This window comes from Trichomycterus rosablanca, chromosome 2 (genome assembly GCF_030014385.1).
Source record: "Trichomycterus rosablanca isolate fTriRos1 chromosome 2, fTriRos1.hap1, whole genome shotgun sequence".
Lineage (NCBI taxonomy): Eukaryota > Metazoa > Chordata > Actinopteri > Siluriformes > Trichomycteridae > Trichomycterus > Trichomycterus rosablanca.
The window spans coordinates 55,073,117-55,145,205 of record NC_085989.1 but is presented as its reverse complement, the minus strand read 5'-3'; the positions used below and the strand labels follow the sequence as shown (position 1 = coordinate 55,145,205).

At 39.8% G+C, this 72,089-nt stretch overlaps 1 protein-coding gene and 1 pseudogene across 1 annotated transcript; both read right to left on the bottom strand.

Annotated features, from left to right (window-relative positions):
• Positions 1–17,759: 17,759 nt before the first annotated feature.
• Positions 17,760–38,865, bottom strand: LOC134302384 (interferon-induced very large GTPase 1-like). Its single transcript, XM_062987475.1, has 5 exons — positions 38,826–38,865; positions 26,321–27,001; positions 23,435–23,472; positions 19,290–22,622; positions 17,760–19,175 (listed from the first exon to the last, which is right to left on the bottom strand). The coding sequence occupies exons 1-5, from the start codon at positions 38,863–38,865 to the stop codon at positions 17,760–17,762; spliced, it is 5,508 nt and encodes a 1,835-aa protein (XP_062843545.1).
• A 13,392-nt stretch (positions 38,866–52,257) lies between these two features.
• Positions 52,258–56,964, bottom strand: LOC134302379 (interferon-induced very large GTPase 1-like; annotated as a pseudogene).
• Between the last annotated feature and the right edge of the window lie 15,125 nt (positions 56,965–72,089).

Sequence of the window (72,089 nt, the reverse complement as noted above, 5' to 3'; positions counted from 1 at the left end):
TATGTGCAGACCAGCTCTCTGTGGTCTTCACCAAAATCTTCAACCTATCCCAATCCATCATACCAAGTTGTCTGAAGTCTGCCACCATCGTACCACTGCCCAAAAAAACAAACATCAGCGACCATAATGACTATCGCCCGGTTGCACTCACTCCAGTCATAATGAAGTGCTGGTTCTACATCACATCAGAGCCAGTCTCCCACCTGCCTTTGATCCACACCAGTTTGCCTACAAAGCTAATAGATCCACCATCAAGATGCCATCACCACTGCTCTTCACACAGCACTCACTCACCTGGAACACCAGGGGAGCCATGTGAGGATGCTCTTTATAGACTTTAGTTCTGCTTTCAACACAGTCATACCAAGCAGACTGGTGACCAAACTCGCAGATCTTGGACTTTCTCAACCCACCTGCCTCTGGATTAAGGACTTTCTGACAAACCGCACCCAGTCTGTTAGATTAGGCCACCATCATTCTTCCAGCATCACACTTAGCACTGGTGCTCCTCAGGGATGCGTGCTAAGCCCACTTCTCTATGCTCTGTACACTTATGACTGTGCCCCCACCCACTCCAGCAACACAATCATCAAGTTCGCGGATGACACAACGGTAGTCGGATTTATCTCGGGAGGAGACGAAACCGCATACAGGGGTGAAGTTCAAGGACTGTCTGAGTGGTGTTTACAGAACAATCTCACCCTGAACTCATCAAAAACAAAAGAACTAATAATTGACTTTAGGAAAAACCATGCAGACCCTGCACCTCTGATCATTAATGGAGACTGCGTGGAAATTGTCCCTTCCTTCAGATTTCTGGGCACTTACATCTCTGAAGACATCTCCTGGACCACCAACACCATGGCAGTAGTGAAGAAGGTGCAGCAGAGACTCTACTTCCTGAGAATTCTCAGGAAAAACAACCTTCAGGAGAAGCTGCTGGTGTCCTACTGCCGCTCCGCTGACATACTGCATCTCAACATGGTACAGTAGCTGCTCAGCGGCAGATAAGAGATCTCTTCAGAGGGTCATCAACACTGCCCAGAAGATCATCGGCTGCCCACTGCCCAGCCTGGAGGACCTTTTCAGCTCTCGCTGCCTCAGCAGAGCAACCAACATACTGAGAGATCCATCTTACCCTGGACATCATCTGTTCGACCTGCTGCCCTCTGGAAAACGCTTCAGGTCCATCACAGCCTAGACAAACAGACTAAAAAACTGTTTTTACCCCAGGGCCATACGGGAACTGAACACTCCCAAACCACACACTAACAACTGACTCTTAGAAATCACTGCACAAGTAAACTGAACAACATTAAACACTGGACTCCTTTAAAACATGGCACAATGTTTCACTCTACTTTGACTGTATTCATATTTATTATGACTGCACTACTGTTTTCTTTTAGAGCTAAATATATATTCTGTGCAATATCCTCTTAAGATACTCAGGGCATATACAATACCCCACTGCTACCTCACTGCTGTAAATAATGTTTGTTGTCCTTTTTAATAATTCGAGTTTAGTCTTTATTCTTTATATTTAAGTTTTTTTAGGCATACATACATGTGTGTGTATTGTGTATATGTATATAATTTTTGCTTTTATTTTTTTACTTATTGTGTGTGTAAGCACCGTTGGATTGCTACTCAATTTCGTTGTACACTGTGCAATGACAATAAAGGCATCTTATCTTATTATTTGTGAAATCAACGTAACTTTTTCATATTAATGTAAATCTTTTAATTAACGTAAAGTATAATCAATTATTATTTGTTAAACTAACATGACTTTTTTATACAAATGTAAAGCTTTTCATTAATGTAAATTATTTTCAAATGTCATCTATTAAACCAACATGACTTTATTATGCTAAGTACACATAGTGTGTTAAACTAACTTATCCTCAGGTCAACCTGATACTATTTAGTTGTAAACCTTTGGCATCAATTTTACATTATTTTGTAAGCTAATTCATGTTAAGTAGTGTATTTTGTACCTAACTAATTCCGCCTAATCTTTTACCTACAATATTATTTTTTTAGAAAGCACACGGCAATAAACACACACACACACATTTCTTCAAAAAACACAAAATATCTGTATTTGGTAACAATACAGTCATTTTTATACATTTACTCTGAACTGCACTATTGTGAGGATTTGGTCTTTTTTTCCTCAAACAACTTTACCAGAAAAATAAAAAAGTCAGTCAAAAAAAAACTTGTGCATACACAATACATATAACATTTGAAAAAAAAAAAAACCACAGATAAGCCATACAATTTAAACCACCTCCTTGTTTGTACACTCACTGTCCATTTTATCAGCTCCACTTACCATATAGAAGCACTTTGTGGTTCTACAATTACTGACTGTAGTCCATCTGTTTCTCTACATGCTTTGTTACCCCCTTTCACGCTGTTCTTCAATGGTCAGGACCCCCACAGAGCAGGTATTATTTAGGTGGTGGATGATTCTCAGCACTGCAGTGACACTGACATGGTGCTGGTGTGTTAGTGTGTGTTGTGCTGGTATGAGTGAATCAGACACAGCAGCGCTGCTGCAGTTTTTAAACACCTCACTGTCACTGCTGGACTGAGAATCGTCCACCAACCAAAAACATCCACCCAACAGCGCCCCGTGGGCAGCGTCCTGTGACCACTGATGAAGGTCTAGAAAATGACCGACTCAAACAGCAGCAATAGATGAGCGATCGTCTCTGACTTTACATCTACAAGGTGGACCAACTAGGTAGGAGTGTCTAATAGAGTGGACAGTGAGTGGACACGGTATTTAAAACCTCCAGCAGCGCTGCTGTGTCTGATCCACTCATACCAGCACAACACACACTAACACACCACCACCATGTCAGTGTCACTGCAGTGCTGAGAATCATCCACCACCTAATCTGTAGTGGTGCTGTGAGGGTCCTGACCAGACCAAAAACAGAGTAAAAGCAGGTTAAAAAAGCATGTAGAGAAACAAATGGACTACAGTCAGTAATTGTAGAACTACAAAGTGCTTCTATATGGAAAGTGAAGCTGATAAAACGGACAGTGACTAGAAACAAGGAGGTGGTTTTAATGTTATGGCTGATCAGTGTATATAATGTGTTTTGTCAAGAACATGCATAATAAACATCCGTAACTACTGGAACCCAATGCAATATCATTCAGTAGTAGTATGCAGTGGTTAAATCAAATTTCTTTTCAGTGGTGATTGGAACATGGGTTCACAATGTCTGCAACACAAATATACTGTAACTATTCACTATTTAGCATGAATATTACATATAACAACTGCAAATTTCTCTAAAACAGAGCATTTCACACCAAACTACACTGAATGAATCTGTTGACATGCTAACCATTAATTATGCAAAAACGTTAGAGAACATAAAGAGTTCCTCTTCAAAACAAAAAAAATGGCATCAATGAAGAATGATCCACAATGACGCAAATAATTCTTACATACAAGGCTGTGAAAATCTATTTGCACCTTCCCAAATCTTCTACTGTTGCCAATGTCACATTCCAAATAACATTAACACAAAATAAAAAACACAAGCAAACACAAACGCAGCTTTTAAATGATCATTTAGTTTCATGAAGATTTATTCAATACAGATAACACCGATAACCGATAATCCAATTGACAAATGTGTTCGGTGTTACTAGGCATGACTGCAGCTTTTAAATGATAATTTAGTTTATTGAACATGTGAAATAGTAATGTGTTTACTCATGTTGACTATCTTATATTAAAATTAGTTTAAAAATCTTAGACATTAAAATGTGACAAATTAACAACAATATAAGAATTTGGGAAGGGGCAAATACTTTTTTTTACAACACTGTAGTTTTCAACTCTGGACAGCTAATATCTTTGATAAATGGGATTTATAATGAAGCAGTAGGTATTATACGGTCAAACCTCAAACAAAACAGTAAGACTTTCCTTATAATAATTGTTTTTCACCTAACTTACGATGTAGTGTTGTAAATAACAAAGGCCCCATAAATGTGCAAGTGCTCAAACGATTATAATGACTTGCTTCCCACCATTACAGTATTCAACAGTAACTAATGCATGAACAAATCACCCCTAAATCCAACAGGAGAGGGGGTACTGTGCCAGTTATAAATAATATATGCTTATTTAACAAAGCATTTGAATATGTTCACAAAAAATTAATGAGAGGGGTCATAAAAGATACCCTCAATTCAGTGATTCATTCCAAAATATGTCAGTTCACTGATAAAGTCTGTTTTTAAGGACTTGGACTTTCTTAGCGAGTGTGTTGCCTTCCAGCTCCATGACAACCTTCTGAAGCACGTCGAAGGTGTACTTGAGTTCAGGAGGGTAGTTTAGTTTTAGAGCATACATTAGGCCAAACAACATTGCAGAAGCTAATGCAACGTTATCCAACTCCTGCAAGACCACTTGACCCTCAAGGACAATCCCAATGTCATCCGGTTTATCACTGGCATCTCTTTGTTTCAAAACATATATTCCCAGTGTGGTCTCCTCAATGGATCCCTGGATGAGGGCTTCATCTGCTGCCTGAAAAACACACAGTCACAAAATGAGATTACACAAACACATTGCTTATGTGTAGAGGAAATATTGTACTGCAGAATGAAAGGACAGGTTCTGAAGTTAGCCTACACATTTTTGTGAACGATCGCACTGGGCCCCAAAAACGGATTTCAACTGCAATATTCTCATCAGAATTATTATTCTATTTACTGTATTTTTATTACCCATATTCATTTACACGTCATTTTTAGTCATCTGTGTTTAATGGAAGTGTTAATTAACATTCACAGCAACTTTAGAGACTGTAATTTGTGGTGCTGTTTAACTTGTGTTGTACCGAGGAGTGTTAATATTTAGAATAATTAGGTTTGACTATATTAGTGACACCCATCTAAAACAGTTTTAACAAAAAATTGAACATAAGAACCTTAAAGAAAGTACGACTCACTTCAGGGCTGTTGGAAAAAAGTACATAACAATGATGTGCATCTAAAAAAATAGAAATTATCTATATTCTTGCAATTCTTTTAGCAAATTTTTTAAAATGAATAGCATCAGTCATGCTGTGGAACAAGTAAACCAACAAATGCATTTATATAAAAATAATGCTCACCACTAAAGAGCCTTTGAAACAGCACTCAGAGCAAAGCTGGAGGATACCTATAAAGTACAAAATAAATTGTATTATTTCATTTAAAATAACTTTAAACTTCTTTTTTTTTTTTAACTAACTACTTTATAGAAATCAAGTACTTTCTGTACATGTAAATCTAACAGCTAATCCTTATTTCAATTCAACTTACAATTTGGTTAAGAATTAAATAAAATAACTAAAAGCATCCAAGTAGTATTTACAATTACAGAGCCTCTGGCTTTTACCGAAATGAAAATGTTACATTTTTCATATAAATTTTTTGTATTTCAACCATTTGGTAAAACTTTAGAGAAACACATTTGTGGTCTGTTTATATACATTTCAGACATTTACGTACATTTAAGTGCTAAATCATTACATTACATTTACATTAAAATCTTAGTTCAACCATCTAAGATTTTGTTCAAAATAAAATAAAATTTTACTCACCACAATCGCACAACCTTTGGAACAGCACTCAAGAGGCCAAACAATGGCACTAGATGAAAAAAAACGTCTAAACAGTTTAAAAAAAATGTTATTTGTAAAGTAAAATTAACCAAAGGAAATTACAGTGGGACTCCATAAAGGCTTTTATCATGAGAAAACTGACTAACACCGTCTAAAGAATTATAATATTATTTAACTAATGTAGTTATCTAATTTATATATATTTAAAGTCTATTTTGACAAGTGTTAGCTTGTTTTACAATAGTTACGTTTTAAACAACTACCATTTATTACGGATTTTAAAAGAAAAGTTTTGTCACATACATTTTAAAAATCTAAAACACATTCCGTGCAGCATTACATTAATACTGATAAAAAAAGATAGCTTAAGTCTTCTAGCATTAGTATAATTAACGTTTAAGCATTAAAATAAACTTATTTTCACTCGAAATTATCGGCATATAAAAAACTAAACTTGTTCAAATATCGCATGTAAACAAACTACCTCTAACACTGACTGAAAATTAATAAATGTAATGACCTTTTCCGTGTAGTTTGCGGTCCACATCCAGAGTAAATCTTTCAAAAACTTGAACAGCCCTCCAGTTTCCATTTTTTCAGTGTGTAAAGTAAGTCGCTTTGGATAAAGGCGTCTGCTAAATGCTGAAAATGTAAATGTATACTTAATCACCCAAAATTACAGTGAAAACATATGTAGAGTTTGTTAAAAAAAAAACTAAAAAAAAAAAAACTAATATTTTCACAATGATTGGGAGGAATGTGGAGAGACACTTCAGTGCGTGTCACTAAAACTTCCCTGTACATCGCAGATTTTTTTAAATCTTACGTAACTAACAATAAACATGATTTGTTCTAAAATCATCACAGTATCTGACTGTGGTAAAGTTAGTTTAATATTCAACATTCGTTTAACATCCCAGCTAACATTTTTTGGTTCCCAGAACGTTCTGGGAACGGATCATTTTGGTTGCCCTTTGGTTCCCCAGGAAAGTTTTCTTTACGGAAATAGAACGTTCCCGTTTGGTTGTGCATTATAGTTCTGGGAACGTTCCCCTAACGTTCCCGTAACCTTAAAATTATTGAAACCTTTAAGGGAACCTTGTACTAACCTTTAAATTATTGAAAACTTTAGACAAGAAAACCTCACTTTCTAGTTGTGCTAATGGAGAGTTCTGCTTGCTATATATAGAGAGAGCTAATTACTCTCACTGGATCATGAGAAAACCTTCCGGGAACGTTACTGGAACGATACTTTATACACATAAGAAATAAAACCTTATACAAGCTTTAACTAACGTTCTCTGTTAGTTCTCATAAAACCATGAGAGAACGTTAGGTTTCATAGTTTTATGGTTGGTACTTGTAAGTAAAGGTAGATCTACATGGACCGTCTCAAGCAAAAGGCTGCTTTTTTGGTAAGTTCCTACTAAAAAACTTTAAAGATCATAAGAAAACCTTCCGGAAACGTTACTGGAACGTTACTTTAAATACATAAGAAAGAAAACCTTAAGGCAACTTTTAGATAACGTTCTCTGTTAGTTTTCATAAAACCATGAGAGAACGTTAGGTTTCATAGTTCCCGGAACGTTCCGGGAACAGCGCTGATTTTTTTAAACGAAAATAGAACGTTACCATAACGTTATGGGATGGTTCCCTAAAAATAACCATAGGGGAACCAAAATCTAACGTTACGGGAACGTTCTGTGTTAGCTGGGACGTCAGCTAACAAGTTAGGGAGCGTCATCAAACTAACAGAAAACGTAGGAGACATTTATTTACTCTGCACTTATTACAGACAAATAAATCCATTCAAGTCTTGTAATGATTTGATGGATTAATGTCAAACCATTTTTATACAAACACATTAAAAACTACAAACCATATTTTTAAAAATAATGTTTGTATTTATTAATTATTATAATAATATCATTATTATTAAGGTGAACCGTGCAACTTTGTGTTATTCAGGAAGTTTGTATCACCAAGTAGCCCTTCATATTATTCAGTAGCCTTGAAGTAGCTCTCGGTCTCGAAAAGGTTGGTGACCCCTGATGTAAAGAATATATCCAATCCTCTCCCCAACTATTTGGAACCAGTGTTAATTTCGTTGACGAATGATTTCCGTCATAGTTTTCGTCAACGAACCTTTTTTTCATGACGAAAACGAGACGATAACTAAATAGAAACTACATAAAAATGATAAAAACTATGACGAAATGAATCGACACTTTCGTCAACGAATAAAAACGAGACAAAAATGTTTGGCAGGGACGACATCCAATAACTGATTTAGTTTTGTGGAAGGTAGGGACAAGTTAGAAAGAGATCCAATCAGAACTACTTTAGCGTATGTGGAAAGGCGGGACAAGCCGATTAGCCATCCAATCAGTACTAATCTTTTGCGGTACCGCGGTAAGAGCACACCTGCGCAAATTTGATCTAAACCCGGGAAGACCAGACTAGCCTGTGAACTGTCGTTACTCATGGAACTAGATTAACTTCACAATGTCAACAGGGAGAAAGAGGAGAGCCGATATATGGACACATTTCTCATTTGACGTCGTGAAAAACAAGACGATGTGTAAACCATGTGGGGCGACGGTCTCTGGTAAAAACACAACAAATCTGAAACGACATCTGGCACTGCTGGCAGTATAATGGCAACATAACGGCACTGCTGCTTTTATGGTACCCACTTTTATAAAGAATGTAATATGCAATTTGTTATGAACAATGCATATATGTTTCAGGCAGAGCAGGCCTACTGGTCATTAATATTTTGTTATTGTTATGCTCAATAAGCAGGGTCAGTTAAATAAAGATGTTGTTTGAAATAAGTTAAATCTGTTTATGTGTGTATTGCACATTCAAACATTAATAATATTCCATAACTGGTTAAAAATGTTTCATTTTGTGTAAGTGTATATAATGACTTCAATAATTTAAGGGAAGTGATAAAAAAGCATTTACATTTTACACCCTTTATATGTATTTTAGGGCGGCACGGTGGCTAAGTGGGTAACACTGTCGCCTTACAGCAAGAAGGGTTCGAACCCCAGGTGGGGCGGTCCAGGTCTTTTCTGTGTGGAGTTTGCATGTTCTCCTCGTGTCTGCGTGAGTTTCCTCCGGGTGCTCCGGTTTCCTCCCACAGTCCAAAGACGTGCAAGTGAGGTGAATTGAAGACACTAAATTTGTCCATTACTGTGTTCGATATAACCTTGTGAATCAAATAAACTTGTGTAATGAGTAACTACCGTTCCTGTCATGAATGTAACCAATGTGTAAAAACATGACGTTAAAATCCTAATAAACAAACAAATAAATATGTATTTTAGTCGACTGAATCGACTGTAGATTTAGTCGACTAAAGTCTTATGATAATTAGTCGACTAAAACTAGACTAAAACTAAAACAATTCAGATGACTAAATTACGACTAAAACTAAATGACATTTTAGTCAAAAGACTATGACTAAAACTAAATCAAAATTTGCTGTCAAAATTAACACTGTTTGGAACCCTGGTAAATGTGAGTGAAAAGGGTTTATAAGAATTTCAGCTTTTGGTAAATTAATCTCACACTGAAAAAAAGTACATTTAGTACTTTGTACCTTTGCCAACAACACAGCACTGAGTCTTCTTCTATAACACCATATTAAAGCAAAACAAAATTGAGTTCATTCCTATTTTACAGAATCTTTCCAGATTGTCCAGGGTCAAGATCCTCTCTTGTGAACTCTGTTCTGTATCCACAGGTTTTTTATGGGTTTAGATTAGAGGACAGAGGTAGCCATTTTGCATTAAACTGGACACATGTTTTGGATCATTGGTTCTGCTGGAAGATCCATTGAAGACCCATTTTCAGTTTCCTGGCAGTGGCAGAAAGATTTAGATTTAAAATATTTTTGCATTTCCTGGAGTTCATGATACCATGTACGCTAACAAGGGTACCAGGGCTGCAGCATCACAGATCCTTCACCATACTTAATAGTGATCAAGTTTTTTTAGTGTAGTCATACCACTGTCAAACCCACCTTAAGTGTTTGTTGCTTAAAAGCTTGAGTTTTGTTTAATCTGACAATAGAACATGTCCTCTTGTTCTCCACGTTGAGAAATGACTAAGAGAATCTGAACTCTATCACTTCATATATACCTAATTGGAACAGGAAGCTCTTAGACACACTGATCAACTTGAAAAAGTAAAAAAAGAAAAAAAAACTTCTGTTAAAAAATCTAAAGTTGGCAGTAACTGTGACAGGTGGTTTTATTAAAATCTAGGTGGCTACATCTATTTTTTTTCAATGTGAGATTAATCTAACCTACTACAAGGTGAATTTATTAAAACTATGCTCAGCTTTACCAGTAATTATGTAACTGTAATCTCAGATCATGTTTATCAGCTGGTTCTGCAGTGTGTTAATTAAAACATGACTTGTGATTCATAAAAAACCTGAACTGAAATCCACAACTGCATTAATGTCAGATATTTTATTTACGTGGGAATCAATACAATACATTTAATTTATTTATGGCAACTAATGCATTTACACAATAACTCACTTCTATTTGTTTCTCATCTTCTTATTACTTCATCATTGCTTCATACTAAAACAAGGCTGTTGTATAAACTTGTTTTGTTGTAAATCATGTTGTTGCTGTTGGTGTGTCATTATAAATGTGATTCTGCATCTTAGGTAATTTTTAATCAGCTTCAGCACTGAAAAGCTCCTTTCACATGCAGCTGTACTTACAGGTATGGTAATTGCTATTTTGCACAGCCTAAAGACCTCATGAAACACCTCATGGTGGGGCTCAATGAATTTGGTTAGTTCAACTATGCTAGATGGTTTTTCTAGGCCTGCTTGGCTTTGCTTTTTAGCTGATGTAACTCATGTCTCATGTCTTCAGTGTTGCTTCAAATAGATGCAAAGGGTAACAGAGCTGCTTCATAAAAAAAAAAAAAAAGCCTGAATGCCCCTCATCACTTTACAGTTTTGTTTAGAAAACCGTCTGTTGATCTCAGTGAGCATATGGTCAAGAACGGGGTAAAATAACCCTGTGCGAAAATTGTCCTTCTTTTGTTCAGGACGCCCACCGAGCTGGCTCATGACAGTATGCCCATCAAGCCTTTTGCTGAATATTTTTCGTCTTTTGGGTGCAGGATCAGTCTCAATATTGCACTGTTCAGCTGTATGGATAACATCTTTCCACAGCTTTTCAAGGTGTTTTTCAGTCCTGCTGTCCTTTAGAGTTTGTACAAGAGCCTCAACTAAATTAACAGCTAAACCTAAATCCAGATTAGGAGACTGCAGGGCATCAGAGAGGCATCTTGCCTCACCAAAGAGCATAGCCATTATAACTAGAAGCCCTACAAACTGGAGGTCTATTTGGGCAAGCAGGCCTCTTGCATCAATTGACCTATCACCATTCTTTTCTTCCACAGTTTCTTCTAGGACACTGACAATTGCAGGCAGTCTATCAAGAATGGTTTTACAAGCCTTATATTGACAGGCCCACCGTGTGTCACTTAGCCTTTGCAGCTCCCTTGGTGCCCCGTCAAACATTTCTTTTTGCTTATTGAGCCATTTGGTGTGAACATAGGACCCAGACATGAATGTGTACAATCTTTGCACAAGAGAAAAGAAGCACTCTACTTCAGGGACAGCTTTAACTGTGTCCACAAGAACTAGATTAAGGCAGTGGGCATTACAATGTACATAAAATGCCTGCTTTGCCACTTCCTTAACACGAGCCTGAACTCCAGAGTTCTTGCCACTCATGACAGATGCTCCATCATAAGCTTGTCCAACCAAATTGTCCCTATATTCCAGCCCATATTTTTCAAGGTTGTGTATTATTTTGTCTGCCAACCCTGCAGCATTAAGATGCTCTGCAGCTTCAAAGTGCAAAAAGCTTTCTTTTACAGCTCCCTTGTAGTAATACCTTTTTTTTTACATCCTTGGTTTCATCTGCCATAAGGGCAAAGAATTTACTTTCTTTGACCTCACTGATAATGCTGGAGCGCACCATTTCTGCTAATGTGTCCAACATTTCATTTTGGATTTAGTGACTTGTGTATTTGGCATTACCGGTTTTCAATTTCTTTTTCACAACTGTGTTATGATTACCAAGAACCTCTAATATAGCAAGAAAGTTTCCCTTGTTACCTGAATCCACCGTCTCTCTATGACCCCTTTGCGCTATGTTTTGTGTTGCAGTTAACAGTAAAACTTCAGCTACACTTTTAATATAATCACGGTTTTCCTGTATCTGTTTTGTGTGCTCTTGTGACAACTTAGTCATCAAATATGCCTTGTTTTCTTGTTCTCTCTCGAAAGTTTTCCAGGCTAACATAGCATTGATGTGTGCTTCAGACTTAGCATGGGATGCAAAGCCTCCATCTTTGAACATAGCCTTTTTCCAGTTTTTATAGCCTCTATCAGAAGTGAAAACTGATTCAGTGTTTGGTAGTCTTTGGTACCTTTTCAACCCATATTCAATTGAATACACTACAAAGACAAGCTATTTAATGTTCAAACAGATACATTTTATTGTTTTTTGCAAATATTCACTCATTTTGAATTTGATGCCTGCAACATGTTCCAAAAAAGTTGGGACAGGAGCATGTTTACCACTGTGTTACATCACCTTTCCTTTTAACAACACTCAATAAGCGTGACTGCAGGCAGGCCAGTCTAGTACCCGCACTCATTTACTATGAAGCCACGCTGTTGTAACACGTGCAGAAGGTGTTAGAATTTTAACTTGCACTTGTAGATGGAGCGACGAACTGTGTTCACTGACAATGGTTTTCTGAAGTGTTCCTGAGCCCATGTGGTAATATCCGTTACAGAAATATGTCGATTTTTAATGCAGTGCCGCCTGAGGGATCGAAGGTCATGGGCATTCAATGTTGCTTTTCGGCTTTGCCGCTTACTTGCACAGATTTCTCCAGATTCTCTGAATCTTTTGATGATATTATGGACTGTAGATGATGAAATCCCTAAATTCCTTGCAATTGCACGTTGAGAAAGGTTGTTCTTAAACTGTTGGACTATTTGCTCACGCAGTTGTTCACAAAGTGGTGAACCTTGCTTGTGAACGACTGAGCCTTTTGGGGATGCACCCTTTATACTCAATCATGACATTTACCTGTTTCCAATTAACCTGTTTACCTGTGAAATGTTCCAAACAGGTGTTTTTTGAGCATTCCTCAACTTTCCCAGTCTTTTGTTGCCCCTGTCCCAACTTTTTTGGAACGTGTTGAAGGCATCAAATTCAATATTGAATATTGAATATTTGCAAAAAATAAATTTTTTTTAGTCTATCCGCTTAAACATTAAATATCTTGTCTTTGTAGTGTATTCAATTGAATATGGGTTGAAAAGGATTTGCATAATGTATACCTAACTAATCTTTATTGTTATTACTGTTATTACTATAACACATCCATTTTTATTAATTTGCATATTGTTATTATTGCTATTATGTACAACGTTGTATATAGTACTATGTACATAGATATAATTCCATATATGTAAATAGCTATAGTTATAACTTTATATTCATATTAATCATAGACAAATGTTTACTGACATTCTCTGTTTTTTCTTTGCACAATGCTACTATTTGTACATTTAGTTGCCTTGTACCTGTACTGAGCAATGACAATAAAGTTGAACCTACCTACCTACCCTACCTACCTACCTGGGGGACAGAATGATAGTGTGCATTGGTCACCCGGGAATTGTACCAGCAATTTTTCTCCTAGATCAAAAACCAGACACCTTCATCTTTACTAGTTGGCAAGACCAGGTGTGAAACCTTTAAAGTTGATCCGATGAGACAGTTAATTATTATGAAAATAAATAAATTATTATACTTTATTATTATTATTGTAAACCAGATAATGATTTTAACGTCATTATAATGCTTACTTTTGCTTGTTTGTTAACTGTATTGTGAAAAAACTATTCAAATTCAAAAAGACACGGCTAGACACATGGATGATAATAGAGACAATTAAGGACTTACAAAAAAGGTGGGATTCAGCCCTTAAACTTTTACTGAACAACATCTATTTACAGATAGCATGACTATGGCCAGAAGTAGAAATTAGTTTGGTTTATTTGCTGATCAACATGTCTGTTGGCAAAATACTTACCACATCACTTTTTATTTAAAAAAGTGACAAATTCTCCATTAGTAAGGCTGGGGCCTGTGAAGACTCTTGAACAAGCAATGACTAAATACTCAATTGAAAGGGGTGTTAAGAAAACTCCCAGTCTGGAACTTGTGTTTGCACTCAAGAAAATCTTTTTCTGAAACCTCTACCTAAAACATTTTGGACTGGTAATGATGCCTTTAGTGGATCATACAAAATAAACATTTTAAAATTGCAATAATGAAGAACCCTGGGCTAGATGACTGGGTCAGAGCATCTCCAAAACTGCAGCTCTTGTGAGGTGTGTCCCGGTCTGCAGTGGTCAGTATCTATCAAAAGTGCTCCAAAGAAGGTAAAGTGGTAAACCCGCAACAGGGTCATGGGCAGCTAACGCTCATTGATCCACGTGGGGAGTGAAGGCTGGTCCTTGTGGTCCAACAGACAAGCTACTGTAGTTCAAATTGCTTAAGAAGTTCATGCTGGTTCTGATAAAAGTGTGTCAGAATACACAGAGCATCACAGTTTGTTACGTATGGGGCTGCATATCCGCAGAACAGTCAGGGTGTCTGACCCCTGTCACTTCCGAAAGCGCCAACAATGGGCACATGAGCATTGGACCTGATCCATGGAGCAATGGGAAAAGGTGGCCTGGTCTGATGAAGCACATTTTATTTTACATCAAGTGGATGGCCGGGTGCTGGTGCTGCATGTGAATTGCTTATCTGGGGAACACATGGCACCAGGATGCACTATAGGAAGAAGGCGAGCTGTGGCGGTGTGATGCTTTGGGCAACTTTGTGCTGGGAAATCTTGGGTCCTGCCATCCTTGTGGATGTTACTCTGACACGTACCACCTAAGCATTGTTGCAGACCATGTACACCCTTTCATGGAAAGTTTGTGAAACATTTCTATTCATGTCAGTTCGATGAAATGCTAATAAAATCTGGCTTAAATCTATTGTTGTAGGGAATGTGTTTATTGATCTCTTCAAATAGATTTTTAACAATAGGAGGTATTTATGTCATTTGGGGCGACCACTTATCATGTGGTGCAACCAGTAACAGAAGTGACTAAATTATAAATAATAAATGTCATTTATGTTGCTGAAATATTCATCACTGATGCAGTATGCTTACGTTAATGGTAATTGTAAACATTTTAATGTGTTTAATATGATTTACAGGAAAAATAAGTCTGTTAAGTACATTTAAGGAAGTGAATTTGATGTTATACAAAAAAAATGGCTATGTACAGTGTATCACAAAAGTGAGTACACCCCTCACATTTCTGCAAATATTTGATTATATCTTTTCATGGGACAACACTATAGACATGAAACTTGGATATAACTTAGAGTAGTCAGTGTACAGCTTGTATAGCAGTGTAGATTTACTGTCTTCTGAAAATAACTCAACACACAGCCATTAATGTCTAAATAGCTGGCAACATAAGTGAGTACACCCCACAGTGAACATGTCCAAATTGTGCCCAAATGTGTCGTTGTCCCTCCCTGGTGTCATGTGTCAAGGTCCCAGGTGTAAATGGGGAGCAGGGCTGTTAAATTTGGTGTTTTGGGTACAATTCTCTCATACTGGCCACTGGATATTCAACATGGCACCTCATGGCAAAGAACTCTCTGAGGATGTGAGAAATAGAATTGTTGCTCTCCACAAAGATGGCCTGGGCTATAAGAAGATTGCTAACACCCTGAAACTGAGCTACAGCATGGTGGCCAAGGTCATACAGCGGTTTTCCAGGACAGGTTCCACTCGGAACAGGCTTCGCCAGGGTCGACCAAAGAAGTTGAGTCCACGTGTTCGGCGTCATATCCAGAGGTTGGCTATAAAAAATAGACACATGAGTGCTGCCAGCATTGCTGCAGAGGTTGAAGATGTGGGAGGTCAGCCTGTCAGTGCTCAGACCATACGCCGCACACTGCATCAACTCGGTCTGCATGGTCGTCATCCCAGAAGGAAGCTGACGCACAAGAAAGCCCGCAAACAGTTTGCTGAAGACAAGCAGTCCAAGAACATGGATTACTGGAATGCCCTGTGGTCTGACGAGACCAAGATAAACTTGTTTGGCTCAGATGGTGTCCAGCATGTGTGGTGGCGCCCTGTTGAGAAGTACCAAGACAACTGTATCTTGCCTACAGTCAAGCATGGTGGTGGTAGCATCATGGTCTTGGGCTGCATGAGTGTTGCTGGCACTGGGGAGCTGCAGGTCATTGAGGGAAACATGAATTCCAACATGTACTGTGACATTCTGAAACAGAGCATGATCCCCTCCCTTCGAAAACTGGGCCTCATGGCAGTTTTCCAACAGGATAACGACTCCAAACACAACCTCCAAGATGACAACTGCCTTGCTGAGGAAGCTGAAGGTAAAGGTGATGGACTAAACCCAATTGAGCACCTGTGGCGCATCCTCAAGTGGAAGGTGGAGGAGTTCAAGGTGTCTAACATCCACCAGCTCCGTGATGTCATCATGGAGGAGTGGAAGAGGATTCCAGTAGCAACCTGTGCAGCTCTGGTGAATTCCATGCCCAGGAGGGTTAAGGCAGTGCTGGATAATAATGGTGGTCACACAAAATATTGACACTTTGGGCACAATTTGGACATGTTCACTGTGGGGTGTACTCACTTATGTTGCCAGCCATTTAGACATTAATGGCTGTGTGTTGAGTTATTTTCAGAAGACAGTAAATCTACACTGCTATACAAGCTGTACACTGACTACTCTAAGTTATATCCAAGTTTCATGTCTATAGTGTTGTCCCATGAAAAGATATAATCAAATATTTGCAGAAATGTGAGGGGTGTACTCACTTTTGTGATACACTGTATGTACTTTCTCATTCCCCCTTTAGTTATCCTGGCTTTTAGAAAATAATTTACATTTACACACCAGATGATTGTTAGTGGAGCTGGTTGCATTTGTAGCACTGAACTTGGCACTTCAAAATGATTAACACCACACCCCTTTGTGTTCTGATTGGTTGCCCCAAAGAACCAAAACTGTCCTCAGAAATTTTTTTTTTTTAATAATTTAGCGGATCCAATCTCATCCCATCTATCATCCTCTCATTAGTGCGGATTCCTGCTCCTGATTAGGGCTGACGAGGCCGTTCCACGCCTCCGCCGAAACGTGCACAGCCAATCAACCGTCTTATCACCCACACTTGACGAGTGTAGCGTGGCAGAGTACTGTGCACGGAGGATCACACACTCCACCACACCCCCTCCCGTCTCCATACAGGCGCCACCAACCAGCCAGCAGAGGGCGAAACCGCCCCGTTCCTGAGAGAGCATCCCCTACGGTCTCAAGTCCCGCCCCCCACCCGGACAACAGGCCAATCGTTGTCCATAGCCGCCCAGCCTCGACCGTGAAGGCAGAGCTGGATTCGAAACGACGCTCCTTCGAAATCCAGCCCTGGTTGCAGCGCGTGTCTTTTTACCGCTGCGCCACCTGAGCGGCAGAAAGTTTTTTTAATAAACAGGCTCACATTCTCTATATAAACTCATTTTTGTGTATGTGTGACGAGTTTCTTCATGTGCACATTGCACTTCCATGTGGGGCTCTTTCTCTCAGATTTAGCACATTACACTGGATTAGAAGATCTGAGCACCAAGATTTTATGATGTTCTAACAGGTAAGATAATCCTTTATTAGTCCCACAGTGGGGAAATTCACAGTGTTGCAGCAGCGAAGGGATAGTAAAGCACTCAGTACAAAGTACAAATGAATTACATTCATTAAGAAGAAAAAGATCAAATTCATGCACATCCTACTAATATATAAATCCCACAACACTGAAAACTCAAAATTATTATATGTGATATATATTATAAATGATTATGCGATTATATATATTATAAATGATTATATATGTACGACTATATTTTTGTGTGTGTACATATATATTGGGTGTATGTGTGTCTTTTTTTTCAGATGTATTTATCCAAACTCTCTATAGCTTCTTTTTTTGTGTATTTTCTCCATCCAATGGGAATCTCTCCGTCTTCCCTGAATGTTTTACCATAGTACTTTTCCAGGTCTGTTTGGAATCTGCACACAAACCATTTCCAGTATGGGAGCTCTGAATTATCAGGGGTGATGCTCCACTCAGCATATTCTCCTCCTGCTGTTGTGTAATTTTTGTAATGTACCAAATCATCTGTATCATGACGGGGGTAGAACTGTTTATCACTTTGTACTAAAGTTGTACAAATATCAGCACAGAGATTTGTTGTATTTGTGTAGTAACGACCTATGATTCCATCTACTCTGTGGAAGGGGACACTGTGATCTCCATCATGATTCTCCATTGTGTTGGTGCAGATGGCTTTACAGAATGGACACTGAACCCAGCAGCACTGACACAGATGTTCAATCAGAATCTCATCTGGTTTCTTCCTGAACTTCTCCATGTTGCTGTCTGTTACACTGAAGCTTTTATGTTGTTCTGACATCATCTTTGTGAGACCATTACCTACAACCTGCCGAATAAAATCTAAATCTGTAATTTCCTCCAGACCAGTGCAGGTTATTTCTTTTAAGCTCAGCTCATCTAATAGTGAATTGTTTAAACTTCTCAGCCACATGTTTGCATCACCACAGCTGTTCTTCACTTCTTCAGTTGTGATGTTCACAGCGTTCATCACTTTCTGCTCTTTGTGTTTCAGGTTTTCTGTGAGAAGATTCAGAACCTCTCTGTTATTTTCAGTGATGTATTTACCAACCTTTTTTCTAATGAACCATTTAAAGTGTTTCTTGGGATGGTGGATGTACTTCATGTACTTCCCAAAGTTCTCCTGCTCTGCCAGAGATTTCAGAATGTGTTTCTCAAGCTGTAACCTGTTACCATTAAATTCTGGCATGTCTGAGCTCATCTGTGTTGACAGATCAATAATAGTTTTATTGTAGGCTGCTTGTATGATGGCTGGTACAAGATTGTTGTAGACAAGTTCACCAAATACTGTTGTGGTTGTTGCTCCTCTGCAGTAGTTTTGGAAGATGCTGTAATATTGTGGTTTCTGTTTTTCTAGATACAATTTTACATCATTTTCATCTCTGAACTGTTGGTGGATCTTGGTGAATTCGGGATTTGCAAGGTAACACACATGAAGACAGAGATCCAGAGTGAATTCCTTCTTCAGCTTAATTTTTTTGTTCTCACTGTGATATTTCTCCACTATGTGTTTGACCAGGTCAGTTATTTCCTGAATGTAGCTGTTTTTGTACCCCAGTCCTGCAACTTTGCTGTAGATCTCCTCGATTAAGTGCTCAGATTCTTGGATGACATTTCTGGTCAGATTTCTCACTGACTCATGTTCTTCAAAATACAAAGGATTTATCTCTGACTGACTGTTGGATTGAAAAGAAGAGAAACCATTTTCCCAGAATTGTATTTTTTCAGGAACTGAAATATTTTCTGTGTTCTGTGTTATGAGTACTGTGTTCTCTACTTCCAAGACACCCAAATGTGTTTGCTGTTCTTCATGCCTGGTTAAAAGAATGTACCATGAATTATCTCCCAGGCTGTGTATCTTTGTGTAATTTTCCTGAGATATTTGCTCATGTACAGCAGCTTGTTCATTACCTTCAGATAGAATCTGTATCACATCCTCCCAAAAATTTAAAGGTTTCTCTACAGGTGTGTCTTGTGTCAGATCAGAGACCCATTTGTTCCACACTTTATCAAATTCCTGTCTGAGGACTCGTTCATCAGTTTCTGTGCTTTTTAGTTGTAGAGCAAGTGCTTTACTCATATTGAAGAGATTTTTATCATACTCTGTCTTTTTGTGATTAAAAGCTTCTCGAGCATTTTGCTGTTGAAGAAAATCATTCAGGTTTGTTTTTGCATTTTTGACAAGATCTTCAAGAAGTTGAGTCATTTTTAGTTCAAATTGTATCTGCCATTGAATTAAGATTTCCTTGTCTCTTTCATCTTCAAAGTAACATTTCATTGACTTCTTCACTTCTTCTTTGGTCCTCTTCATGTGAGCATAAAGGTCTTTGTCCTCAAGCTTTTCCAGTTTTTTGTTTTTAATTTTGTTGTGCAGTTTTTCTTCATGTTCTAACATGGCACTTCTGAGGGACCAGGTCCATTTTCCAAACTCAGTTTTTAGTTTCCTGTAGACTGCAATCTCCAGTGTGTTTTTAAAACTAAAAACAAAGTTCTCATTCAGTAGAGCCTTCCACAGATCACTAATGTGTGATTTAAACTCTGAGAGTTTCATACTATGAGACTTGGCAGCATTTGTGAAAATAGCTCTCTTTAGCTTCTGAAAATTTTCACTGTATGAGGGGTTTGGTGGAGCCATTGGTGGGCTGCCCTCCCAGAGCTGTGCAAAATACTGAACATCATCTTGTACATTGAAAGCAATAACATCACTGAAGCACTCAGCTTCACTGTCTTCCTCTTTAGCAGCTAATCTTGTCATTTCATCCAGTTTTTCCTGTAGACGTCTTCTTCCCTCCATGTTCTTCTCTCCAGCAGTGATGTCACCAACATTTTGATGGACAAACATACATCTGGGATTTAGTTTGACCTTCTTCATTCTCATGAAGGCCTGAACAACAATCTGAAGAATCTCCTGCATCTCAGCAGGGTTCTCACCCAATATGTTGATCAAAGTCAGATTTCCAAGACCTACAACAAATGTTGCCAGTTCATTATCGTGATGGTGAGTGGATTTTCCTGCAAGCTCAAGTGCTCTAAGCCCTTCAGTATCTACAATAAGAATGTAGTCAAACTTCAGCTGCTCCTTCATCTCCTCTGATACTCTGACCAGCTGCATGAAGGCTCCTCGGGTGCACCTTCCAGCACTGACAGCAAACTGGAGTCCAAACATGGCGTTCAGCATGGTGGATTTTTCTGTGCTCTGAATCCCTAGAACTGACAGAACAAAGACTCTCTGGTCTCCTAGTTTCTTTATGAGTTCATCTAGAACTGCTGAAACCCAAATCAGAGGAACATGAGCAGCATCACCATCCATCAGCTCCAGTGGAAGACCAGATTTTATGAGTTCTGCAGCAAGTTTGGGGAGATTTGAGATACTTCCTTCTTCAAATGTTTTCTTACTTGTTTGTTTGGACATAAATGACTCATATATCTGACCCATCTCTCTGAAGCTGTGTTCCAGACCAAATGTAGCTGCATTCAGTCTTACAGATATTTTTTCAAGTTCTGTTTGCTCAGCCTTCATCTTTTCTCTTTCAGATGTGTCATGCTTCTTTTTGAGGTCTAAAACCCTTGTCCATGTTTCATTGTACATGTGATAAAGATGTAAAAGATCATCTGAGGTTTGATTGTCCAGTAGAATCTCGAGCCATTTAATAAAAAACAATTTTTCATTTCCTGATAAAGAATTCAGTGAGGAAACAATTTGTTTAATAAATTCTGATTGTCCAATTTCTTGTTGCTGTTCACGGATTTGTTTCATTTGTGTTTGTTTTTCACTCTTTTGCATTTCTAAATTGTTTCCTAGAAGTCGATGTAAGTCTTTGTTTACCTGACACCACTCATACCAGAGCTTCCCTTGACAGGGCAGGTGTGTTTCCTTTAATGTGGATATTTCCTTCCCCTCCAGTTGTTTTATTATCTCTAGTGCTGCTTCTTTTCCTTTCCTACATTCAGGATCATCTTCATCTGTGCTGATCTCATTGTTTTTGTTTAAATCCTCAAGTTTAAAAACTGAAGATGACTTGGACAGACAGTCTGTGATGGTTGTTCTGAGGTTCTTAGATACCTCTGATTGGTTTCTGTCTTTCAAACCAATTCTGTATTTTCCATTTTTAGTCCCACTGACACCTGATTGATCCTCAGAAAGGAGACAGATGAGTGGTTTGGGGTCTTTCAGGAGCTTCTGTAGCATCTCATTATTTCTATCATTTTTAGGATCAGATAAAAGAACAACATTTACAGACGACATTTCAGTCAGAATATCCAGTTGTTCTTTACTGGTTTCTGCATCACCATGTAGATTACAGAAAGCAACACAGTCAGTAAAATGATCAGTTTCCTTTCCAGATGGACAGTACCAAGCAATCTCCACAACTCCATCCATCAGTAGACGCTTTTTAATGCTGCCTGGACAGTGTCTGTGGAAGAACGTATCATGCTTCTTACTGATCAAGCTGTTCATCAGCTGAGACTTGGAAAAGGACACGTCTCCTAACCTGAAGAACACCACCATTGGAGTTTCTGCTTCATAAACATGCTGGGTTTTACTGATCTTGGTACCAGAAGTGTCAGTGGTTTTCCAGCTTTTAGCAATTTGGCGAAATGTCCACAGAGGAAACTCGATCTTTCCAGTAAATGGATTTGGCACCAGTAGAGGCAGAGTGTACTGACACTGAGAGAGTTTAGTTACTATTAGTTGCTTCAGGAAACTGTCTGAGCAGTGGAACACCGCCATCTGAAGATCCATGGGATGGATAGGATTTTTTAAACTCTCACCATCAGAAGATGAAGCTTTTTTGCAGAAAAGCTCATCAAATGCATCAACTTCTTCATCTGTATCTGGAGAAGGAGGGTCTAAATCAGTGGCTTCTTCTTTGGTGGTGATGTATCTTGCTCTGTAATCCATCATTAATAACCTTTGTAGGTAAGTTAGAACCAGATCTTTTTCTTCACACGGTTCTTGGCAATGTAATGAAAGAGAAGTTAGCTGAAGAACATCTGAGGTTTTCATTTTTAGTTTCTGCTTTTCCAGAAGATGAAGTCTAGTTAAAAGTTGTTTTGTTTTTATCTTTACTTCACATTTTGATCCACATTCTTCTACTCCAAGCTCCATCTTTTTCTCCTGTAAAATACAGTTAAACATTTTGATCACAGCAGATTTATTAAAGGTCATAATCCATTTTAATTCATTTTTAACAGCATCTGGGAAAGGAAATCAAAAGTCAGTCTAATACACTGTTAATAGACATTTTATAGTAGATGGATTTCATGATTACCATGGATTTCAATGATTTTGGTAAATGTTCTTGTTCTGTGCTTGAATGAGTGTAATACTTTTTTTATTATTATTAAAAACATAATTTATAAGATGACACAATCTGTTCTAGTTTGCATCCACTTGAGTTTATGAATCAACTCTTATTTTGGTTTTGAAAATGTATTGATAATTAGTACTAATATGTTTGTGTGATTCAGGGATGTTGTAGGACTACAGTTAGATTCATGATTCATTAATTATACCAAACGTGGTAATAATCATTTGTATATGTAGATTGTAGGTTTCATATGTACATAAATGAAACAGAAACAGTTGTGTGTGAGGTTTGAAACAGGGTGAGGAACAGCCTTTCTGCTACAATGGTGAGGTTGTGGACAGTTTCATCACAGGTTATACACCATGGCAAGACTAAGCAAAGCCACCACAGACAAAGTAGATCTACTGCATCAGCCAAAACATTTTAAAGTGTTTTGAAAAGAAATAGCAACATTACAAATGCTTTACCATGCCAATGTTTTTGGACTGTATTGCAAACTTTTATTTGCAGATTTTTATGTGTATGTATGTTCACATAGTAAAAACTTATTTCTTGAAACCTAAAAAAATATATATATATTTTTAACCATGAATGCAAGGATAAATTCAGAACTGCTTACCAATTCTGTTTCTGTTGGATAAAGGTTGGAGCTGGAGTCTGTAAAAAGAAGAAAATATTGTGTGATGAAGAAAAACACAAATGATTATTTATTTTAGCTTTACTGATCATGATGGAAATACAGTGTTAGCTCACCCCTGCCGAGTTACCACTGTGGGCCCCTAAGCAAGGCCCTTAACCCCCAATTGCATAGATTGGTTTAGTTGACAAGTGTAAATCACTCTGAATAAAAACATCTGCTAAAAGCTCTAAATGTAGGACTCAAATCTCTTAACCTGTCTACAACAACATGATGCTACATAGATCATGCAAAATAATAGCTGTTAATCCTACACATTCATACTGATAACAAAATGATGTGTATAATGTTTTATGATATACACATTTAGTGAAGGATTTATTTATTCCTGAAAATTTCTGTTAATCATACAGGAAATAAACAAGGTGTTATATAACAAATAGGTGAGTGGTGGCCTGGTAACACAGCTGGTAGCGCGAGCCTTGCACAGCAATATAGGCACTACAGTATCTGGTTTTGATCCTACCCACAATCACTGTGATGAGTTTTGTATGTTCTCCATGTATCCATGTGCTCTGCGCTTACTTCACCACCCAAAATCAAAGTAGAAGTGGGAGTGGCCATTCTAAATTTGCTGCTCTAAATCACCAAGGTTTAATGATTAAATTATGTTAATAAATGAGTGAAACTGCACTGAACTGACCCTCTGTTCAGTTTATGATTATTTCATGTATTTTAGTTTTTTATTTTATACAGGTGTATAAAACCAAGCACCTTGGCACACAGACTGCTTCTACACACATTAGTGAAAGAACGGGTCACTCTCAGGAGCTCAGTGAATTCCAGTGTGGTACCGTGATGCCACCTGTGCAACAAGTCCAGTCATGTAATTTCCTCACTACTAAATATTCCACAGTCGACTGTCAGTGCTATTATAACAAAGTGGAAGTTGGGACGTCACGGTTTATATGTGTGTAGATGGGCGAATACTTTTGGCAATATAGTGTACTTGACAATTTGTTGTGTTTTGTTTTTGGCTATATATACTTTAATGTGATTTTCTGTATATAATTAATAAAAAAAGACTTTTTAATTATTAATATTAAAGTCTGACAATACAGTGGTATCTGATCATCAGAATATGTTCACAGTTTTGCAAAAGTGTCTTGTTGATAGACACACACATTTTGAAATTCAGTGCATTCAGAAAGTCTTCAGACTCTTTAATGTCAGGTAATGTCTGTAATCTCTGCTGAATATTTTATTTCCCTTCACCTGTAACTCAGTTTACCACATTTAGCTGAAAGAACAGTTTCTTGTTATTAGATATAATGTTATTGTACTCATACTTGTTTTCTATCTGGCCTAATTAATCTGTGAATTCATACCCTTCAGCTTCCTTTTCTTTCTAGCAAAGTAATGTCAATGAGCTGTTTGGACTCCCTCAACAACAGTTACGTTCTTTCTTATTTACATGAAAATCAGGATTTAGACCCAACCATAGTTAATGATTTGTCCTCTGATAACTTAAGTGTCTATTTTCTTTTTATATTAGATCTTAGTGCAGTGTTTGATACTGTTGATCATTACATCTAACTGGATAGGCTAAAAAATACAGTTTGTGTTAGAGGATTCTCTTGGTTTAAATCCTAAAACCCAAAATCAGAAAAAGTTGGGACAGTATAAACAATGCAAATGAAATAAAATTACATTGACTTTTATTTGATGTCAGACAGGATGAACCTGAGATATTTCATCTTTTATCTGCTCAACTTCATTTCATTTATTAATAAACATCCATTCCTGCATTTCAGACCTGCAGCACATTCTGAAAAAAGTTGGGACAGAAGCAATTTAGGTCTAGTAATGAGGTGAAAAAAACAACAACTAAAGAATGATGTGATAAAAGCAAATGCTTTATTTTCCCAACTTTTTTAATGTGTTGCAGGCCTGAAATGCAGGAATGGATGTTTATTAATAAATGAAATGAAGTTGATCAGATAAAAGATGAAATATCTCAGGTTCATCCTGTCTGACATCAAATAAAAGTCAAAGTAAATGTAAGAAACTCTGTGTTTTTATTTTATTTGCATTTTCCAAGCTGTCCCAACTTTTTCTGATTTGAGGTTGTAAATAAGCCATTGCTAGAACCTCTACAGTGCATAATATTATCAGGGGATTCAGAGACTATGTAGGAATCTCTGTGCATAAGGCCAAGTCCAAAAAAATAAGTAACTTGAAAATCAGCAAAATTTTGTGATGGATCAACATGTATGTGGTACTGACCCATCTTAAACAAGAACAAGTGTTGTTTTGACTAAATAGGCATTAAGTCCCACAATTCAAAATCTTGTGGAAAAACCTTTCCAAAAGTGTAAAAGCTGTCACTGTCTTTAAAAGATTGTGGTGGTGCCATATTAATGCCCATGGTTTTGGAATGGTAGCTCATTGTAGGACCAGGACTGTCCATTCCAACTAAAGGCACACTCTTGTACCTCCTAGCTCTCCTTTTCAGTTATGCTGTAATAATTAAGGGTGTCAGAGTCTCATGCTACTTTGCACAATTAATATTATACTATTAATGATTTTGTTTATATCACATTTTAACTACATTATTTTAATATTTCGCTCAGCTTGCAGGGTTTTTGTTTTATTAAGGGATTCTGTGCAGTTTTGAGCCGATGCTATGCTAACCATACAAATGAAGCTCCAGATAAAAGATCAGTGTTTGTGAAGCTGAGCACCACAGTAAAAATGTCAACATTCACATGAAATAGTTTCATTTCCAAATGAACATGTACAAAAGTGACTTAATCATTTAACCATGGTAAAGTGTACTGATATATTTATGTTCATTTTAACACTTACCTTTTCTAACACTTCCTACTATGTTAAACGGGTTCTTGTAACTTTTTTCCTCAAGACAATCTGCACTTTTCTTCTCTTCATTTTTTCCATGTTTGTCGTAATGCTGCAAAGTTTCCTCTGCATCCTCAAAAATCTCACATGTGAGGTGACTTCCATTCACTTTTATCAATATGTCAATCTCCTCAAACAGCCGACAAACTGAAGTCTTGTCATGATTTTTTCTGTGTTTAAATCTGTGAAACCTTCCATCACATTCATCCAGAAACTTGTTAAAACTTGCAGATTTTTTCTCTTCAGCCTCCCAGTCAGTACTGATCAATATAGAGTAGTTTAGTGCTTGGTCACTGAAACAGCTGAGTATGGCTTTCAGTTGTTTTTTTTCCTCCTCAGTAAAACTCTGAAGTTGCACCACGAGTAAGAAAGCATGAGGACCAGGAGCAGTAAGTGAAACACACTCTTTTAGTCTCTCAGATGACTGAGTGAGTTCTGGATTGTACAGATGAGGAGCATTGATGATGGTGATGTATCTTTCCTCCACCCATCCTCTGGCTCTCTCACTGTGCTGATCTACTAAATGTGGAGGAAGTTCAGTCTCAAATGCAGCTCTACCCAGAATGAAGTTCCCCACACTGCTGGTCTCTAAGTGACTCTTTCCCAACAGAATTATCCTCAGTTCAGATACTGAAAATAAAGGAAAACATAAATGATCTATAAACATATGTATTACTGCTGTTTAGAGATTTAACAGGAACAGGGCGCTTGACTATAATACACATGTACTATTTAATGGGTTTTATCATTTAAAAATTATATCTTTTGTAACATATATATATATATATATATATATATATATATATATACATATACAGTGTATCACAAAAGTGAGTACACCCCTCACATTTCTGCAAATATTTTATTATATATTTTCATGGGACAACACTATAGAAATAAAACTTGAATATAACTTAGAGTAGTCAGTGTACAACTTGTATAGCAGTGTAGATTTACTGTCTTCTGAAAATAACTCAACACACAGCCATTAATGTCTAAATGACTGGCAACATAAGTGAGTACACCCCACAGTGAACATGTCCAAATTGTGCCCAAAGTGTCAATATTTTGTGTGACCATCATTATTATCCAGCACTGCCTTAACCCTCCTGGGCATGGAATTCACCAGAGCTGCACAGGTTGCTACTGGAATCCTCTTCCACTCCTCCATGATGACATCACGGAGCTGGTGGATGTTAGACACCTTGAACTCCTCCACCTTCCACTTGAGGATGCGCCACAGGTGCTCAATTGGGTTTAGTCCATCACCTTTACCTTCAGCTTCCTCAGCAAGGCAGTTGTCATCTTGGAGGTTGTGTTTGGAGTCGTTATCCTGTTGGAAAACTGCCATGAGGCCCAGTTTTCGAAGGGAGGGGATCATGCTCTGTTTCAGAATGTCACAGTACATGTTGGAATTCATGTTTCCCTCAATGAACTGCAGCTCCCCAGTGCCAGCAACACTCATGCAGCCCAAGACCATGATGCTACCACCACCATGCTTGACTGTAGGCAAGATACAGTTGTCTTGGTACTTCTCACCAGGGCGCCGCCACACATGCTGGACACCATCTGAGCCAAACAAGTTTATCTTGGTCTCATCAGACCACAGGGCATTCCAGTAATCCATGTTCTTGGACTGCTTGTCTTCAGCAAACTGTTTGCGGGCTTTCTTGTGCGTCAGCTTCCTTCTGGGATGATGACCATGCAGACCGAGTTGATGCAGTGTGTGGCATATGGTCTGAGCACTGACAGGCTGACCTCCCACGTCTTCAACCTCTGCAGCAATGCTGGCAGCACTCATGTGTCTATTTTTTAAAGCCAACCTCTGGATATGACGCCGAACACGTGGACTCAACTTCTTTGGTCGACCCTGGCGAAGCCTGTTCCGAGTGGAACCTGTCCTGGAAAACCGCTGTATGACCTTGGCCACCATGCTGTAGCTCAGTTTCAGGGTGTTAGCAATCTTCTTATAGCCCAGGCCATCTTTGTGGAGAGCAACAATTCTATTTCTCACATCCTCAGAGAGTTCTTTGCCATGAGGTGCCATGTTGAATATCCAGTGGCCAGTATGAGATAATTGTACCCAAAACACCAAATTTAACAGCCCTGCTCCCCATTTACACCTGGGACCTTGACACATGACACCAGGGAGGGACAACGACACATTTGGGCACAATTTGGACATGTTCACTGTGGGGTGTACTCACTTATGTTGCCAGCTATTTAGACATTAATAACTGTGTGTTGAGTTATTTTCAGAAGACAGTAAATCTACACTGCTATACAAGCTGTACACTGACTACTCTAAGTTATATCCAAGTTTCATGTCTATAGTGTTGTCCCATGAAAAGATATAATGAAATATTTGCAGAAATGTGAGGGGTGTACTCACTTTTGTGATACACTGTATATATATATATATATATAGAACTTACAACGGATTTAGAAAGTATTAACACTTGATTGTGTTGTGGACTTGGTTTTGACACAAGGGTAATTCCTACAATTCGGGGCCTTTTGTGTCCCCAGTACTGATCATTGTATTTATTGAGTACATTTTAAACAATACTTTTAAACAACACTTTCAAATACTAAACACGTTTTCTGTATACATGTTTTTATCTGTTAGATAGCAGAGGTTTTTCCATGTCCCCAGTGCTGTACATTCTGATTTAGCGATGATATATGAGCTTTAATCATGAAAATATCTCAGTCTTTCAATACTGTTTAAAAGGTTTAATTAAGTCCCTCTAAACCCTGGATTGTTTTTTTTTATGAGTTTTATGTTATTGCTGATTATAAGGGTTTTTTCACACGTCCCTTGGGTTGCCGTCCACCTTGTTATTACTTACTACTGTCTCTTGAAATGAAGTTTTACATACTGACATAATTTCCTGGAGCTCACATGAACTTTTTGGAGGGAAAACAACTGTGGAAAGTGAGTGGCTTATTAAACTCCTCATTTCAATTTTGTTTTCTCCACATTTTATCCTAAAAGTCTTATATGGTTAACCATAACATGTCCACCCTGTTACAGGATATATGAGAAAAAGCAAAACGATTTGATCATTTAAAAAAATAATCCCACTAAAAAGCAGATGTGTGCATCCTTTAAAGAATGGCCTTAAGTGCAGCTAAAAGACAGAAACACAACAGTTATGCATTTATCCGTAACAGGGTGAACATCCTGGGTCAGAGACTGCATTAAAATGTTTTAATAAAACCTACAGTTTGTGTGCTTGAGCTTGACCAATATTAGTTTGGAAACGTATAACACGTCCTTTTTATAATACAACATGAAAAACAAATTAAAACAGTTTCATTTTCAAAAAGTTTTAAGGTCCAAAGAATGACCCATTTATATATATACAGTGAGGAAAATAAGTATTTGATACACTGCCAATTTTGCAAGTTTTCCCACCTACAAAGAATGGAGAGGCCTGTAATTTTTATCGTAGGGACACTTCAACTGTAAGAGACAGAATCTAAAAAAAATCCAGATAATCACATTGTATGATTTTTAAATAATTAATTTGCATTTTATTGCATAAAATAAGTATTTGATACAATGGAAAAACAGAACTTAATATTTGGTACAGAAAGCTTTTCAGAGGTCAGACGTTTCCTGTATTTCTTGACCAAGTTTGCACACACTGCAGCAGGGATTTTGGCCCACTCCTCCATACAGATCTTCTCCAGATCTTTCAGGTTTCGGGGCTGTTGCTGGGCAACATTGAGTTTCAGCTTCATCCAAAGATTTTTTATTGGGTTCAGGTCTGGAGACTGGCTAGGCCACTCCAGGACCTTAAAAGTTGCCCTGGCTGTGTGTTTCGGGTCATTGTCATGCTGGAAGACCCAGCCACGATCCATCTTCAATGCTCTTACTGAGGGAAGGAGGTTGTTGGGCAAAATCTTGCGATACATGACCCCATCCATTCTCCCTTCAATACGATGCAGTCGTCCTGTCCCCTCTGCAGAAAAGCACCCCAAAGTATGATGTTTCCACCCCCATGCTTCAAGGTTGGGATGGTTGTACTTATCCTCCTTCTTCCTCCAAACACGGTGAGTGGAGTTGATACCAAAAAGCTCTATTTTGGTCTCATCTGACCACATGACCTTCTCCCATGCCTCCTCTGGATCATCCAGATGGTCACTGGCGAACTTTACACGGGCCTGGACATGTGCTTGCGTGAGCAGGGGGACCTTGCGTGCCCTTCAGGATTTTAATCCATGGCGGCGTAGTGTGTTACTAACGGTAATCTTTGAGACTGTGGTCCCAGCTCTCTTCAGGTCATTGACCAGGTCCTCCCGTGTGGTTCTGGGCTGATTCCTGACCTTTCTCAGGATCATCCTTACCCCACAAGGTGAGATCTTGCATGGAGCAGCAGACTGAGGAAGATTGACAGTCATCTTGTGTTTCTTCAATTTTCTAATAATTGCGCCAACAGTTGTTGCCTTCTCACCAAGCTGCTTGCTATTGTCCTGTAGCCCATCCCAGCCTTGTGCAGGTCTACAATTTTGTCCCTGGTGTCCTTAGACAGCTCTTTGGTCTTGGCCATAGTGAAGAGGTATGCGTGTGATTGATTGTGTGGACAGCTGTCTTTTATACAGGTAACAAGTTCAAACAGGTGCAATAAATGCAGGTAATGAGTGCAGAATAGGAGGAGCTTCTTAAAGAAAAACTAACAGGTCTGTGAGAGCCAGAATTCTTGCTGGTTGGTAGGTGATCAAATACTTGTTTCATGCAATAAAATGCAAATTAATTATTTAAAAATCATACAGTGTGGTTATCTGGATTTTTTTTTAGATTCTGTCTCTCACAGTTGAAGTGTCCCTACGATAAAAATTACAGGCCTCTCCATTCTTTGTAGGTGGGAAAACTTGCAAAATCGGCAGTGTATCAAATACTTATTTTCCTCACTGTATATTACAAGATGGAAGTCACTGTTGAGTGTGACAGTCTGCTTGATGTTTGTAACCTGTAGCAAGAAGCAGGACAACAAGCATTATGTCTGACAAATAGCTTTTACTGTACGAATAATTATTTATCCTACAGAGCAGGAATGACTACAACATAGTTGACTAGTAGTTGATTTTTAAATCTCAATTAAGTCTCATTTCTCATTCACTTAATTAGCAATAACATTTAGTATAGAACAAAAAGACTTACTTCTGGGAGGTAATGTCATACTTCTCCTCTTTGTTAGTGGTAGATAATCTGTTTATAAACCACAAACCATGTTTTAATCAACACACTGCAGAACCAGCTGATGAACATGATCTTATACAGAACTTACAGAGATTACAGTTCCCATCATAATCACTGTAACCATAATTATCTGTCTTTTAATAGATTAGATTATTATCACACTGAAAAACACAATCAAGAGGAAAAAAAATCCCTTAATAAGCTTTTCCTGTCATTTATCCATGAATACAAGCAACTTAAGTTTGTTTAACACTACTGGGACTTTTCCTGGAACCATCTTTTACTGTCAGGTGAAACAATTGAGCTACAAACACTCAAGGTGTGTTAAAGATGTATGACTACATGGAAAAAAAACTTGATGCCCACTATTAAGTATGGTGGCAGGTTTGTGGTGTTGGGGGGCTGTTTTTTCTCAAAGGCCTTGGGAATTTTGTTCAAGTACATGGTATTGTGGACTACATGAAATAAGAGTACATTTTAATTTACCACTGCCAAGAAGGATCATCAGTGGAATTTCCATCAGATCCAATGATTTTCTGAACACAAAATTAAACTTGTGCCATGGCTACCTCAGTCATCCCCATTGAAAACCTGTGGGGTGAAATAAAGAGGAGCGTGCACAAGAGAGGATCTGGGATCCTAGACAGTCTGGAGAAATTCTGTAAGGAGGAATGGACTTAAATTTCCTGCTTTTTAAGGTGTTATAGAAGAAGACTGCTGTAGATTGTACAAAGTACTAAATGCAGGGGTGCCAATAATTTTTACACAGTTTAAACTAGTCAGCATTTAAATCAGGATACATTTACCCAAATACAAGACCAGGATACACTAGAGTGGTTCATAAACAAGAACCTCAATTTATAGAGATGGTAAATAATGTGTGACTCTCCATACGCAATACTGCTCTCAGTGTGAACCCACCTCGAGAATGTGAAAATAAGCAATCAGCAACTACACAAAAGTCAGGGGGACATGTATTAGGTACGTCCCTCCTCAGTCAGGAGCAGGGTCTGCAGTAAGTGTTCTTTATGATCATAGTGGTGTCATTTAGTAACAATTTGATTTGCTTGTTGTATTGGACTTTACATAGGTTTGCCCTCCCATTACTCCATATTCCCACTGTAAAAATATCTGAAACTTATTTCCTTGATACAAGAGTAAGTTTTATTAGAGCTATTTAATTACAATTTGTTTTGCTTATTTTATGAAATTTTAACATGATCAGGTGGAATAATTTAATTTCCTTAAATTGTAAAAGTAAAAACAGCAGACTGATATAACAGAGAAGGTCTAAATTTCCAACATGATAGACTGTTATATATACAAGTTGTAACACTTTTTTCTGGTACATTTTTCTGCATCAAAACTTTGTAGGTTTATTAAACTGTAAAGCTAATTTCCTTACCGCCATGTTAGTACCGTAAAACCAAAGGTGTCAAAGACAAACTAAATACCTTTACTGTGATCTATTCTTCTTTATTAAACCAGAAAACAACAAAATCTACAATAATCGAGATTTCTAGATCATACCTGTTGATTTGTCCTACCCTATCGAAACTTCCTACCGTAGCGCAAATTTATAGATCTATCTGTCCATTTGTCCTACCCTATCAAAATGTATTCCTGTAGTAAATATTTAAGTTTTATCGATATATTCTTATTAAAATTATGTATATATCTTATTATAATTAGTGGTAGCACATCTCGATAGGTCTATATCTTATTATAATTATTGGTAGCACATCTCGATAGGTCTATATCTTATTATAATTATTGGTAGCACATCTCGATAGGTCTATATCTTATAAACTATAGGTGGCACATCTCGATAGTTCTATATCTTATTATAAACTATAGGTAGCACATCTCGATAGCTCTATATATTATTATAATTAGTGGTAGTACATCTCGATAGATCTATATCTTATTATAAACTATAGGTAGTACATCTCGATAGATCTATATCTTATTATAAACTATAGGTGGCACATCTCGATAGTTCTATATCTTATTATAAACTATAGGTAGCACATCTCGATAGCTCTATATATTATTATAATTAGTGGTAGTACATCTCGATAGGTCTGTATCTTATTATAAACTATAGGTAGCACATATCGATAGTTCTATATCTTATTATAAACTATAGGTAGCACATCTCGATAGCTCTATATCTTATTATAAACTATAGGTAGCACATCTCGATAGGTCTGTATCTTATTATAAACTATAGGTAGCACATCTCCATAGCTCTATATCTTATTATAAACTATAGGTAGCACATATCGATAGTTCTATATCTTATTATAAACTATAGGTAGCACATCTCGATAGGTCTGTATCTTATTATAAACTATAGGTAGCACATATCGATAGTTCTATATCTTATTATGAACTATAGGTAGCACATCTCGATAGGTCTGTATCTTATTATAAACTATAGGTAGCACATCTCGATAGCTCTATATCTTATTATAAACTATAGGTAGCACATCTCGATAGGTCTGTATCTTATTATAAACTATAGGTAGCACATCTCGATAGCTCTATATATTATTATAAACTATAGGTAGCACATCTCGATAGATCTATATCTTATTATAATTATTGGTAGCACATCTCCAAAGGTCTGTATCTTATAAATTATAGGTGGCACATCTCGATAGGTCTATATCTTATTATAATTAGTGGTAGCACATCTCGATAGGTCTATATCTTATAAACTATAGGTGGCACATCTCGATAGGTCTATACTGTATCTTATTATAAACTATAGGTAGCACATCTCGATAGGTCTGTATCTTATTATAAACTATAGGTAGCACATCTCGATAGGTCTGTATCTTATTATAATTATTGGTAGCACATCTCCAAAGGTCTGTATCTTATAAATTATAGGTGGCACATCTCGATAGGTCTATATCTTATTATAATTAGTGGTAGCACATCTCGATAGGTCTATATCTTATAAATTATAGGTGGCACATCTCGGTAGGTCTGTATCTTATTATAAACTATAGGTAGCACATCTCGATAGGTCTGTATCTTATTATAAACTATAGGTAGCACATCTCGATAGGTCTATATCTTATTATAAACTATAGGTAGCACATCTCGATAGGTCTGTATCTTATTATAATCAGTGGTAGCACATCTCGATAGGTCTGCATCTTATTAAAAAACGATAGGTAGCACACTTGATTCATTGACCTGTCTCTCAGGATTTTAACATCATGTTGGTTAAATTCATGACAGGAACGGTAGTTACTCATTACACAAGATTTTTCAAATCACAAGTTTAATATAAATTATAGACAATTTTGTATCTCTAATTCACCTCACTTGCATGTATTTGGACTGTGGGAGAAAACCGGAGCATTTGGAAAAAAACCCACATAGACATGGGAGAACATGCAAACTCCACACAGAAAGAATCCACCTGTAAATCGAGCCCAGGACCTTCCTGCTGTGAATCAACAATGCTACCCACTGAGCCACTATGCGGCCCATACATCTCAAATAACTGTGTAATTTTTATACTAGTTTATTAACAACAACACACATCCTGAGTCTCTGGAGGATTAGTGTCTACATTTTTTACATATATGGGTGAAAGATACCAAAAATAAAATGGTTAAATTGTATAATTTTTTCATTTAATATTGTGCACGAATGTGTCACCTATGTAAATATGTATTTTTTTTCTCAGCATTTTGCTTATTTGATAGTTTTAGTGTTGTTGACACACAACAAGGGCACAAAAATGTCATTCAGTGCAACGACTAATTTATGACAAAATACACACACAAGGAACAATCTTAGCCATTTCAAATGTATAAGTTTAGTACATCTCTTACAAAAGAAGAAGAACAGAAGAAGAAACTGTACTTACTCTGTTTTGAATTTTCTGTGCATTGTTTGTACTCTAATGCATCCTGGGATTTTGTTTATTTGTATACAAGATGTTTTTGCTACACATTCTATTCTATTTGAAACTCAATCAAACTCTGTTTTCTATGAAGCAGGCCTGGATTCTCTTGCATTCACATGAAAAAAATATATAATAATTACTTATTACAGTTATTTTAAGCAAATGTTTTTGTTGCACTGTATGATGATTTTATGCTGCACTGAATGACATACTCCAAATTATCCTGCTACATCAGAATATTCATGACTTCATTTGTTTTTAAGTTCTTTATTGATTAAAGTAGCAGTAGTAGAATGAAAATATGCCACACCAGTGGCAAGTATGTGTTATAATATTACTACATCATGAAAAAAGTAAGGCAATGAAAAACATAGCTAATGAAGCCATCATAACAACTTGTAAGGCACCAGAACAGTGTGGAAGTTTGGAATTTGTGTCATAACACGTGAAAAAGTTGCTGCAGTAAATCTAAATTCATTCAGCAGTAAAAACCATTTGAAGTCGCATTTTATTTCATGAACTGAACAAATTTTTTCCAGTCTTTTGTTGTTAACCTTGAGGTTCTTGCTGTACATGGCTTTGGTTCTGCGATTATGATTTTGACATCAGACTTAAGGTAGTAAATTTCATCAGGTGGATTTGGCCACACAAAGGAATTTCTGTTTCAATTTTGTAGCATGCAGCTAACTTGCACCTCATCTCCTACAGACAGCAGTACCTGCCCAACGAATGGCAGGTCATCGTACTTGACAATAACAAAATCTCAGGGACCACTTCATCAAAAACATAATTATTAATATTCATTGTAATTACTGCTCTTATTAAGCAAGACTAGAATGGAAAAAAGTGGTTTTAATATTTAAAAATAATTTTAAAACATTAAAAAGTCAGTATAACAATGTCATTGTCAATTTAGTGCAACAGCGAAATTCTGTTGCACTGAATGACTGTTGCACTGAATGACTGTTGTACTGAATGACAGAAATTTTACTTTAGCACATTTTACAGTTATCCCAGTGGTTAGCAAAAGCTAACATTGACCTTAGCTCAAAGACATTTCTACACATATTCACATTTAACCTTGTTTGTTTACAAGAGTAACCGTAATATTACGTTTTCTGTGTTGTACTGAATGACACTCAGTTTTGTTCTTTAATGTACTATGTCAGTAAAAAGACATTTTTATCAAATAATGTTAAAATGCATTGACCTTTGTGTGTGTGCTGAAGGGTCGCCAGGAGTCTTCTTTTGTTGTTATAATTGGTCACATGACTGCAGTAACCTGATCGCATATTAAAATAAGGCTTTTTATTAACGTTGAACTGAATGACAACTGAAGATTGGGAAAATGGGGACTGAAAGTATCCTGAATATTATTAATATTAAAAAACACATCTGATTGAATATTATTTAATGTCACACATGACATTTGTACAATTATGCCAAAGCAGTAAATTTTAAGTTTTACTTAAGATTAATTAGTTTTTTCTTAATATTTTATTACTTAAAGAGGTAGGGGGACCGTTGCACTGACATTTTGGGGGTTTCAAGGGTTATTTTTTTCAAAAATCATACATTTTCCGTAAAAATTACTTTAGGTTTCAGTAAAGATGTACAAATGGAGTAGATTGAAGGTATATCCACTTATATTAATATAATTGTATATTATTTATCAAGTGGGGACACTAAAAAGTTACGTCTCGTCTTTGACCCATATACATAACTTTTCCTTGTAACTGAGGTAACAACGCTGTACAAATCAGTAAATAATGTTGACTTTTTAATAATAAAGGTAAAATTAGATAAAATCTGTGTACTATAGCTGCTCTAAATATTTACAATTTCAATCATGCTCCTGTCAGCTCTGTCTTGCAGCATGGAGAAACATATGCAGTAATCAGTAATCCTTTGCATTGTCTTAAATCACCACTCAGCCCTGCTGTCATGAAGTTCCCTTTGCTTCATAATTCCTATTAATTCATGGAGACATTGGCATAAGTTACAAACTGGTTTAGCAAAATTCTAACTAGTTTAAAATGTTCAATAACAATAACACCTCCAGCTATGTTATTTATACATGCATATGAATTTGAGTTCATCCTGAAAAACTTACCATGTACTTTGTACTGACTGTAGTCCATCTGTTTCTATACATACTTTTTAACCTGCTTTCACCCTGTTCATCAACTGTCAGGACCCCCCACAGGACCACCACAGAGCAGGTATTATTTAGGTGGTGGATCATTCTCAGCACTGCAGTGACACTGACATGGTGGTGGTGTGTTAGTGTGTGTTGTGCTGGTATGAGTGGATTAGACACAGCAGCGCTGTTGGAGTTTTTAAACACCTCACTGTCACTGCTGGACTGAAAATTGTCCAACAACCAAAAACATCCAGCCAACAGCACCCTGTGGGCAGCATCCTGTGACCACTGATGAAGGTCTAGAAGATGACCAACTCAAACAGCAGCAATAGATGAGCGATCGTCTCTGACTTTACATCTACAAGGTGGATCAACTAGGTAGGAGTGTCTAATAGAGTGGACATGGTATTTTAAAACTCCAGCAGCACTGCTGCTGTGTTAAACTCACATAATAACAGCATTACATACACTTAAACTCTAAACTTTTTAAATAATTAAAACGAAACCATACGTTACTAACCGCTAGAAGAAATAAATTAGGCAAAGGTAGCACAGAATTATAGGTGTTCCCTGCAACGAGTCAAAAACCGATGTGCGCATGCTCGGTAGGACAAATCGACGGGTAAAATAAATCGCCAGAACACCGGCACTTTTTGCTAGCTGGACAGTCATGGACAATTTTTAGTTCACCTCATTTGCATGTTTTTTGACAGTGGAAGGAAACCCACACAGACACGGGGAGAACAAACTCCACACACCTGCCCCACCTGGGGTTGGAATGCAGGACATTGTTGCTGTAAGGTGACAGAGGCACCGACCGAGCCACCCAAACGTTCATCAGGAAATGCTGACAGGTGCTTAAACACGACGGTGTGTGGTGGGTTTGTTTACTGAGAATGAGTTTGTTCTGCATTACTGTTTACGGTCAGATCCAGTTAAGAATAAAATGTAGAAAATCTGCGCAGTTTTATTAAAATAAAATAAAGATCAGAATAATGAGAGCAGATTGTAATCAGTGTCTCCATGTAAACAGTCTGATGAAGTAAAGTAAGAATTATTTACTCTACTAAACTCCGTTTCTTATGAATATCACTCGGATCTTCAGTACTAATATAATCTCAGATCTTCTGATTTCATTATAATGAATAAGAGTTTATGTTATTATTCTTACCTTCACCTGACGCCATTTCACCTTCATCATCCAGATTCATTCTAAAGTGAAAGCAAGATAAACAGGTGAGACTCGCTGTAACTCCACCCACCAGGTCACGTGATTTTTCCTATTTTATTTTTATCAACAGCTTCATCATGTTCAGGGTCGCGGTGGATACGATTCACCCTGAATCACAGTGCAAACTCGGCAAACACAAAACCTCCATGTAACGTTGTATTTAAATAATATGTTTCTGTTAAGATCATTTTCATTATCTGCAGTATTAAGACAGAAATGTACTTTTACTCCTTTATTGACTAATAGTAGAATCAGTACAAAGTATTCAAGAAAATAATGCTATAAGGCTGGTAACAGTGTAGACTGGAACAATATAAAGTTACAGCAGGACGTTCTTATAATCCCCCATTTTTTCTTATGGACTTTCTAACTACATCTATAACACTTCAAATGTCAAATGTAACGTAAATACAACGTAGTTGTACCTGAGAACAGGGGTGAGTGGGGTCGGTTTGCACCTTCTGTATTACTTTCAGTTTCTCAGACACTGTTTGTATTAGAAAGACAAAATTTGAATACATTAAATCCACACACACACACACACACACACACACACACACAGGTGAACTCTCCCTCCTGTTCAGTGTTCACCATGTGACTGTTAAACTTTAGATTTTTTTAAAACACACATATGAAAATGTAAACATATAATAAACACAATAAGTAATATGTAAATATTATAAACAAAAACAACAATGTACAAATGGAACAAAGGGCGTGTCAATAAATCAAGCATGGTACATAGTGCAAATAACGTCCATACGTTTCTGAATTAATAACTTTAAACAGTAAAACTACAGTAAAACACCTGAACACGAGACATGGAGCATATGCTGTCTTCAAGTCCTGCTCGGAAGTTCCTACTTACGAGTTCGGAGGTCGTAATTACGACATGATGTGCGTTCAAGTGGACGCCATGACAAAACTCCTTTTGTTTATGCTTTTATTTTTGTATAATCAAAAACAGGAAAATAAACACAAAAATATCTGTGCACAAAATATCTGCTCATGAGGCAACACTTTTTGGGTTCTTCTGATCAGCTTTGTTGCTATTCTTCATCAGAACAAGTGCACGTTGTGTAGAAAATGTATACAAGCTTCAACTTTACATTTAACATGCAAAACTACCACTAATAATCTCAAAACTTGTATTGTTTACTGTAGTAGCAGCATCCATGACGTGTTGTTAATGCACATATTTAAGCAAAATTAAGCTTTGGGGGAGTTCATACCAACTTAATATATGTATGTAAAATATATAAAAGTATGATTTTAACCAAAACTATTAACATTTTATATTAGAGGAAAGATTCACGGTGTTGAGGAAAGTGCACATCTTCATCCCCTTAATGGTCTCAACAAGAAAATAATGTTTTAAAAAAAACTATTTATTTGCTTTTCCTACATTTCACCTTTTCCATCTTATAATGGATGATTTTTCAGCTGCTGCTTCAAGTGGACATGTAAGTTAGAGAGGCTGTTTTCCAGAGGTGGAAAGTAAAGAATTACATTTACTCATACTTAAGTAAAAATTCATTAAAGTAATAGTATTTTTACTTGAGTACAATATTTTAGTACTCTTTCCACCTCTACTGTTTTCTTAAACATCCTCTCCACTTCATCTGCCATCTAGGAATTAGATCCGACCCAAACAAGATTTTTTAAATACAGCTTATTTTTTACCCAAATTTGTAGACTCAACCTGAGCTTAACCAGATGGTTGAGCACATCATTAAAAGAGTTAAAAGCTCCACACGTTTTGTTAAACTCTCTCTTAAACAACTCAAATCAGAAGAAAGTTGGGACAATATAGAAAATGCAAATGTTGCAAACGCAGTGTTTTTTACATCAAAGTAAATTTCTGGTGAAATACTTGTACTTTTACTCAAGTATGGCCTTCAGGTACTTTATACACCACTGGTGAAAACATAATAGTGTAGCCTTATTTATAACTGAAACATGTCATAACTAGTCCAGTAGAGGGAGCTCAAGTAACGTAAATGAAAATAGTAATGTCACTACACCTTAGGATTCACCTGTGATCGTGTAGCATCTTAATTAACATTTTAGAATCCGACAGATCTCCAAATATTAAACCCCAATTACAATCATTTAAAACATGAACATACCTGAGAGAAGTAACATGAAGGACAGTTAGCTCACACAGATAATACAGCTCTCTCTCTCTCTCTCTCTCCCCGTATAAGCATCCACTAGGACTTATTTACATTTTAACAATGAATATAAAATAAACACTCATAATACTTCAGTCTAGTTTATTACTGAAACATAGTCTGGGATTAATGTATTTTTACAATGTTTAAATATAGTGCATAAAGTCATCTCAGGTACTCTTGACATTGCAGGTTGGATGCAGTACAAAGCAATTCACAACTTGTCCAATAGATAGAGCTCAAGTAACATAAAAAGTAACATTAAAGAAAATTGTGCAGCCACATGACTGGAGCTGCACTAATGAACTTATCAACACTGTACAAAACACCATACACACCCAACAGGGGGCGCTGGTCTGGTTTGAAGTGGACCTGATTCAGTAACTCTTACTACAGCACAGAGTCTCGCACATCTTCTTCTGAGAGCTGAGTGTTGTAGAGAGATGGTATCTCCACCAGGATAAGCTGGTATTCACACACTGTTCCCTTCCTCGTGATACTTAAGACCTAAGACGGGCCGCTCAGGTGGCGCAGCAGTAAAAACACACGCTGTTCACCAGAGCTGAGATCTCGAATACATCGTATCAAATCTCAGCTCTGCCTTGCCGGCTGGGGCTGAGTAACCACATGAACAACGATTGGCCTGTTGTTCAGATAAGGGGCGGGACTAAGCCGGATCGGGACTCTCTCTCAGACTAGTGCGATTACGACCTCTGTTGACTGGTTGGTGGCGCCTGCACGGAGATGGGGAAGGAGTGCTCTGCCGCACTGCACTCGTCATGTGTAGGTGATAAGATGTTCGATTGCTGTGCACATGTCGGAGGGGGTGTGGAGCAGCCTCGTCCTCCTCAATCAAGAGCAGGGACCAGCATTAGTGAGAGGATGATTGACGGGCAGAAATTGGATGCGCTGAAGTGGGATAAAAAAGAAGAAAAATTTATTTTAAAAAAGACCTAAGACAATTAATCTTGAAGAATTTTTTTTTCCAAATGAATCTTATCAACTGAAAAGGCTTAAATTGCTGGAAACTTTAATATCCAATATGAAAATGAGTCTGATCCATTTAAAATTGTGTTTGATTCTATTTTAGAATCTACAGGTATTACCCAAAATGTAACAGGACCCACTCACCGCTGTAAACATACCTTAGATTTAATACTAACTTATGGTATGGACATGGACAAGCTGGTTGTTTTACCCCAAAACAACTTACATTTTCAGCATTTAGCAGACGCTTTTACCCACAGTGACTTACATTATACAGTCTAGGCAACTGAGGGTTAAGGGCCTTGCACAAGGGCCCAACATTGGTAACCTACAGTGGGGCCAAAAAGTATTTAGTCAGCCACTGATTGTGCAAGTTCTCCTACTTAGAAAGGTGAGATGAGAGAGGTCTGTAATTTTCATCATAGGTACACTTCAACTATGAGAGACAAAATGAGAAAAAAAAAATCTGGGAAATCACATTGTAGGATTTGTAAATAATTTATTTGTAAATTATGATGGAAAATAAGTATTTGGTCAATAACAAAAGTTCAACTCAATACTTTGTAACGGAACATTTGTTGGCAATGACAGAGGTCAAACATTTCCTGTAAGTCTTCAACCAGGTTTGCACACACTGTAGCTGGTATTTTGGCCCATTCCTCCATGCAGATCTCCTCTAGAGCAGTGATGTTTTGGGGCTGTCGCTGGGCAACACGGACTTTCAACTCCCTCCACAAATTTTCTATGGGGTTGAGGTCTGGAGACTGGCTAGGCCACTCCAGGACCTTGAAATGCTTTTTACAGAGCCACTGCTTTGTTGCTCGAGCGGTGTGTTTGGGATCATTGTCATGCTGGAAGACCCAGCCACGTTCCATCTTCAATGCTCTCACTGATGGAAGGAGGTTTTGGCTTAAAATCTCACGATACATGGCCCCGTTCATTCTTCCCTTAACACGGATCAGTCGTCCTGTCCCCTTTGCAGAAAAACAGCCCCAAAGCATGATGTTTCCACCCCCATGCTTCACAGTAGGTATGGTGTTCTTGGGATGCAACTCAGCATTCTTCTTCCTCCAAACACGACGAGTTGAGTTTTTACCAAAAAGTTCCATTTTGGTTTCATCTGACCACATGATATTCTCCCAATCCTCTTCTGGATCATCCATATGCTCTCTGGCAAACTTCAGACGGGCCTGGACATGTACTGGCTTAAGCAGGGGGACACGCCTGGCACTGCAGGATTTGAGTCCCTCTCTGCGTAGTGTGTTACTGATGGTAGCCTTTGTTACTTTGGTCCCAGCTCTCTGCAGGTCATTCATCAGGTCCCTCCATGTAGTTCTGGCATTTTTGCTCACCGTTCTCATGATCATTTTGACCCCACGGGATGAAATCTTGCGTGGGGCCCCAGATCGAGGGAGATTATCAATGGTCTTGTATGTCTTCCATTTTCTTACAATTGCTCCCACATTTGATTTATTCACACCAACCTGCTTGCCTATTGTAGATTCACTCTTCCCAGCCTGGTGTAGGTCTACAATTTTCTTCAACAGCTCTTTGGTCTTGGCCGTGGTTGAGTTTGAAGTCTGACTGTTTGAGGCTGTGGACAGGTGTCTTTTATACAGATAACGAGGTCAAACAGGTGCCATTAATACAGGTAACGAGTGGAGGACAGAAGAGCTTCTTAAAGAAGAAGTTACAGGTCTGTGAGAGCCAGAAATCTTGCTTGTTTGTGGGTGACCAAATACTTATTTTCCACCATAATTTACAAATAAATTCTTTAAAACTCCTACAATGTGATTTCCTGGATTTTTTTTCCTCATTTTGTCTCTCATAGTTGATGTTAGTTTGCTGTCGTTCTGCCTCTCTTGTCTGATCACTCAGGTTTGATGATGGTGGGGAAAGTGGGCGCTGATGTCCTGTAAAAGCCTTCATGACCTTGTTACCTGCTCTCTCTCCCTTTTAGTTATGCTGTAAAAATTAGGGGTGGCGGAGTCTCATTCTACTCCTAATGATTCACATTTTACCTACATCTTCCCCCGAGGTTGTCAAGACTGCCGTGCCAACAATGCTGCTCCTGCTAGATGTGATGGTACCCTTTTACACTCAAGCTTGAATAAATCTCCTGTCACCAGTTAAATGACCTTTCAAAACAGATCAGTCTAATATGCTTTAAAATGCAATAATACACATTTTGTTAGGGTGCCTGCGACGTCTGGTGAGAGTAACATCAGGTCACAGCGTCGCAGGCGTTACAGAGCAACAAAGAGCTCGGCTTAGGTGCAAACGCGCGGCACCTGTGATTCCCCTATTTAAGGGGGCGTCACCAGGTTGCCGGCGTCGCACCTTTTGTCTTTTGTTTCATAAACCATGACTGCCGAAGTCGCTTCTTTTGCAGGGTCAGTACGGTACCCCGGGCACTATTTAGAGTGGTCGGGTGTGTAAATCGAAAGATTGAGGTAACGGTAGGGTTTTATTTCTTGTGTAGGGAAAGCGGTGCGACTTCGTGCAGCCCTCGCGCTGTGTTTGTTTTTCTCAGCGCCTTTATCTGCCTATTACAGGGCGGTTAGCCTCTTGGCGAAAGCTAGCCAAACAACCGCGCCCACTGTAGTTGGTCGGATCCTTAGCAACCGCTTGGCTGAGTGGGTTAAGTCACGCCCACTCAGCGCTGGTTCAAATCCACGCTTCACTAACGCTGTATTTTCTCTCTCGCAAAACCGGTTTCTTCCCAGCGACATAACACCGCTGGTGACAACACCGGTCTCTATTATCCCCACTGGTGTGGGAAAACCTGGTAGCGAGCTCGTATTGCTCCGAGTACTCACTACCCTTCGCGCACGCTTTTTAGTGCGCTTATTCTCTCAATACAAGCGCTCGCAGTTAGCGCCGCGAGTAGCGCGAACGCCCAGCATCTGTGCGACCCGGGTTCGCGCCTCGCATTTTGGGTTTTGTTTAACCTTGTTTCTTTCTCCTCTTTTTCAGTTTGCCAGCGGCGCCAGCGGCTTAACTCGGCATTTTTGCTTTTGTTTTAAAAGAACATATATACAGTATATATATATTTATTATTTAATAAACTTTATTTCTATACTCTGCATCCTTGGGTCCGTCTGTCTCCTTATAACAGTAAGGTGCGACCAATAATGGATCCAGCAGAGTCTCCCTCCATGGCCGATGTCATGCGTCACCAGGGGGTAACCCTGGGTAGGCACGAGCTGGCGCTCAATGAGCTCGTCAAGCAAGTGACCGAAATCGCCCAACTGCTGCCTACATTGGGCGCCAGCTCGGATCACCAGCTTCCGCCCCCCCCTGCTCCCCCAGCCTTTACCACCGGACCGGAGACCCCTATGCCGCCTCCCGAACGTTTTTCGGGGGAGGCCAGAAAGTGTAGGGGGTTTCTCCTCCAGTGCTCCCTCATCTTTGAGTTACAGCCCGCCCGCTTTCCCTCAGAGCGCTCGAAGGTCGCGTATATTATTTCACTGCTGTAAGGCCTTGGAGTGGGCCACGGCCCTCTGGGAGCAGGATGCCCCTGAGTGTTCCTCAGAGTCTTCTTTTAGGGAGGCACTGAGGGACACGTTCTTCCACCCTGTGGGAGGAAAGGAGGCTGGCCCACGTTTACTGGAGCTGTCTGAAGGGGGGCGGTCAGTCGCGGAGTACGTGATTGAATTCCGTACCCTTGCGGCAGAGTGCGGCTGGGATGAGGGGGCGCTGCTTGCCATCTTCCACCGCGGGCTGGGGGAGAGAATAAAAGACGAGTTGGCCACTCGTGAGCTCCCCACCACACTCAAGGCCTTTTACACCTTGGCCACCACAATCGACACCAGGCTCCGACAGCGGGCCCGGGAACGGGCGTCTCACCCACCTTGCGCTCGACTATCGAGCTCGCCCCGTCCGGTGCCCCGCGATCCGGATCCCGAGCCCATGCAACTAGGGACAACCCGAGGGCCCACCTTACCACCTTCCGAACCCCCCTCGAGAGGCCGGGCTCGGTTAAACGAGTAGGCCGCTCTCGAGGCAGGGAGTCGAGGGCGGGCCGACCCACCATCCCTGATCACGGTCTGTTCCTGGACGCAGTGTTGCTCTACTAATAAAAACACTAGAGAGCGTCCTAGGGGACTTCTCCACCCATTGCCAGTACCATCGAGACCGTGGTCCTATCTGGCACTGGATTTTGTTACGGGCTTGCCCAAATCCAGGGGATTCACGGTGGTACTGGTGATTGTAGACCGGTTCACTAAATCTTGCCTGTTCGTTCCACTGCCTAAGCTACCGTCAGCCATGGCGACCGCCCAGGCTATACTGCAACATGTGGTGAGAGCACATGGGGTCCCATCCGACATTTTGTCGGATCGGGGCCCGCAGTTTATCAGCCAGACCTGGCGGTCCTTCTGCCAACTCCTTGGGGCAACGGCAAGCTGAGTCCAATGGGCAGTCGGAACGAGTAATTCAAAACCTGGGCAAGATGCTTTGTTGCCTCACTGCAGGTAATCCAGCCACCTGGGCGGATAAACTGTTGTGGGCTGAATTCGCCCACAATACCCTGCACCACGCCGCACTCGGAATGTCACCGTTTGAGGCACAGTTTGGGTACCCTCCTCCTCTGTTTCTGGAGCAGGAACAAGAGGTGGCGGTCCCAACCGTGCAGCATCACGTCCGTCGCTGCCGTGCCGCTTGGCGAAAAGCAAGGCAGGCTCTTTTAGTCTCGCAACGCTCCATGAAGCGTGTTGCTGATCGCAAGCGACAGCCGGCTCTCACGTTCCGGCCGGGCCAACGAGTTCTCCTGTCGACGAGGGATCTCCCCGTCAAAGGTGCCCCTCACAAGCTGGCACCCAGGTACATTGGCCCGTTCAAGGTGGTTAAACGGATCAATCCGGTGACATACAGGTTGGAGTTGCCCCCCAGGATGAGGGCACACCCAACCTTTCATGTCTCCCAACTTCGCCCATTTGCGTGCGAGGGAGCTAGACCCCCCCCCCCCCCAACCTCCCGCCCCTCGTATCATCCAGGGTGCCCCTGCATTCACGGTACGCCGCCTCCTGGATAGCAGGAAGGTGCAGGGTAGCACCCAATACTTGGTGGATTGGGAAGGTTACGGCCCCGAGGAGCGTTCATGGGTACCGGCTCGCCAGATCCTGGACCCTGAACTGATCCGTGAGTTCAGGAGGAACCGAACCGCGGGTCTTGGGACCTCAGGAGCTGTCCCTAGAAGGGGGGGTACTGTTAGGTGTTACAGAGCAACAAAGAGCTCGGCTTTATATACCAGGCCAGCTCGTTAGGTGCAAACGCGCGGCACCTGTGATTCCCCTATTTAAGGGGGCGTCACCAGGTTGCCGGCGTCGCACCTTTTGTCTTTTGTTTCATAAACCATGACTGCCGAAGTCGCTTCTTTTGCAGGGTCAGTACGGTACCCCGGGCACTATTTAGAGTGGTCGGGTGTGTAAATCGAAAGATTGAGGTAACGGTAGGGTTTTATTTCTTGTGTAGGGAAAGCGGTGCGACTTCGTGCAGCCCTCGCGCTGTGTTTGTTTTTCTCAGCGCCTTTATCTGCCTACTACAGGGCGAAAGCTAGCCAAACAACCGCGCCCACTGTAGTTGGTCTGAGCCTCCCGCTACGCGGATCCTTAGCAACCGCTTGGCTGAGTGGGTTAAGTCACGCCCACTCAGCGCTGGTTCAAATCCACGCTTCACGAACGCTGTATTTTCTCTCTTGCAAAACCGGTTTCTTCCCAGCGGCATAACACCGCTGGTGACAACACCGGTCTCTATTATCCCCACTGGTGTGGGAAAACCTGGTAGCAAGCTCGTATTGCTCCGAGTACTCCGAGTACTACCCTTCGCGCACGCTTTTTAGTGCGCTTATTCTCTCAATACAAGCGCTCGCAGTTAGCGCCGCGAGTAGCGCGAACGCCCAGCGTCTGTGCGACCCGGGTTCGCGCCTCGCATTTTGTGTTTTGTTTAACCTTGTTTCTTTCTCCTCTTTTTCAGTTTGCCAGCGGCGCCAGCGGCTTAACTCTGCATTTTTGCTTTTGTTTTAAAAGAACATATATACAGTATATACAGTGTATCACAAAAGTGAGTACACCCCTCAAATTTCTGCAAATATTTCATTATATCTTTTCATGGGACAACACTATAGAAATAAAACTTGGATATAACTTAGAGTAGTCAGTGTACAACTTGTATAGCAGTGTAGATTTACTGTCTTCTGAAAATAACTCAACACACAGCCATTAATATCTAAATAGCTGGCAACATAAGTGAGTACACCCCACAGTGAACATGTCCAAATTGTGCCCAAAGTGTCAATATTTTGTGTGACCACCATTATTATCCAGCACTGCCTTAACCCTCCTGGGCATGGAATTCACCAGAGCTGCACAGGTTGCTACTGGAATCCTCTTCCACTCCTCCATGATGACATCACGGAGCTGGTGGATGTTAGACACCTTGAACTCCTCCACCTTCCACTTGAGGATTTGCCACAGGTGCTCAATTGGGTTTGGTCCATCACCTTTACCTTCAGCTTCCTCAGCAAGGCAGTTGTCATCTTGGAGGTTGTGTTTGGGGTCGTTATCCTGTTGGAAAACTGCCATGAGGCCCAGTTTTCGAAGGGAGGGGATCATGCTCTGTTTCAGAATGTCACAGTACATGTTGGAATTCATCTTTCCCTCAATGAACTGCAGCTCCCCAGTGCCAGCAACACTCATGCAGCCCAAGACCATGATGCTACCACCACCATGCTTGACTGTAGGCAAGATACAGTTGTCTTGGTACTTCTCACCAGGGCGCCGCCACACATGCTGGACACCATCTGAGCCAAACAAGTTTATCTTGGTCTCGTCAGACCACAGGGCATTCCAGTAATCCATGTTCTTGGACTGCTTGTCTTCAGCAAACTGTTTGCTGGCTTTCTTGTGCGTCAGCTTCCTTCTGGGATGACGACCATGCAGACTGAGTTGATGCAGTGTGCGGCGTATGGTCTGAGAACTGACAGCCTGACCTCCCACGTCTTCAACCTCTGCAGCAATGCTGGCAGCACTCATGTGTCTATTTTTTAAAGCCAACCTCTGGATATGACGCCGAACACGTGGACTCAACTTCTTTGGTCGACCCTGGCGAAGCCTGTTCCGAGTGGAACCTGTCCTGGAAAACCGCTGTATGACCTTGGCCACCGTGCTGTAGCTCAGTTTCAGGGTGTTAGCAATCTTCTTATAGCCCAGGCCATCTTTGTGGAGAGCAACAATTCTATTTCTCACATCCTCAGAGAGTTCTTTGCCATGAGGTGCCATGTTGAATATCCAGTGGCCAGTATGAGAGAATTGTACCCAAAACACCAAATTTAACAGCCCTGCTCCCCATTTACACCTGGGACCTTGACACATGACACCAGGGAGGGACAACGACACATTTGGGCACAATTTGGACATGTTCACTGTGGGGTGTACTCACTTATGTTGCCAGCTATTTAGACATTAATGGCTGTGTGTTGAGTTATTTTCAGAAGACAGTAAATCTACACTGCTATACAAGTTGTACACTGACTACTCTAAGTTATATCCAAGTTTCATGTCTATAGTGTTGTCCCATGAAAAGATATAATGAAATATTTGCAGAAATGTGAGGGGTGTACTCACTTTTGTGATACACTGTATATATTTATTATTTAATAAACTTTATTTCTATACTCTGCATCCTTGGGTCCGTCTGTCTCCTTATAACACATTTAAGTTTTAAAGTAATAAAATTATTCCTCTTTCTGATAAAACAATAAATTAAAGTTTTTGGGCTGTGTCAGCAATTTAACCCTGACACACTATGTAGTGCACATTAACTAGTGCACTATTAACAGCATAAGTACTATTTTTATCTGCTATATTTATCTTCTTCTTGCTTCGCTCTCGTGGATGACGGACGCACTTTTCCCTCCTCCTCCCCTATCTTCCCTGCTTAGCTTCTCCTGTATCGTACTGTCTCGTCTACTCTACTCTACAGAGTTTTTCCTAGCACAGCTCCTCAAAGAACAAATTATGGAATTGGTTAAATGGTCTCTGAATGCTATTGACACCATCTTCTCATCGAGAAGTTCGGGTTTGGGGGAACCCACATGCCCCGACGGAACGCAGATGGCAGGATACGCGATGAACTCGTGGGGGAAGTGGAGGGTCGTGTGCCTGGCACCTCTTTCGTTGGAGGACGTAGAGGATGTTTACCTATTCGGAATTTTGAGTGTGGGGTTCTTGCTGATTGGACTAGGCTTTGCTCTGCTGTATCGGGAAATTAAAAGAGTTGGGTCAGTTATCAAAGGTCCCCAGAAACTGCCCAATTTGATTGATCTGGTGGGCAAAGCCATTGGAACTCAGACTGTGAATATTAGTCGCAATATGGATTCAATCTTGGAGAAACTAACGGTTTTGCGAAATGAGATGAACCAGAGACGCATAAATTCTGAGAGTGTGTAAATTTTTGCTCAGACAAAACAATAGTCATTTCTGCTCTTGGCTCCCCTGTTATCAGCTATGGCCTCGCTGATAAGTAAATTCCCAGAGGACCTGCTGCGATGTACCTACCCCCCTTCACTGACTGTTTTTCATTCGGGGCAGAAAGACCAAAGCCATGTTATCGTGAACTTGTACAGACTTTGTACAGACTTTTCTTGCTGCAGGAATGGAGGATTGACAGAATTTTTCCCGAACCCCAACCCAACGTCTCCACTCTCTTAGCTTAATCCCACCAATACGGCAGGACGGGTCTGCAGTGCGCGCTGGCACACTGGCTGCGAATCGCTGGGGCCACTTGTCGTAGTTGGTTACTTTCCTATCCCTACACCCCTAATCCCGTGGCTCGTTGTGTGACTATGTTATGTTATGTTTATATGTGCTTGTGTGCTGTAAGGAGCTTTTTTTCATGTTACCATAGTGTGCTCCTTAGGGAGCATGTTACCATTTCTTGTTTAACGATGTGAATTTCCCCATTGTGGGACTAATAAAGGATTATCTTATCTTATCTTATCTTATTAATAGGTGTGATACAGTCTGGAACACAGCCTCATTGACATTGTTGCATCAAATTCAGAATATGCATTTATAAACAAAAAGCAATAATGTTGTTTAGCTGAAATTCATTTACCTTTGGGTAATAATCAGTTCATCAGAAACTGGTGCAGAATTTAGAATTCAGCTTTATTTGTATTTTGGAGACATTTCTACATTAGAATCATTAGAAATACTGAATAAAGTTTTAGTGAAATTGTTGGTGAGCTTTGAGATGTTGATCTTTATTTATTGTTACATGCACTTACATTTAAAACCACAATTATTATTACATTCATTAAGAAGAAAAAGATCAAATTCATGCACATCCTACTAATCTATAAATCCCACAACCATGAAACTCAAAATTACTTTTTATAAAACACTGAGAATATAAATGATTACTCATCTGATCATGCTAATAGGTAATCACTATGAATCTTTTGTGTTTACATATATTATGCGTGTCTGTGTATGTAGAGTTTGTGTGTATATATTGTGTGTACACATATATGGTGTGTCCGAAAACCTAGTGAGCTGCCTTGCTGTCTTACTGCCTACATAGGCAGCTGCCTCAGTAGAGAGGATTCTAATAAGTCAATGACTTATAAGTCAGGTTATTCTTAGACAGCGATACCATTGGGTTTTGCTTACTAAGCTAACACAGTTAGCCTCATGCCATTCAAACCAATGGTATGGGGTGGCACAGAGTGCTAGCATGTCAACTAACATCTCCCTTCATGTAACGAAAACGGTTACATTCGCTGACAAGCCCGAACTTGCAAATAAAAACACTTGTTGTACAAGTTTATACAAGTTAAATATCAATAAAAAAAATTATTTACATTTGAAAATAACTCTGATTTACTATTTATATAAAATGACTTTTTTTATTTTTTCTGTGAGAAAAGTTATGCTGCATTGAATGCTGGGATTGCCTTGATCACCAAGGATGCTTCCAATGCTCACTCGTTCTTGAGACAAAATTACAATTAAATTTTAAGATACCTAACTGGACAGCTTATTAAGGCATCTAGGATTTCGAACAGCCTCCTTCTCGGGAGTGCACATAGGATGGCGTAAAATGCACTTATGTAGAAAGAGAGCTAGCTTTTCAAACACACCCCATGTGTGTCTGTGTTTGTAGAGTTTGTGTGTACACATATATTGTGTTTGTGTGTGTCTTATTCTTCAGATGTAATCATCCAAGCTCTTAAAAACTTATTTTCTTTTGTAGTTTCTCCATGCAGTGGGAATCTTTCCCTTTCCCTGGAATGTTTTACCATAGTACTTTTCCAGGTCTGTTTGGAATTTGCACACAAACCACTTCCAGTATGTGAGCTCTGAATTATTAGGAGTGATGCTCCACTCAGCATATTTTCCTCCTGCTCTTTTGTAGATTTTGTAGGCTACTGACACATCTGAATCATGACAGGGGTGGAACCTTTGATCACTTTGTACTAAAGTTGTACAAATATCAGCACAGAGATTTGTTGTGTATCTGTACTTCATTCCTATGATTCCATTTACTCTGTGGAAGGGGACACTGTGACCTCCATCATGATCCTCCATTGTGTTGGTGCAGACGGCTTTACAGAATGGACACTGAACCCAGCAGCACTGACAGAGATGTTCAATCAGAATCTCATCTGGTTTCTTCCTGAACTTCTCCATGTTGATGTCTGTTACACTGTTGATGCTTTTATGTTGTTTTGACATCATCTTTGTGAGACCTTCACACACAACCTGCTGAAGAAAATCTAAATCTGTAATTTCCTCCAGGCCAGTGCAGGTTATTTCTTTTAAGCTCAGCTCATGTTAGTGAATTCTTCAAACTTCTCAGCCACATGTTTGCATCACCACAGCTGTTCTTCACTTCTTCAGTTGTGATGTTCACGGCGTTCATCACTTTCTGCTCTTTGTGTTTCAGATTTCCTTTGAGAAGATCCAGAACCTTGCTGTTATTTTCAGTGATGTATTTATCAACATTTTCTGTAATGAACCGTTCAATGTGTTTCTTGGGACGGTGGATGTACTCCATGTACTTCTCAAAGTTCTCCTGCTCTGCCAGAGATTTCAGGATGTGTTTCTCAAGCTGTGACCTGTTACCATTAAATTCTGGCATGTCTGAGCTCATCTGTGTTGACAGATCAATAGCAGTTTTATTGTAGGCTGCTTCCAGCATGGCTGGTACAAGATTGTTGTAGACAAGTTCACCAAATACTGTTGTGGTTGTTGCTCCTCTGCAGTAGTTTTGGAAGACGCTGTAATATTGTGGTTTCTGCTTTTCCAGATACAATTTTACATCATTTTCATCTCTGAACTGTTGGTGGATCTTGGTGAATTTGGAATCTGCAAGTTTACACACATGAAGACAGAGATCCAGAGTGAGTTCCTTTTTCAGCTTTATTTTCTTGTTCTCACTGTGATATTGTTCAACTCTGTGTTTGACCTGGTCAGTTATTTCCTGAATGTAGCTGTTTTTGTACCCCAGTTCTGTAATTTTGCTGCAGATCTTCTTGATTAAATCCTCAGATTCTTGGATGACATTGTTGATTAGGTTCCTCACTGACTCCTGGGCTTCAAAAGGACTCAATTCATCCTGTGTAAATACAGATGTAACTTTCTCTAGCATTGATTTCTTCAAAATGTAACGTGAATAATCTCCCAGTCTGTCTATCTTTGTGTAATCTTCCTGAGGTATTCGCTTACACACAGCAGCTTGTTCATTACCTTCAGATAGAATCTGTATCACATCCTCCCAAACATCAAAAGGTTTCTCTACAGGTGTGTCTTGTGTTAGATCAAAGACCCATTTGTTCCACTCTTTATCAAATTTCTGTCTGAGGACTCGTTCATCAGTTTCTGTGCTTTTTAGTTGTAGAGCAAGTGCTTTACTCATATTGAAGAGCTTTTCATCATACTCTGTCTTTTTGTGATTAAAAGCTTTTCGTTCTTTTTGCTGTTGAAGTAAATCATTCAGGTTTGTTTTTGCATTTTTGACAAGATCTTGAAGAAGTTGTTTAATTCTCTGTTCACATCTCACTTTCCACTGAATTAAAATGTCTTTGTCCTTGTCCTCTTCAAAGTAACACTTCATTGATTTCTCCACTTCTTCTTTGGTCTTCTTCATGTGAGCATAAAGGTCTTTGTCCTCAATCTTTTGCAGTTTTCTGTTTTTAATTGTGTTGTGCAGTTTTTTTTCATGTTCTAACATAGCACTTCTGAGGGATCAGGTCCATTTTCCAAACTCAGTTTCTAGTTTCCTGTAGGCTGCAATCTCCAGTGTGTTTTTGAAGCTAAAAACAAAGTTCTCGTTCAGTAGAGCCTTCCACAGATCACTTACGTGTGATTTAAACTCTGAGAGTTTCATACTATGAGACTTGGTAGCATTTGTGAAAATAGCTCTCTTTAGCTTCTGAACATTTTCACTGTATGAGGGGTTTGGTGGAGCCATTGGTGGGCTGCCCTCCCAGAGCTGTGCAAAATACTGATCATCTTGTACATTGAAAGCAATAACATCACTGAAGCACTTAGCTTCACTGTCTTCCTCTTTAGCAGCTAATTTTGTCATTTCATCCAGTTTTTCCTGTAGACGTCTCCTGCCATCCATGTTCTTCTCTCTTGCTGTGATGTCACCAACATTCTGATGGACAAACATACATCTGGGATCCAGTTTGACCTTCTTTATTCTCAGGAAGGCCTGAACAACAATCTGAAGAATCTCCTGCATCTCAGCAGGGTTCTCACCAAATATGTTGATCAAAGTTAGATTTCCAAGACCTACAACAAATGTTGCAAGTTCATTATCATGATGACGAGTGGATTTTCCTGCAAGCTCAAGTGCTCTAAGACCTTCAGTATCTACAATAAGAATGTAGTCAAACTTCAGCTGCTCCTTTATCTCATCTGATACTCTGACCAGCTGCATGAAGGCTCCTCGGGTGCACCTTCCAGCACTGACAGCAAACTGGAGTCCAAACATGGCATTTAGCATGGTGGATTTTCCTGTGCTCTGAATCCCTAGAACTGACAGCACAAAGACTCTCTGGTCTCCCAGTTTCTTTATGAGTTCATCTAGAACTGCTGAAACCCAAATCAGAGGAACATGAGCAGCATCACCATCCATCAACTCCATTGGAAGACCAGATTTTATGAGTTCTGCAGCAAGTTTGGGGAGATTGGAGATGCTTTTTTCTCCAGATGTTTTTTGACTTGACTCATATATTTGACCCATCTCTCTGAAGATGTGTTCCAGACCAAATGTTGCTGCATTTAGTTTTTCAGATATTTCCTCAAGTTCTGTTTGCTCAGTCTTCATCTTTCCTGATTCATCATGTTTCTTTTTGAGGTCTAAAACCCTTGTCCATGTTTCATTGTACTTGTGATGAAGATTTGAAAGATCATCTGAGGTTTGTTTGTCCAGTAGAATCTTGAACCATTTAATAAAGAACATTTTTTCATTTACTGATAGAGAATTCAGTGAGGAAATAAATTTCTTCATGAAGACAGAGACTCCATTTTCTTGTTGCTGTTCACGGATTTGTTTCATTTGTGTTTGTTTTTCACTCTTTTGCATTTCTAAATTGTTTCCTTGAAGTCGATGTGAGTCTTTGTTTATCTGACACCACTCATGCCTTGACAGGGCAGGTATGTTTCCTTTAATGTGGATATTTCCTTCCCCTCCAGTTGTTTTGTTATCTCTAGTGCAGCTTATTTTCCTTTCCTGCATTCGGGATCATCTACATCTTTGCTGATCTCATTGTTTTTGTATAAATCCTCAAGTTTAAAAACTGAAGATGACTTGGACAGACACTCTGTGATGGTTGTTCTGAGGTTTTCAGATACGTCTGACTGATTTCTGTCTTTTAGACCAATTCTGTATATTCTATTCTTAATCTTACTGACACCTGATTGATCCTCAAAAAGGAGACAGATGAGTGGTTTGGGGTCGTTTAGTAGCTTCTGTAGCATCTCCTTATTTCTTTCATTTTTAGGATCAGATAAAAGAACAACATTTACAGACGACATTTCAGTCAGAATATCCAGTTGTTCTTTACTGCTTTCTGCATCACCATGTAGATTACAGAAAGCAACACAGTCAGTAAAATGATCAGTTTTATTTCCAGATGGACAGTACCAAGCAATCTCCACAACTCCATCAATCAGTAGACGGTTTTTAATGCTGCCACGACAGTGTCTGTGGAAGAATGTCTGATGCTTCTCATTGATCAAGCTGTTCATCAGCTGAGACTTGGAAAAGGACACGTCTCCTAACCTGAAGAACGCCACCATTGGAGTTTCTGCTTCATAAACATGCTGGGTTTTACTGATCTTGGTACCAGAAGTGTCAGTGGTTTTCCAACTTTTAATAATTTGCCAAAATGTCCACAGAGGAAACTCGATCTTTCCAGTAAATTGATTTGTCACCAGTAGAGGCAGAGCGTACTGACACTGAGAGAGTTTAGTCACTATTAGCTGCTTCAGGAAATTGTCTGAGCAGTTGAACACCGCCATCTGAAGATCCATGGGATGGATAGAATTTTTTACACTCTCATCATCAAAAGATGAGGCTTTTTTGCCAAAAAACTCATCAAATTCATCACCTTCTTCTTCATCTGTATCTGGAGAAGGAGGGTTTAAAACAGTGGCTTCTTCTTTGGTAATGATGTATCTTGCTCTGTAATCCATCATTAACAACCTTTGTAGGAAAGTTTGAACCAAATTTTTTTCTTCACAAGGTTCTTGGCAATGTAATGAAAGAGAAGTGAGCTGAAGAACATCTGAGGTTTTCATTTTTAGTTTCTGTTTGTCCAGTAGATGAAGTCTAGTTAAAAGTTGTTCTGTTTTTATCTTTTCTACAGATTTTAAACCAGGTTCTGTTACTCCAAGCTTCATCTTTTTCTCCTGTAAAATACATTCAAACTGTTTGATTACTGCATATTTATTAAAGGTCATAATCCATTTTATTAATTTTGTTTAACAGCATTGGGAAAGGAAATCAAAAGTCATATTGGTCTAAATAGACTTGTAATAGACATGTTATGGCAGATCATGGATTTCAGTGATTTTGCTAAATGTTCTTGTTCTGTGCTTGAATGAGTGTAATACTTTTTTTATTTAATTAAAACATTATACATCCCAGTGGCGGCATGCTTTACACCACTGCTTCCAACATGCATTGGTGTCAGATGCATTGGACACTTGGTAATGTGAGGCTTGGATGCAGCTGCTCGGCCATGGAAACCCGTTCCATGAAGCTCTGCGCTCTGTTCTTGAGCTCATCTGAAGGTCACATGATGTCTGGAGGTCTGTAGCGATTGACTCTACAGAAAGTTGGCGACCTCTGTGCACTATGAGCCTTAGCATCCGCTGACCCACTCTGTCATTTTACGTGGGCTGCTACTTGGTGGCTGAGTTGCTGTTGTTCCCAATCGCTTCCACTTTGTTATAATACTACTGACAGTTGACTATAATTAGTAGCTAGGAAATTTTACAACTGGACTTGTTGCACAGGTGGCATCACGGTACCACGCTGGAATTCACTGAGCTCCTGAGAGCAACCCATTCTTTCACTAATGTTTGTAGAAGCAGTCTGCATGCCGACGTGTTTGGTTTTATACACCTGTGGCCATGGAAGTCATTGAAACGACTGAATTCAATTATTTGGATGGGTGAGTGAATACTTTAGGCAATATAGTGTATATAACACATTTCAAACTACTTGTTGTGGTGTTCAACCAAGGGAACCACCAAATCTAGTTCCTGCTCTGGGAATGAGGGAAGCTGATAGCCTAAAGAGGCCTCAAATGGGGATTGCCCAGTAGCAGAACAAGTAAGGGAGTTTTGGACGTATTCCACCCAGGCACGGTAAGTGATCCACTGTCACACAGCACATATCAGCCTCCGTTATTGACTAGCCCTTTCAGCTTGTCCATTAGATTGGGTTGAAACCCCGACAAAAGGCTGACTGATGCTCCCAGGGCCTTACAGCAAGGAAGCTAGTCCATTTTAGGGCAGTCGGAACGAGTTATTCAAGATCTAGGCAAGATGCTTCAGTGCCTTACTGCAGGCAATTTAAGGTGGTCAGACGGATAAATCCGGTGACATATAGGTTGGAGCTGCCTCCCAGGGTGAAGGCGCATCCGACCTTTCATGTCTCCCAACTTTGCCCATTTGCGTGCGAGGGAGCTAGACCCCATCCCCAACCTCCCACCCCTCGTATCATCCAGGGTGCCCCTGCATTCACGGTTTGCCGCCTCCTGGATAGCAGGAGGGTGCAGGGTAGCACCCAATACTTGGTGGATCGGGAAGGTTATGGCCCCGAGGAGCGTTCATGGGTACCGGCTCGTCAGATCCTGGACCCTGAACTGATCCGCGAGTTCCGACGAAACCGGACCGCGGTTCTTGGGACCTCGGGAGCTGTCCCTAAAGGGGGGTACTGTTAGGGTGCCTGCGATGTCTGGTGAACCACCAGTTCCCAGCGTCGCAGGCGTTACAGAACAACAAGGAGCTTGGCCCCAAATAGGCGGCCAGCTCGATAGGGCTAATGGCCCGCAGCTGCCATCTCCCTATTTAAGGGGGCATCGCCAGGCTGCAGGCGTCGCACCTTTTCCTTTGTTTTGTTCGCATGCACGACACCGCTCTCTTTTTAGGGACAACCAGGTTACCCCCAGCGCTTCTAGGGCGTAAGGGTGTGTAGGTCGTAAGGCTGAGGTAATTCAGGGTTTTGGTTCTCTTCAGTAGGGACAGCTGGTGCGATTCCGTGCAGCCCCCGTATTTTGGTTATATACGCCGGCTATTTCCGGTGTCCCGTCTCCCGCAGCGCACTTTACAAGCTGAACACTCGTTATCTCCGATTCCTCTGACAACACTGCATCAAGAATCATCAATAGCTGATATTACCATGTGGGTGAGGGATTACTTTAGCAAACCTTTGTCAAGCACTACAATACAGAGTTACTGCACAAATTCCACTTAAAACTTTACTGTGCAAAAAAGGAACCTTATGTTAACCATGTCCAGAAGTGATGACAAGGGCTTAGAGGCATCTGTCCAGCAGTCCTGACCTGTCCCCAACAGAGTACTCTTGCACAAGTTAAGATGTGTTTGCAGGACAATTACACTTCAAACACAAACTTCATTTCTAGCTTTCCTCTGTGCCAAAACATCCTTCAGGTGTTGTAAAAAGAAATAGCAACTTTACAAATGCTTTACTGTAGCAATTTGGAATGTGTTGCAGAATTCATCATATTTGCATGACTCCTACTTTCCCAACTTATTTGATTTGGGGTTGTATATATGTATGTTGAGTTTTAAACCATGAATGCAAAGATAAACTTAGACCTGCTTACCAATTCTGTTTCTGCTGGATAAATGTTAGAGCTGGAGTCAAAATTTTGTAACAAATTTTGTGTGATGAAGATAATAAACACTTTAAAGTACAAATGATTATTTATTTCATCCTAACTGATCATGATGGAACTAGTGTTAGCTCACCCCTGCTCACAATTGTAAATCACTCTGAATAAAAACGTAAGAATAAAATCTCTTAACCTGTCTACAGCAACATGATACTACATGGATCATGCAGAATAATAGCTGTTAATCCTACATTCATACTGATAACAGAATGATGTGTATAATGTTTCATGATATACTCAGTTAGTTAGGGATTTATTTATTCCTGAATATTTCTGTTAATAATAAACAAGATTTTAATGTTACAAACAGGTGTATGATGGCTGGTAACACAGATTGTAGCGTGGCTCCTGCACTATAGGTCCTATAGGTATCTGCAATATAGGGACTATAGGATCGAATTTTGATTCTGCCTACAAGCACTGTGATGAGTTTTGTATGTTCTCCATGTGTCCACAAGTTCTGGGTTTGCTTTAAATGTGCTGCTCTAAATTACCAAGGTTTAATGATTAAAATATGTTAGATATGTTAGGAGTCGGCCTGTTCCCTCCGTGGCTACTGGAGGGAACCAATCCGCGGCTCACTTGGCCGCTCCCAGCGTCCCCATTGCTGAAGGCCAATCAACTCCATCTGCGCCCACCAGGGGGAGCCAACTGCACAAACTTCCCCAGGTGGCCACCCGAGGGCGCGCAGTTCATGCACCATCCAGAGGTAGAAGAACTACAATCCCCAAATTACCTTCTGGCAATCAGCGCCGACGAGGAACACCTGGCTGAGTGGGTATTTAAGGAGGCGCTCAGTCAGGCTTCCTCGTCACACCCTCTTTTGTGCTCTCTTGCACGGCAGGTCAGGGAAACTGGTAACGCAAGGTCTCATAGAGAGTTTGCGGTTAGCCCCAGGGCTGAGGTAATAAAAGTGATTCAGGGACAGAGTTAGGTGTGTTGTGATTCCTCTGCGTTCCCCTAATTCAACCAGGGGAATCGCCCTCTTTAATCTCTTACCCTTTCGCTCTGCCTTCTTCGTTGCTGGAGATCCAGCAGAACTCTCTAGCTTCGCCTCGTACACTGAGGCTGAGTCCTAACCTTTCCCCCCTTCCGAGAGGGGGTTTTCGCACCCCAATCTTTCCCTACCGGGATCTAGAGTTAAAAGTTCTTACTTTTGCGGCACGGTTAACGGGAGCCCTTTCCTCTATTCCTTTGTTGGGGTATCGCGGTTTCATCCTGAAGTGCCGCAAAAGAAAGTGCATAAGCAGATAACCGAGCCCCACGCTCCCGAAGTGGTGCGCGTATATACACGCTCTGGTTTTACGATTATGCTCTCTATTTAAATTTATTTAAATACTTATTGATACAAACACTTAGTTGACAAAAAATATACTTATAAGTTCCAGCTGACTTAATATATATTTCCTATGTTTGAGTTCGCAAAATGAAGCGACCCTTTTGTTTGTCCTTAAATTAGCAGCTGGCGCTCATCACACCAGTGGCGCTATCGCACACCTGGTTAAGCCATAGTGATGGTGTGCCGGAACTCCACGGTTCGAACCCCGCTCGTTGCACAGAAATAAGTGCAGCGAGTGGCGAATTATATAAAGCTCACCTTAGTGTGAACTTTTCATTTAATGGGCTTTGAAGTTTCTTTTTGAGTTTCACTTAGCGTGAACCTCTTGTATTGTTAGTTTACTTATTTCAGTTGCCTTGGGCTGGCCCGGCCCTTTTTCGTTGAGTTTATTTCTGAGTTGGGTTCACCGATTCATTGTCTAGCTGCGGCCCCTCCCCTCTTGGGCCGACAGCCTGCGATTGAGTCCTCTCTCTCTAGCCAAATCATAACAGAAGGGTGTGACCAACAATGGACTCAGCGGGTCACACAGCCCTGCAGCAGGCCATTAAGCTGCAGGAGTCAGTTACTCATCTGCATGAAAGTGTGCTGAAAGAGCTGGTCGAGCGCTTCAGCATGCTGGCTGTTTCCCAGCCTTCGGGCAGCACTTTGCCTCACACCCATAACCCCGAACCCCCCATCGCCCCTCCAGAACTCTTCGCGGGGAAGATTCATTGATGCAGGGGTTTTGTCCTACAGTGCTCCCTCGTTTTCGAGCTACAGGCCTCTCGTTTTCCCACTGAACGCTCTAAGGTGGCTTATATGATCCCGCTTCTGTTCGACCGTGCTTTGCTCTGGGCCACAGCGTTGTGGTAACAGGTGTACTTCAGTCGAGGAATTCTCAAAAGCACTGATGGACACCTTTTATGCTCCAAGGGGAGGGAAGGAGGCGGGGCCCTGGCTGTTGGAACTGAGTCAGGGATCACGGCCGGTCAGTGACTACTTAATTGAGTTTATGACCCTAGCCGCTGAGTGCGGGTGGGACCAGGCCGCTCTTAGAGGGCTCAGCGAAAAACACAAGCTGGCCACCCGAGACCTCCCCGCCTACTTGACACAGTTATATGAGGTGGTCAGTCGCCTGGACCTCTGTCTGAAGCAACAGGCCCAGAAAAGGGCTGAGGCGGCCCGGTACCCCACCACACGAGCACGTTTCAGACCACGCTTCCCAACACCTCAAAATGGTCGCGATCGGGAAACGCACCGGCCCGTCCCTAAACGGGAGCTCGGGCCGAGGCCGGTTTAATGCTCCCATTTCAGGTCTTGCTTTAAGGGCCACTCTTACTTGGGAAGGGGGGCTGTCTGACAATGTGGCGGCCTGGGTAGATTCGGGGGCCGCCAACAACTTCATGGACAGATTTTGATCCAGATTCTGCTGCTCCAAGCTTCATCTTTTTCTCCTGTAAAATACATTCAAACAGTTTGATTACTGCATATTTATTAAAGGTCATAATCCATTTTATTAATTTTGTTTAACAGTATTGGGAAAGGAAATCAAAATTAATATTGGTCTAAATAGACTTGTAATAGACATGTTATGTCAGATCATGGATTTCAGTGATTTTGCTAAATGTTCTTGTTCTGTGCTTGAATGAGTGTAATACTTTTTTTTTATTTAATAAAAACATTATACCTCCCAGTGGCGGCATGCTTTACACCACTGCTTCCAACACTTTGCATTGGTGTCAGATACATTGGACACTTGGTAATGTAAGGCTTGGATGCAGCTGCTCAGCCATGGAAACCTGTTCCATGAAGCTCTACGCTCTGTTCTTGAGCTCATCTGAAGGTCACATGATGTCTGGAGGTCTGTAGCGATTGACTCTACAGAAAGTTGGCGACCTCTGTGCACTATGAGCCTCAGCATCTGCTTACCCGCTCTGTCATTTTACGTGGCTACCACTTCCACTTTGTTATAATACTACTGACAGTTGACTATAATTAGTAGCAAGGTTGTTGCACAGGTGGCATCATGGTACCACGCTGGAATTCACTGAGCTCCTGAGAGCGACCCGTTCTTTCACTAATGTGTGTAGAAGCAGTCTGCATGCCGAGGTGTTTGGTTTTATACACCTGTGGCCATGGAAGTGATTGGAACACCTGAATTCAATGATTTGGATGGGTGAGCGAATACTTTAGGCAATATAGTGTATATAACTTGTTTTAAACTATTTGTTGTGGTGTTCAACCAAGGGAACCACCAAATCTAGTTCCTGCTTAGGGAATGAGGGAAGCTGATAGCCTAGAGGCCTCAAATAGGGATTGCCCAGTAGCAGAACAGGTAAGGTAGTTATAGGCATATTCCACCCAGGCACAGTAAGTGATCCACTGTCACACAGCACATATCAGCCTCCGTTATTGATTAGCCCTTTCAGCTTGTCCATTAGATTGGGTTGAATCCCTGACAAAAGGCTGACTGATGATCCCAGGGCCTTACAGCAAGGAAGCTAATCGTGTCCACATGAAACTCATTTCTCAGCTTTTACAAATACAGTAGCTGTAATAGTTCTCCAGCAAGCAGGTCAGAACTGGACAGACATACACAACATGCTTTTTGGGGGTTCAGGAAAAGATCAGCATATCGTCTAGGTATACAAAGACATGCTGGCCTTGCTCTGAGCACATGTAGGGCAGATGACCACAAACTCCCTCATGTTCACTTCCAGCGAAGGCCACCAGAAATGTTTTCTCAGAAAGGACTCTGTTCAGTTGGTCCCAGGGTGGCATGCAAATTTGGAGTGTACAATGTAGAATAGATGATCCAGGTGTAGGACTCCTTAAAATATGCCATATATATTTATTTCTTTTCATGTTAAGAGTTATAGAACTTAGATTCCCAGAGTCCTTTTCTCTTTTAGCGCCATTTACCTGTTGGTTTCCTGTTCCTCTTTACAAATGTTGACCATTCAGGTGACCTGAGAGCATGTTTGCTCCGTTGCTAGACAATCAGCATTGAGGATGGGCGGGCAAAAGAAAAGATGTGTGTTGGGGACAGACGTGAGTTGTGACCCGTGATACCGCTCTCGTAATATTTTCTCTTCGAGTTTAGTTGCTCCTCAGTAGTGTTTTGGAGACTTAATATAGAAAGTATATCGGCCGAAACATTAACTTTCGGGTTGTTTTCGGTCACTGGACAGTTCATGTGTAAAGGTGCAGGTGTGCGTTTTATCTCGAGTTCAGTAACGTTACCGAGGGAAACCCGAGAACAACAAATTCGAGCTTCGTAAATCGCTTGGACACGTGTGAATCGTTAAATGCGGACGACACGTGAAGTGAGTTGCTAGCTGTCTTGGACGAGCCAAGAGGACTGCAGCTACGAGTGAACTGAGTGCTTTGTGCAACGTGTGGATAATAAGTGAGTACTCTTCAGCTGTTGCTGTGGATGTTCAACTGGTTCCTGTGTGAGATTCATGGATCTGTGAGTATCGGTTCAATTGAATCTTCTGATTCACTGACACCTGCGTTTTGGATCTTCTAAAGTGCCCCAACGTTTCTTAATTACATGCGCTTGTATACCCTGGTACTAACATAACCATAAGACAATTTAAGTAAGTAAGTAAGTTTATTTCTATAGCACATTTAACACGACTAGTCGACCAAAGTGCTGTACACAATGATAAAATAAAGGAAAAATAAAATCATTTACAACATGAAACACAAACATACAGCATGAAAAATTTAAAAAGCTAAAGTAAAAAGATAGGTTTTAAGTCTGGACTTAAAAGTTGTAAGGGACGGGGCAGATCTAATGTCAAAGGGAAGACTGTTCCATAGTCTAGGAGCTGCAACTGAAAAAGCTCGATCACCTCTCAGCTTTAGCCGAGAACGAGGAACCGCCAGCAATAATTGGTCAGAAGATCTCAGAGACCGTGGAGCTGAATAAGGGCAGAGTAAGTCATTTATATAAGATGGTGCTTTCCCATGTAATGCTTTAAAAACAAATAATAGAATTTTAAAATGTATTCTAAAATAGACAGGAAGCCAATGCAGTGAGGCTAAGATCGGAGTGATGTGGTCCCTTTTCTTAGTGCCTGTCAGCATTCTCGCCGCTGCATTTTGTACCAACTGTAGTCGAGCCAAAGAGGTTCTATTTATGCCCAAGTACAATGAATTACAGTAATCTAAACGTGATGATATAAAAGCGTGAATAATTTGTTCCTGGGCCTGAAAAGAGAGAAAAGGCTTTATTTTTGACATTTCTCTAAGCTGGAAAAAGCTACTCCTTACAACAGAATTGACTTGTTTGTCAAAACTGAAATCTCGGTCAATGATAACACCAAGGTTTTTGATACTGTTCTTTACACAACTTATCAAATTGTTCAATTTTTGAGATACTGATTCAGTAGCTTTAGTGGGGCCAAATAAAAGGATTTCTGATTTCTGTTCATTTAGTTGAAGAAAATTTTTGGCCATCCATGTTTTTATCTCATTTAGGCATTCACTGAGACAATTTACGGCTGAAGGGTCACTTGGTTTAATGGGCAAGTAGATCTGGGTGTCGTCTGCAAAACAATGAAATGATATACTATATTTCCTAATAATATTACCAAGAGGGAGCATGTATAATGAAAAAAGGGCTGGCCCTAAAATGGAACCTTGAGGGACCCCATATCTCAGGTTAGCGGTAGATGAAAAACAATTTCCAATATTTATCTTAAAAGTCCTATTTCTCAGATAAGATCTAAACCAATCTAGGACAGTTCCCTGTATACCAACCATATGCTCAAGGCGTTCAAGTAGAATGCCATGGTCAATAGTGTCGAAGGTGGCACTAAGATCTAAGAGAAGCAATACTGCACAATTCCCTGAGTCGCTAGCCAACAATAAGTCATTTATCACCCTTAACAACGCAGACTCTGTGCTGTGCAGTGCTTTAAAACCAGATTGAAATTGTTCAAAAATATTGTTTTCTGTTAAGTGTGATGTCAGTTGCCAAAGGACTGATTTTTCAAGTATTTTAGAAAGAAAACTCAATTTAGAAATGGGACGAAAATTACTCAGAATGCTCGGATTAAGATTATGTTTTTTTAAAAGTGGTTGGACAACAGCATGCTTACAGCAAATAGGAACACTGCCTGAGGATAGACTTATTAATAATTGTCACAATACCGGGTCCTATTATATCTATTGCCTTTTTTATAAGGCAAGTAGGAATGATATCACAAGGAGACACCGAGGTTTTCATATGGGAAACCGTGTCTTTGACAAATGAAAGAGAAATTGGTTCAAACTGATTGAAAACAGCGGAACCTAATAACTCCATTGAACAGTCAATTCCGGAAGGATTTATATTCAACCTAATATTTTCAATCTTGTCAGAAAAAAATTTAAAAAAATCCTCACAATTTTTTGTTGATTCAACAAGAGTGACAGATGGGGCCTTTAAAACAGCATTTAAAGAGTTAAATAAAACTTTAGGTCTATGATGATTTTTTGCTACAATTTCTGAGAAATATTTTTCCCTGTCTGCTTTTGCAGCATTTTGAAAATCAGTCAGACAATGTTTTAAAATATCTCAAGAAACCTGCAGCTTATCTTTTTTCCATTTTCGTTCCACACATCTACATTTACACCTAAGGGTCTGGGTAGAGTTAGTTAACCAAGGCTGAGATCTGGGTTTGCTCTGTCTGGTTTTAAAGGGAGCAACAGAATCAAGAATAGTAGTGCAAGAAGAATAAAACAGAGATATTAATTCATCCACATCAACTTGAGGGGACAGTGTCTCCATACAACTCATTTCAGGACTCTTCAAATATGCTTCTGAAAAAAGTGAAACAGTAAGAGAATTTATTTGCCGAAAAGAATAACTGGGTACCTTTGTATGCAAGATTTGTTCAGGTAATATTGCGTTAAATACAATTGGCCTATGATCAGAAAAAGTCGCATTCTCAAGTTGAATATTCTGTAGAGTCAGTCCAAAAGAGAGAATTAGGTCTAAAGTGTGGCCTTGTACATGAGTAGGGCCATCTACACATTGAGTAAGATTAAAAGAGTCAAGAAGATTTCTAAAATCATTTACCATAGGTTTTGTTGGGCAGCAGACATGAATATTAAAATCACCCAGAATCAATAACCGGTCAGTTGTTGGCAAGATGATTGACAAAAATTCTGCAAAATCAGCTAGAAAGGAGTTATTAAGTTTAGGGGGTCTGTATACCAAGGCACAAAGAGAAGGCTTAAATGACTCAATCATTAATAATTGAACCTCAAAACTTGCAAACGACTGAACAGATGGCACATGACATTTAAACTAATTTTTGAAAACCACAGCCACTCCACCGCCTCGTCCAGTAGATCTAGGAGTGCTGGAAAAAGTACAATGAGCTGGACAGAGCTCGATGAGTTGGCTTGACTCACCTACACTGAGCCAGGTCTCAGTTACAAATAAAAAATCCAGATCTTTAGAAATGAAGAAGTCCTTTAATATGAAGGTCTTGTTGGAGATGGATCTTGCATTAACCAAGGCCATCTTTGGAGCCACCGATTTGCCGACATGCCAAGGCGTCCGATCCAGCTGCCTAAGATTTTGGAGGCACACACGACGTCCACAGCCCAGGTACAACCTCGTCTGGATAATCCGCACTGGCGTACTCGGATCCGGTAGATCTGGAAATACCTGCCGACGTGAGGTACTCCGCTCGCCAGATCTTCGGTGTAGAAACAGACTCCATTCCGATCCAGAACCAAGAATCTGTTTTGCTCGGATGTAATCCGAAGACCTTAGTGCCATCCTCACTCGGACGCGGAGACCTTTTAAAGGGTCATTTTGGGTTATCTGATACACATCTTTTAAAGGACATTTGTGCATTTGCTTTTATTTTCTGGTCTATATTTTCTTGAGATACTATTTTGTTTAATAATTCAGTTTTAATTTACTAATGACCGCATTTAAAAGAAAGATATTGAGAAGCTTATTTTATTGTGGTTTCTGCCTATGTTTTTTACTATATTTACAGTATTGTTTTTTTATATAAACACTTGAGTATTGTTATATTATTCTAAGGTCAATATTAATGATGCATTTATTTTCTGTTTATTTAAAAGAGGTATAAATACTTATTAAGTATTCGGACATTTTTGGAGGTACCGTGCTATAGTGTTTGCATTGGCTAGTCCATTTTAGAAATGACAACATTTAACTTGCAGACATTAACAGTTATTGACATGTACGCTCCCTAAATTTTTATTAGGCGCCTTTAGGAAGGGGTTACACAAGTAAGAGGAAGGCTCACATCCAGGAAGAAGAGCAAGGGAGAAAGCTTGCATCTAGTAACAAGAAAATGAAGCATGTGGGGAAGTTTACATCCTGAAAGAGAACTGACAGAATTCAGTGGTGACTTAACTATGCACAAAAAGATAGGAACTGTGGTACAGAAAAAAATGCTCTGGAGTGGAAATCTGAAATATTTGGCAGTTTGTTTGCTGAAGAGCAGGAGAGCAGTACAATAATAATAAGTGTCTGCAGGCAACACTCAAGCATGGTGGAGGTTCCTTGTAGGTTTGGGGTTGCATTTCAGCAAACGGCAGCAAATCTTCAGTGTAAAGAAGAACAAGAAGTGATGATATGGCCCCCATAGAGGCCTGATCTCAACATTTGGTACAAAAGCAGTATCCACAAAAGTCTTTAAGGAGCAAAGATGAACGGAGGATTTCCGGTTTTTCAACAAATGTGGAAGAATATTATTGAAATGTTTAAAACCCACATTCCTCAAGGAAAGATTGGAAGGGATTTGAAAAAGGTGCAAGCCTAAGCTGAACACTCATTAACTCCGATTCCTCTGACAACACTGCATCAGGAACCATCAATAGCTGATATAACCATGTGGGTGAGGGATTACATTGGCAAATCTTTGTCATGCTCTACAACAGGGTTCTTGCACCATTTTAAAAGTATGGCTTTTTAAGACATTTTAAGACCTCAATACATATAATTTAAGACCCAAAAATGTCATAAAAAATTATTTGGTAGAAAATATTCAATTTATTGTCTCCCACATTGGAAATCAAAACTTAACTTAATTGTTATCAACAATCTTTTCAATTTTGTTCCATTGTGATGCAGAACAGAGCCAGCATAAGATACATAAGCTGCATTACATTAAACAACACACTGACTTGCATGTAGAAACCATACAGAATTATAAAATAACATGTAAAGCATACTGCGTTGTAAATATAAACTAAAAAAAAGTCCTCAAAACAGCTTGTTTGCAAAACAACACAAAATGTTATCACATGAATCTTAGAGAGAAACCAATGAACAGGTCAAATTCAAGAGGTCAAAATTCTCTTCAAGACATGTAGCGTAGCTCTGCCACTCTCTTCTCAATTACATGGTCTAGGTCCATCAACTCCCCTCTCTTGTCCTTGCATCTTTTTCTCATGGAGTTGGATTTAGTGATGAGCTCTGCCATCTTGGTCCCAGCTGTATTCTCAGCCTTCTCTGCAAGGCTATCTGCCTCCTTCTCTAGAGTGTCACACACAGTTAAGATTGTTCTTCTTTTCTTGCGTAGCTGTTCAAGCTCATTTTCAGCCCCTTTTCTCTTGTTCATCTGTTTTGCCTTTTCCTTTTTCTTCCTCTCATCTTCCAAGAAGATCCTATACCGGTTGCGTGAAGTTGCACATTCATTTAGCAGCTCTTTAGTTAGTGGCACTTTGACCACTCCACCACACATCCTCACATAGTCGCAGATCAGTCTCTGTGAGACTATAGTGTCCTCGTTCATATTGCACATCTCCACCTCCTTGTTTATGGAGAATCCACGCTCCACAGTGGCTTGTCCATGGGACAGAAGCAGTAGCTTTTCCACAAAGCTCCAAAGTTCTGCATATCCATTCATGGCCTTATGCAGGAAGCTGTCAACTCGCAATGTCCCATCCAATGCACTGAAGACCATGAATTCCTCTCCTCTGGCCTCATTAAACAGGAACTTCTGAAACTGTTGTGCAATCTTATCACCTGCATTTACATAAAGACAAACACATTTGTATATTTTCCAGTTAAAATTATATTTTGTGGAAATCACAAGAGATTTATATTCAATATACTCTGGAAAATGAATCTCAGATTTCCAACTATATTTTGAACTAAGTCCAAGAACATTTATTAGGCCTACAGACATGTGTTACAACTCCTACTAGGCTATATTTCCAATAAAATAAAATACAACTAAAAAGATGCAAGTAATAGGCTAGTATAACTTGACATCTAAAATATGGCTATTTACTGAAATAAGATATTGTCTTAGTCAACGACATTGAAGGGAGAGATGCAATAACATTTAGAGCAGTGGTTCTCAAGCTTTCTCATGTCAAGGACTCCGAAACTGGCACAAATTAGACCACAAATCCCCATCTTTTAAGATTTTTGCTTTTAGAGGTCTTATTACAAAAAGTGTATGAATCCTATGACCAAAATTGTCATACATTCTGTCACTGTGTGATTTATTGATGGAATTATAGTGAGAATAAATGATTCCCCTGGAGTTCACTTTTAAAACCACTGGTTTAAAGAAGGTGCCTAAAGACTCCCTTTGCTAAACCATAGGTAACTGTTCTTATTTCTAATATGTCTACAGATGTTACCCGCTGTGACTCCTCCTGACAACTTCTTGTCCTGCACAAATTTCATGACGAGGGCCTTCATTTTTTTCAAGCACATGTCTGGTTCAGTGTGCATCTTTTGGGGGTCCAGGCACAGCATATTTCGGACAGTGGGGTACTTCAGTGGGCACTTCAATAGAATGTTCTGACAAATTTTTGACAGAGCACTCTGGCTGTCTCGCATGAACTGTAACACATCACGCTCACTTCCACCCTGACTGCCTGACATGCCCTGACAAATGCACAAAAGTCATGTGTCACCTGAAACATCAAATAAACTCTCCCTATGTGTAACTTACACTACACAACATTTTACAAATCCTGTGAATATGTCAACTGCTTGATGTCTAATCTTAATCTAATCTATTGGTTGTTTTAGAATAAATACTTAAGTAGTCAAATTACTTGCAGCTGATGTAGCACATTGTTGAAGTCATCCAAGATAATAAATGGTACCTTGAGGGCAGCTGTGGCTCCCAAGCCAATGTCCACTTGCTTTGGACTGACCCAAAATTTTTGGTCTGTCACATCAAGCTTGACCAGATTTACTGGGGAAACATCAACCTGAACATCTCGCTTTATAAACCGCCTGAGAAGGCTCTGAAAACAGAATAGCACAGGCATAGTAATTATTATTATAATCAAAATCTGAATAAGTATTACTGTATTTACAATATATTCTACAAACATCAACATGCTGAAAATGCATTACTTTGTTTTATCTTTCATATCCTCTGTAAGTAACGATGCTTAAATGACTAAACCTTTAATACATTTTCAGCTGTCATTAGGCCTACCCTGATTAGAGCCTCCAAATCTCTGCCTAAGAAGGGAATCATCGGGGCATCTGTCTGGTACTTGGTGAGAAATGGCTGAAAAGTTCTTGAGATACTCATGAAGAAGTGCAACTTTGCCAGGATAATGGGATCCATCCGTGCTTCTGCGATGGTGTCATACGATGATGACCTTGGATTGGGGAGCTTCTTGGCTTTGACCTGATCCACATAGGAGACAATATATGGCCAAATTTCAATGGCTCTCTCAACTGCTGGAAGGTTTTCCAGCCAGCGATGTCCACAAAATGGCAGAGGAAATCTATCACACTTGGTCAATAACACAAAGTCTTCCCTCCTTGCAGGTGCATAATGAAACAGGTAGTGCAGGGCTTTCAGAACTTTTTCAACTTGCCAAACCGTGAAGCCGTTCTTGAATGAGTTGTGCATTGTGTGAAGGCCACAACTTCCAATTATTTGTAGTTGGGCTCCACCACACTGCTCTCTGTGTTCCTCTTGTAAGAGTTCAACAAACCTCCAATTAACACTGGGCCCATCCATCGAGAGTGAGAGCATGTTGTTCAGATTCAGCTATATTTGTACCTTCCTGCACATATAAGGGGTGGAAGGGGTTATAAATTCAATGTGCCAGGTAATCCACATTAGATTAAAAAATGGTTCCATTAGTGTAAGGATGATACTACTACTACTACTACTAATAATAATAATAATAATAATAATACTAATAATAAAAATAACAGCTTATATAGCAGAGATCAAAAAACATCCATCAAAACACCTGACATCTTAATTGTGATAATCACAAGTATTCTTTTGCTACTACTTGTTATT

What these genes read in the sequence shown, in the direction of transcription:
- LOC134302384 (XM_062987475.1), bottom strand. Translation starts at nt 38,865, where the DNA reads ATGAATCTGGATGATGAAGGTGAAATGGCGTCAGGTGAAG. An exon ending in AGTAGGAAGTGTTAGAAAAG is followed by an intron (nt 23,473 to 26,320) that starts GTAAGTGTTAAA and finishes TTCTTTTTACAG; the next exon opens with ACTCCAGCTCCAACCTTTAT. An exon ending in ATCCAACAGAAACAGAATTG is followed by an intron (nt 22,623 to 23,434) that starts GTAAGCAGTTCT and finishes TGTATTTTACAG; the next exon opens with GAGAAAAAGATGGAGCTTGG.